General features: G+C 32.1%; 1 protein-coding gene and 1 long non-coding RNA gene across 2 annotated transcripts; both read left to right on the top strand.

The window, feature by feature from the left end:
- Positions 1–35,206: 35,206 nt before the first annotated feature.
- Positions 35,207–39,519, top strand: LOC143082377 (uncharacterized). The gene is made up of 3 exons (XR_012980372.1): positions 35,207–35,370; positions 37,611–37,707; positions 39,464–39,519. It is a non-coding gene; the product is annotated as an uncharacterized LOC143082377 (long non-coding RNA).
- Positions 39,520–40,024: 505 nt separating this feature from the next.
- LOC143084136 (uncharacterized) lies at positions 40,025–51,254 on the top strand. The gene is made up of 9 exons (XM_076260544.1): positions 40,025–40,049; positions 40,371–40,462; positions 43,403–43,510; positions 44,325–44,400; positions 45,652–45,689; positions 46,652–46,903; positions 47,684–47,814; positions 49,791–49,932; positions 50,521–51,254. Exons 1-9 carry the CDS (start codon positions 40,025–40,027, stop codon positions 50,593–50,595), a joined length of 939 nt encoding a protein of 312 aa, XP_076116659.1. The 3' UTR covers positions 50,596–51,254.
- The last annotated feature ends 5,945 nt before the right edge of the window (positions 51,255–57,199 follow it).

Here is a 57,199-nt window from a genome sequence, read left to right as displayed (position 1 = left end):
ATACGTGTAAAATCTTGACAACGTTGTTGTCAATAACCAAACCATGGAATAGAGAAAAGTGTAACAGCCACTATGTTCCGACAGTTACTTTGTTCCGGCGGAACTTTTCAACTAGTTATTTCGTTCCGATGGAACTTTCCAACTAGCTGTTTTATTCCGAGTGCAGTTGAAAAGTTCCGGAAAAAAGTAGCTAGTTAAAAATACCCGGAACAATGTAGCTAGTTGAACAATTCTGGCCGGAACAAAACAACCAGTTACATCGTTCAGGAACAAATCAGATAGTCAATGTATTCCAGCAGGTCATAATAACTATTCATTACACTCGGTATAAAACTAACTAGTTGGACAATATGTACATCATAGTTGTGTATATCAAATGAAAACTAAAATGTGTTACTGAAAAGTGAACGTGTGCCCACCATGCTTTAATGACTCGTTGTAATTAAATAGATATTGAATAAATACAATGGAAATATGTTAGTTCTTTTATAGACTTATTTGACAAAGAGGAACTTTGTGACTATAGTTGATAAGTTCTTTTTAAACTTTTAAGCTAGTTTGTTATTTCCAATTTGTGCTAAATCGCCGATGTATACGTCATTAGACAGCTAGTTCCCCTGATACCCTTAATTCATAAGTAACACCGAGAACAACAGGCGTATCAGTAACTGGTTCAACATCCGGGTTGTTTGGTAATAGCAACCCGACTTCTTGGTACCATATGGGTTCTATTCTATCGGTTATATAAAAAAGTTAAAGGATAAAATCGTGCTTTTTTTATATTATTCCATCGAATGTTCATTGGTGATAAGTTATTGTTGAAAATCCGCCAACATATAGAGATTTTGTTTCGAGGAGAACAAGAAGGTTAGATCATCAAATAATGTTAACATAATTTGAAAAATTAATATACAAAATAGTGTAATGTGTACAAATAAACTTATGACTATCGTACGATCATCATAAGACATCTCTCGTGTAGTCCTAACTTTTTGACCAACTTAAAAGGGGCACTAGCTGTCAAATTCATGGTCACCGATTTGACTCAAATTCTCATATTTTATTTGTAACCATGTAAAACTTTTGTCGAAACTATCAAAAGTCTAAAGTTAACAGTTTACAGAGCACAGGGTCGCCGATAATCTGTAGTTTCGTTTCGTGAGTATTTTAGTGTAGACTCCATGTAATTAACTATCAAGATGAACTCACATAACCATATAAACGACGTAAACATAAATATAGATGTAAATAGATTAAACCAACTCGTGTAATTGGATTTTTATAGGTCTGTTTAATTTAATTTCATAGATTAAAGATATATGTTTCTCATCGTTTTTACCTGGAATACAAAGATTTTTTTGTGGATGGAATCAGTCATCAAATGATTTACCTTTGTTTCACTTTTAATGTTTACATTCTTTTCCTTTAAGTTATCAGTACACGCACAATGCATGCGTTGTCCATCTCTAGTTAAGCGGTTAAATTGAAGTTCACATGAATACGAATTTAATGAGATCAATTAATTCACTTGCAAGTGAATAATTCATTATCAATGTTATTTAACTTAATTTGACAAAATTGAATCATTTAGGCTGCTAAAAGCAAACTAATATTTCTCTATTTCACTTTCCTAATGAATTGATACAAAAACAAATCATACTCTAGATACTTTTTTTATATCTCGTAGCTAGTGCCCCTTTTAGAGATTTTCTAAATTCGGACAATGTTATGAAATCCACTAATTACTAAGATATGCCGTAAATCCATCTTAAGACATGCCTTAGTTCTAAGACAGCTTTGTGAAACTGGCCCAATGACCTTTCCAATTTTGTATAAAGATAAATTTATCACTTTGAACATGATCCGAATCAGTTATTCTATATCTATTCAGTGTGTATAAGAATGACACATGAACTGTAAGAAAAGATGTTTTAAAAGCAAATAATCACATGCATTTAAGATACATATATTACCATGTGTTATATTTTAGTTGAAGCATCCATTAGTTCATCAGTCACACTAACATGTACCATATCAGGAACACAACTATATTGGTATGGAATGGGCAAAAACGGTCTGCGAACGTTAATAGACGACCCAAAATACGAAAGCACTAGAACTATTTTTTTGAAAATAACATCTTTGACAACATATACTAGTGGTGTTTACTACTGTCAGTCGATAGATGGAATAAAAGGACCAGATATAACAATATCTATCTTAGGTGAGTGCGTTGTTTATATAAATACAAATCCAAATGTATTAAGTGTTGTTTGTTATATTTCCATGATGTTTTTATGTGTAATACGTCTTGCAAAACAAGTCTTACTTGTATGAATATTATGAATGCACACCAAATGCATGCAACTTCCATTGGTTTTATAGTGTATTATCAATCCCTCGTTCTATAGCGTTGTGCGTGGTGTTGGTTGAGTGTAAGCATTATTGTTTAAGTGACGTATATTAGTATTAAGTTGTCATAGTCTATTGTCTTGATGTTCATGACCCTTTTATAGCTCACCATAAGATACAATAATGGTTTAGCTTATTTTATTATGTTATGAGTAGTTTTCAAGTACTGGGGGATCGTATTTTTTTGGTAACTTTTGGATATTTGTTTTTCGTAGTATCGATAAATCATCTTATTATTTTTGTTTGAGAATATAAAATAGGTGCAGCATAGTAACCAAATTAAGTCCATTTTCGAGCACTTGGTCAATGAATAGAAAAAAGACGAGCACGTAAATATAGTTTACAAGTCAAATTGTTTAAATTGTACCATTTTAGAATGTGATTTCGTATTCGGTGATCGATTACACCTGTCCAAAGAAGAGCAATACTACTACTATAAATTGTGAATTTCCGCATTTCTTATACCACTTTCAAGAGTAAAAACCTTTGTAAAGCTCTGTAAGAGTGTTTACACAATACAGTATAGGAAACTTTAGTTAAGTCTTGTACACGTGAAAGTTCACTGTGACGCATTTTCCCATGCATGTTTAAAATTTCCATCCTTTTTAAGTTTCTTCGAGTTAAAGATTAAGGTGTGACAACCAATTATCAGCAATTTAACCTCTGTTTTTATTTATTTACACTTGTTTAAATACTGAAATATTAAATTTGAAATAATTGTTCTTGTTTTCTTTGTTTATCTTGTGGAGTAATTCATTATTGATATCGTAGTGAAACTAAAAAAGACTTAGGAAAACCGTACCGAAAATACAAAATAACGTTGCCATCTTTTTAAATCAGCTTATCAAACCATAGCAATTGAATTTGTCAATTAAATTTCTCAACCCGCATTTTAATCAAAATATGCATTTAATTTACTCCTCAAAAGTCATCAGAAGCACACAAACTAAGCAAGATAACAAAATTATCTTCCCTTGCTTTGAATAGTGCAATCATAATGTCATTAATCAGTGATAGTCAAAAGTTTCTGCAACACCTCAAATTAAGCTGTTATATTCATATTTAAAATATTTAGGTAGGTTTATTTTTAATACATAAAATAACGCATTTTATATTACAATCTCTGTCTTTCTGGTATGTAAGTGTGCTTATAGTTTTAGTTTCGATATTATGAACTTGATTAACCTTATTATATACGCTTTTATGCTTGACTTATGCTTTTTATGTTATATGCGATACAATGTCCCATTATGACAGAACGCACTGTTTATACTGTACATGTATATTATTTATTATTTATGTCGGTTCAAAGAGCTAATATTTTGTTGTTATTTAACTTGCCGACTTAAAACAAACTTGAATGTTTTGAATTGATTTGAGTTCAAAGAAAGTACATTTTGTAAACTACGTATTTTCCGTTTAATGCTTCACTGTCTTTTTTGCAGAATATTAATGTTACCAATGTTTTTCGCATTAGAACGCACAAAAAAAACTACAGGAGAATATTGCTATATAGTACCTATTGTGAATCAGTTGTGCCAAATTTGTCGGTGTTTGTCTGTTTGTTGTCTTTTGTTTTCCTTTGAAGGGGCCAACTTTTAACGGTAAGCGTAGTATTTTCAACAGTTCAAAAAGAGTAATGAATGTTAAATTTCACAGACATCAAGAATGGTCTACTATACACATGTATGTAAATAAACTCATCCTAGATACCAGGATTGACATTTTGTATCTACGTCAGACGTAAATTTTTGTACTCCACTGATTTATATGTATCGTAACGAATATACTACAAATATATCAAGTAGGTTGTTCTGACATCGAGTTTATGCATGTCATTTTATTATCTGTTGTTCTTTACTTTCAAATAAAAAAATTTCATGCTCCACTTAATCATTATTTTTTGTTGGTTATAAATACAACCATTTAGTTTAATCAATAAATCTGATGTGTTGTGGCATGCCCATAAAATATGATCAATATTTTCAGGAGCTTACTTGCAGAAAGTTAATTTATCCGTTTGTTTTATGCTATATTGTATTAACATTCATTTGTGGCTACGATTATTTTTTTAGTCTTTAATGGAACCGATGATGTTTTGAACTATTTTGTGGTGCAAAAAGACATTTGTTTCATTTATGTGAAGAATCATTTGTTTTGTAACTTTTGGTTTAAGGGTTTCCATTTTTTTTTATATTTCTATCGTGTTCAGCTATTTGTCAAACACCTCGTTCGGGCTGATGGGTCTTGATTCAGTTTATCTTCTTCCGTTTTTGTTTTGCTCGGTTAAGAATTAACTTCATAAATTCCTTCGATAATTTTGTTTGATATCTGTCAAATAATCTTCAGTCGGCATGTAATGGGTGGTCCATTCGACTTAACAATGTTCCATTCAAGCAATCGATACCTATGGGTATACTATATATTACTCCATGCATAGTTGTCAGTCTATAGAAAATATTAAACTTTTGAAATATTATTACATTATAAACAGTATATAAAAAGATAAAAAGTAGCATGACTGTCAATAGGACTATCCACATCAGTTTAAAATTAAATGGATGCTTACAGTTATTCGTAACTGTACGGACTTCAACAATGATAAAACCCCATTCACATAGTCAAGTATATAACATTGTCCGACCTGAAAAATATGAAACAATTCAATTTAGAAAACAAGCGACAAAACATTTTACGCAAACAAGGCATAATAGACGTAAATCAACAACAACCACTAAAATACAGGCTCGTGACTTAGAGCAGGCACTTAGAATACAATTCACATTCTTACATGTATATATCACTCTCGGTTAGTTGGTAAACTACTTGCAACAACAAGTACAGAGGGGAACCATCTGGAAACGTCATAAACAGGGACATTGACACCAGTTCCTATAACTCTAACAAGCATGGCATCGCCTCATATACGATATCTCCACAACAGAAAGAGGTAAGCGTAAAAGGATCGACTTTGATGAAGGTTTTGACAGCAACGACCCTAACAAATTGACCACACCATTGTTTACATCGCTCTTCAACATCGAATCTGAAGAGGTTATGGAGGCATCATCCTGTCAGAACGGCCTAGTACTTCGTACCAGCCTCGACACCGCAGTTGGAGTAAGTTGAAAGCAAAAAGTCAGACAAATCAAAATCTGTAAATAAAGGCAACAGTAATATACCGCTGTTCTAAATGCATATATCGATTGAGAACAAAAAACAAATCCGGATTACAAACTAAAACCGAGGGAAACGCATCAAATATAGGAGGAGAACTACTACACAACAGAAACATACCATTAAAATTAACACACACATAAACGAACTATAATATAACAATGGCCATTTTCCTGACTTGGTACAGGATATTTTAAGAAAAAAAAATGGTGGGTTGAACATGGTTTTGTGGTACGCTAAACCTCCCGCTTTAATGGCAATGTTACTAAGTGCATTTGTCATCTTCATCTTACTGATGTGTGCAAATACAAATCAACATTATTTAACCATGCATTAGAGGATTTCGACTACTGTTTTAAAAAAACGGATTTAAGTAGTTAATATCAAATCTTTATGAGAATAATATATATAAAACAAATAAAACCCCTAATATGTTGCCTCAGTGTTTTTGTGCTAGAAATGTTAAGTAAAAACCAAAACTATCAAGACCAATAACACGTTAACTGTGCATGATATTTTGTATAGCCTTTATTCGTTGTGAATTATCAACACTACATGAATCCCTCTTTTTAGCTTTTCTCATCACTTGGCGTCCGTCGTCTGTCTTCCGTCGTGCGTCGTCGTCCGTCATCGGTGTAAACTTTTTACATTTTCTAGAGAACCACTGAATGGAATGTAACCAAACATAGCATGAATGTTCCTTAAGAGGTGCTGACTAAGTATTGTTACTTTGTAGTCGATCCAACATCCAAGATGGCCGCAAGCAGGGGACTTAGTTTAATTTAGGACCCTATTGGAAATGCATACAAATGGCTTCTTTTAGAAAACCACTGAATGGAATGAAACCAAACATAGCATGAATGTTTCTTATGAGGTGTTGACCAAGTGGTGTTACTTTGTAGCTGATCCAACATCCAAGATGGCCGCCAGCGGGCGACTTAGTTTAACATAGGACCGTATGGGAAATACGTACAAATGTCTTCTTTTAGAGAACCAATGAATGGAATGAAACCACATAGCATGAATGTTCCTTATGAGGTGCTGACCAAGTGTTGTTATTTTGTAGCAGATCCATCATCCAAGTTGGCCGCCGGCGGGGGACTTGGCTTAACGTAGGACTCTATTGGAAATACTTACAAATGTCTCCTTTTAGAGAACCACTGAATATAATGAAACCAAATATAGCATGATTGTTCCTAATGAAATGCTTACCAAGTGTTGTTGCTTTGTCGCCAAGCAAACGTCCAATATGGTCGCCGGTGGGGGGGACTTAGTTTAACATATGACCCTACGGGAAACACATACAATTTTTTTCTTTTAGAAAACCACTGAATGGAATGAAACCAAACATAGCATGAATGTTTCTGATGAGATGCTGACCAAGTGTTATTACTTTGTAGTCGATCCATCTTCCAAGATGGCCGCCATCGAGGGGCTTAGTTTAACATAGAACCCTATGGGAAATGCATATAAAAGTCTTCTTCTAGAGAACCACTGAACTCGAATGAAATGAAACCAAACATAGCATGAATGCTCCTTTTCTAATCAGGTACTGGCCAAGTGCTGTTAATTTGTAGCCAAATTTTATCATTTATTTTATATGATTTCAAAAACCCAAGTAGAGTCAGGTGAGAAATACAGGCTCTTTAGAGCCTCTAGTTATTATTTGCTTTAACGAAAAGTGTTTGTTCAAATTGGAAGATTACACTTCTAATTTATCTATTAGTATCTATCGATCTATTTACAATTTGTTAACAACTTCAATAAATGAAAGGAAAGTCATGGTGGAAGTATTTACAGATATGATGATGGTGACATATTTACACATTTTAGGCTATTTTTTTCATAAATGGGTTATATTTCATGTATAACTAATGTAAAATAATTCAAAGCGTCAGATTTTTCAAGGAAGTCTGTTCGATTCTCTAATAATCTTTTGAGAAACGAACGCTTTTTATACCTTTTTTTACATTGTTGGATTTTGATATGAGCGTCACTGATGAGTCTTATGTAGACGAAACGCGCGTCTGGCGTACTAAATTATAACCCTGGTACCTTTGATAACTATTTGAACTATTTGTAAAATGTTGTGTTTCTAATATTGATTGCTTCAGTCATAGAAGATTTGTCGTTCAAAAAGACAAAAGATGTCACTTACACTAAATGTCTTTTTATATGTGTAATTGACATGACAGACTGTTTGTCTCTGGATGTCTAAGTCTATTCATTATTGTGTATGTTTTGTCATTTGTTTTGCATTCGTCGAAAATTTAAACTTCATTTATTTCCTAATAGAGGTCGGTCATTTAAAGACGTATTAACCGTATCATATACGTTAACGTATCCGCATCTGCAGATATACCAAAAAAAAACAGTATGTGATCCCGAGCTCTAATTTTATGTACTTTCAATAATGCAAATGGTCGACTGATTAAATTCTAATGTAGAAATGTACAAAACAATTAGGAAATATCGAGATTTGTGGAACATGTAACCCGACTTTTGAAGATATTTCGGATATTTGGAACATTTTACAGGCATGATAGGAGTGAATACGGTAAAATCGTTTGTTTGTGTATGAACTTGTGCTCACGTAGAACCAAATTGTTATTTGACAAATAGAGTGATACTCAGTACTATTACCTTTTATGATAAAATCGCAAATGAACAATATTCAAAGTTCCTTACATGTATATAAGTAGTACATTTGATTTTTGTTGTTGTGATTATTCATGTAAGATCTTGAAATATTTTTTAACTAGATTAATCATCCTTATTAAAGGATTGTGTACGATATTAGTGTACCTGCCCTACATTGCATGGCTCCTTTTTAAGGGCATGTAAAAGTAGTTGATAGAACCTCTTATTTTTTTGTTACAAAACACCAATATCACAAATATTGAAAGTGTATGTTCGTTTGTTTCAAAGAGATTACAATTAGGTTTTTTTTTAAATGAAGCATGGTTTTATTAAATTATAAGCTCGAGATCACATAATATCTTTTGATATATCTGCAGATGCGGATTCGTCAACGTATACGATACGGTTGATACGTTTGTAAATGACCTACCTCTTTTAGAAATACATGTGGCCAGTAAAGAAAAACGTCCGGTTAATGAAGACGTTTCAGTTGTGTATTTAAATGTGATTAAATACCATTGCATTTTAGTTCACGGTCTGGTTATCAACATATCATTGTACATTCATTTGTGTTTCATCCTAAACTCTGTTTAGATATTGACTTCCTTGTTGTGATTTTCGTTATGAAGGGAGAAGTTTTAACGGTGATTGTACTGTTGTTAAATAGTTATTTGTATGAAGCTGGTAGGTAAATCTGTAGTTTTAGTCAATAACTTATTTATCATTGTACAGGTTGAGGGACGATCCTCACAACTAAATACTCTTCCTATTAGTCTATACTGTGCGCATATAACTTATATTTTTTTAAAGTGTTTTAGTAACTACCCGTTTGCAGCACATGTTATACATAAGCTATAACAGAGGATAACAATAAAACTGGCATGCAACATTTTAATCTTGGTTCGTGTCAAAGTATAAATATAAACCGTCGCTCAATATCGAATGACAACCTCGGGTTTTCTATATATACGAAGTAATGTGAACAAATCAATTATTGTATCCATTTTGAACATGTATGTACATTGTAGTATGATGGAATATAAAAATATATAATAAGTATTCCATGAGTCATTTTTATAATTTAAAGAGCATGTTAACATTATTTAATGTTTATGCAAAGTCATAGATTTTCCTTTTTTAAATAGAAGGGAGGAATTTGGTGTGTGATGTTTAATAACTATTTCACAATACCGTTTGGTTTACTTATATAATCTCCTTTTTAGCTCACCTGGCGCAGCGGGGGACTTGGTTTATCATAGGACCCTAACGGAAATGCATACAAATAACTTCTCTTAGAGAACCACTGAATGGAATGAAAAAAAATAGCATGAATGTTCCTTATGAGGTGCTGACCAAGTGTTGTTACAATGTAGCCGATCCATCATCCAAGATGGCCGCCAGTGGGGGACTTAGTTTAACATAAGACCCTATGGGAAATGCATACAAATATCTTCTTTTAAAGAACCACTGAATGGAATGAAACCAAACATAGCACTTATGTTCCTTATGAGGTGCTGACCAAGTGTTGTTACTTTGTAGCCGATCCATCATCCAAGATGGCTGCCAGCGGGGGACTTAGTTTAACATAGGACCCTATGGGAAATGCATACAAATATCTTCTTTTAAAGAACCACTGAATGGAATGAAACCAAACATATCACTTATGTTCCTTATGAGGTGCTGATCAAGTGTTGTTACTTTGTAGCCGATCCATCATCCAAGATGACCATCAATGGGGGGACTTAGTTTAACATAGGACCCTATATGGGAAATGCATACAAATGACTTCTTTAGAGAACCACTGAATGAAATGAAACCAAAAATAGCATGAAAGTCCCTTATGAGATGCTGACCGAGTGTTGTTACTTTGTCGCCGATCCAACATCCAAGATTGCCGCCAGTGGGGGGACTAAGTTCAACATATGGCCCTATGGGAAATACATACAAATTTCTTCTTTTAGAGAACCACTAGTACTGAATGGTTTGAAACCGAGAATAGCATGAATGTTTCTTATAAGATGCTGACCAAGTGTTGTTACTTTGTAGCTGATCCATCATTCAAGATGGCCACCAGCGGGGGACTTAGTTTAACATAGGATCCTATTGGAAATGCATACAAAAGTCTGATTCTGGAGAACCACCGAATGGAATGAAACCAAACATAAATGTTCCTTTCCTTATGAGGTGCTGACCAAGTGGTATTACTTTGTAGCCAAATTTTATCCTTTTCTATATGATTTCAAAAACCTAAGTAGAGTCAGGTGAGCGATACAGGCTCTTGAGAGCCTATAGTTTCTGAATTATATATATTTTATAATAGAATGTTTTGTGAATTTAACTATTTTATTAGATAACAAGAAAACGAGTCAATTGATTTTTTTTCTCATCTGAGAGCTAGTTATAAAAGCTTTTCTTAATACTTTATCTTAACATTGTATGATGTAGTTTTCTAGTAAAATTAAGTTTTCTGAATAATCTACACAAAATCTGACACTTTTGCACAACCGGTTTTTTTTTGGCGTGAAAAAATATCTGGTGATTCATACTTTTTATTGCATTTTTGAAAAAAAACAAGCTATTACCAACATTTTGACAAATAATTGAAAAATTCTATTGATTTGAATTTAGACCCCAATCTATCATGAATGTCTCTTCTCACACAGAACTTGACGAAACCATAGTACTTCCTCTTCCGTTATATTTAGTATCGTATTCGTCTTATCATGAATGCTTTCTGCAGAGTTTGTCGTTAGTTTGTCAATTATCAAAGATGAAAACATAATGGATTCCCTTTGCCAAAGAAACAATTGGCCGTTTTATTCAAAAACTTCCCTTTGTAGAAGGGATTTTAGATGGCACTTCAATCGAAAATTAGCGGCTGATAACAGAACCACAAAAACAGAATTATTCAGGACATAGACATTATCACTGCATTCACACTTTTAAACGTTGTTATATAGAACAAATGACGGGTATGTTATTATGTTGAAAGATGTGCCCTATTCACATTGCATATCAAAAATTAACCATTACTAGAAGTAGACGAATCAAATGTATACCTCTATTTAACCTGTGTACAAGCTTTAGGTACCATATGTAACCTCAAGTTTCCTAAATATTCCATGAAAACTTAAAATAGAAAAAATATGGTGCTTTGAAATACCAAAGAGATTTTTTTTATGACCCAAAAATCCAAAACAAGCCGCATCATGATATAATATAGTGTGGACCACTAAATGATCAAATATTTATGGCGTCTGCCTACAAACAGTTAAATATAATTTAAAAGATTACTTAAGGATGATAAAAAAAACACTAATAGATCTCTTTTGTCTTCTTTAAAAAAATCTTTTTTTTGGTCATTTTATACCTCTCATTTCCTCAAAATACCAACCTTTTTAGTTGAATTCTACATAAAATTTTAGGATTTTTTTTCTGTTAATCGACAACCGTTGCCGGTGAATAGAATAATTTCATCAATTGTAACATCTAGTTTGCAAAAAGTAAAATCACAAAAATACTGAACTTAGAGGAAAATCAATTCGGAAAGTCCATAATCACATGGCAAATCAAATAACAAAACGCATCAAAAACGAATGGACAAGAACTGTCATTTTCCTGACTTGGTACATGTACATGCATTTTCAAATGTAGAAAATGGTGGATTAAACCTGGTTTTATAGCGCTAACCCTCTCATTTTGATGAAAGTCTCATCAAATTCCGTTATATTTACATTGATGCGTTGACTAAACAGACACACTAAATAAAACAGTCAAAATATGGGTACATCAGTCATCATCGTATAACAATTTTAAAAGGAACAATTTAACAGAACACAAAATTATCTATCTACAAACACATTCATTGATTTCTGTGTCTGACGTCAGAAAATTTTATTCGTCACATAGATTTGTCGTTCAATGTGCATACAAACAATTTAAAAATTTACATAGGCAATGTTAGCATACAGGGTTAAAAAATCAAAAGTATGTAAGAATAAATTTCAGAAATAGACCGAGATTTAAACAAGTCCAAAAGTTATATATAGAATTTATAAGAATCCACAGGTAGTTAATTCCACTACGCGATTGAATGATTTTGACGTTTGTGGTTCAACGTATATTGTAATTCATAATAGAAATATATCATAATGACATAAAATAGAACAATATCATACTGGTGGGATCTTTTAAAGTACACAGTCACGTTATAAGAACCAAAGAAATACAAAAAGTCGCATAAACAAAACACACCACCAAAAAATGAAAGACAATACAAACACATTGATGAGATGTATAAGTACCGAGTCACGACAAACGGATATCACATAAAACCATTCAACAGTAAAAGTAATATTAATAATAGAACAAAGACAAATGAAAGAACTATAAAACACGTTGTTAAGATGATAAACAACATCAGTACGCAGAATCAACAAGCTTCTTTTCACATGTCGTAAAAACCTTTAATGATTCGTACTGGTTTTTTTTTATTATTTGTATGCGTTTGTTAAGTTATTCGTATTAAAATTGCATAACCTCTATTAATATGTAAATAAAAGAAAATATAAGAGAAAACTGAGATGAATTCAGTCCGAATCGAAAATTCCCGATTTTTTAATTTAATCCTTAAACAACTTCTTACTTGACAGCAATAGGCCGAATAACATAAGGTCTTGAGGGTAAATGACACATTGCTTTTTTTTAAATGTTTGGTTCTCTGTGGACGGTACGGCTATACATATAGAGCTTATGATTTTCCTGTAGAAATTGTAAATTGTTAAAACTGATTTGCAGGTCGGCACCAACAAACAATTTGCATGACCTTACATGTGTATACCTACTATATGCATGCATTCATTCACTAAAATTAAAAACAAATGATTTAACATATTATTCTGGTTTCTTAAATTATTCAATAGGATGAAAGAGCGTCTTTAGTAATAATTTAGTATCCCATGTATTATATATCAATAGCTAAGGCAGATTACACATGTATATTCCTGCTCTCCTGCCCTTATACCTAGGCGACATACTATCCAATTCCTTTATACAAATATCATCCGATTTGTTGTCGATATCAGTTTGTAAGAATTATTTGGAATTGAAAGTTTAACTTAATACAATTAGCCAACCAATATGTATCTCGTGGAAACCGTATATATAAAATAATAAAATGCAAATACAAAATACGTTGAACAACGTTAATACACAAAAGCTTCCAAATCTGTTACGCTATACGTATGCTTAAGATAACAATCATTATGATTGTATACATAAATATTTAAAGATTTAAAGATTTATTACGAAAACACTCAGACACATTTACAATGTGTTACAACAGGTCATTATACATTTGATATTACCGAAATGAACATGTGATTAACAAATTAATACAAAAACATTTAAAGAAGAGAAGACAGTTTTCTTATAAATACTGACAATTTTTTATATAATTAAATTTTCAAAAGTGACAAAAGACCTTCCATTTTTACAATGTTTGGATTATTCTGTAATATTATAAATATCTGTTTCTCAATTCTACTATCTCTGCATTTTTACAAATAAAAAATACATGATATTCCTCATCAATATCCTCTTTGCATAAATAAAATTTCTAGTATAGTGTACCATCTAACCGTTTTTCTAGACAATCGTAAGTTTGCAGTTCAAAAATTTGAAATCCAAATTCTAAATGACTCTGGTAGATTAATAAGATACAGGCGATACGACTCAACGCAGGAGTGTACCATAAATTTACACTAAAATTTACTTAAACACAAATCTGTTTAAAAGATCGTTTGGTGCAGGTGTTTCTTAATAACAGTTCTAATTATTTAATTAAAAGAATAGTTAAAGTTGTCAAATGGTCGATTAAAACCATTGTATTGAAACTAGATAAGTCCAGTTGATATCAACCGTTATCCGATTCTCACTGGTTTTAAAGCATATACTTATCAAAGTAGACAGTAAGGACAGAGATGTCTTAAATATGTTTATTTCTGAGAAAGCTTCATATTCTGACATAATAATTCAAATATTATGAAAAAAAGAAACATCCCAAAGTTCACCCATTTTGGAAATTTATGAGGTTATCCATGCAACTCTAAAATTGTACCCCCTCACCCAACAGATTGAGATCGGGCAAATGTGATTCGTACAAAATGTATTCATAAGGGAAAAGATTGAAATGAAATTGCAAACTTCAGATCAATATCCCAGTTCAGCATTTGTTAAAGTTTATCGAGCGATGTGCGCATAAACACATAAACATATTTTTGATTCATTTGGTAAATATGATTCTCACCTTTTAAGAGAACATTAGGGCAACAGTAGTATACCGCTGTTCGAAATACATAAATCGATAGAGAAAAACAAATCCGGGTTACAAACTAAAACTGAGGGAAACGCATCAAATATAAGAGTACTACGACACAATAGAAACACAACATTAAAATGTAACACACACACACAGAAACGAATTATAATATAACAATGACCATTTCCCTGACTTGGTACAGGGTATTTTAAAAATAAAAATGGTGGGTTGAACCTGGTTTTGTGGCATGCCAAACCTCCCGCTTTAATGGCGATGTTAAATATAACATTAACATGACAACATTACATGACAGGACTACATTGCAAATAAATTGGAGACAATATAGGACAGAGAAACAAGTGAATAATAGCCAACAAAAGGTATCAGGTTAAAAATTCAATACCCCAGACGTGCGTTACGTCCACACAAGACTAACCAGTGACGCTAAGTTTGGAAGCCAAAACAAGTACAAAGTTGAAAAGCATTGAGGTCAAGTCTCAAAAAGTTGTAACCAATACGCCTGAGACAGGAACATCATTATTATTTTGAATTAAGAATAATTCATACTTTTGTGAACAGTAAATTTTATAAAAAGACTATATAAGAGATTTACATGATTAAACTGAAGTGGTGACTAGCTATATAATAAAAACGGACACATTACAAAAATACACAGACGTGTTAGCCAAACCCTAATGTAACCCTCAAAATGACGTCAAATTTGAATTTGTAAAACGAGTTCTCAAGAATTTGTATGGAATTCAAGATATCATAGTGATATTGTAATCATCTGTATGATCTGTACATAATCAAGAGATCCGTCAACTCTTCAAACACAAATGCTTAATAATGCATTTGAGTGAAATGAAGTGAAAATGATTAAGAACATTTGCATTGTGTAAGGAAATGTTAATGATAAAAAATAATCAAAAAGTTACACGATAGTCTTATCAACAACCTATTTGATGAATTCGGAGGTAGCATTTTCAACAAATTGTCGGCACTCCATTGTGAACGAACTGTGCGCCGCTCCTTGCCGACCTCTCCCTTTTTTCATATGAATCGTAGTTCATTAAGACACTTGTCAAAAACAAAAAGATAAAAGTAACCAGATTATTTTATTTCACTTTCAGATATATTGATGATGTTCTTTCCCTTAATAATCCAAACTTTTCTGATTGGGTTCCATTAATATATCTTTTAGAACTAGAAATAATAGAAACAACAGACGCGGCTTCCTCCGCCTGATTTTTATATTATACCTAGAATTTGACATACACAGTCATCTCAGTACCAGAATCTATGACAAAAGAGGTTTTTAAATGAAATGTATTTTTCTAAGTTCAAGTGTTCCTTTAAATAGTTTTTTACAGCATTGAAATTTGGATAAACTTCTAGTGATTTTGTTTGCAAAATAAAGTATTTTGAAAGCAAAATAATCTTATTTTTAACAAGATTTAATTTAACATTTTAGTAGATACCAAATAGAATAATCATAATATTCAAAGGTCTAATGGATCTTACAAATTAGTTTGTCCTTTTATACCATCATGTCTGCAAATATTTTTAAAACATTGTAAAGGATCAAAAGATATGTATTCTGTACTGACAAGAAATAATGTTATTCCTACTGGACAGCTTAAGTGGGTTAAAATTTTAGGTGAACAGAATCTGAACTGGAAAAAGATTTTTAGACTGCCTTTTGCTGTTACTAAAAATAGTAAATTACAGTGGTTGCAATATAGGATTAACCATTGCATTATTGCCACAAATCAGTATTTAGTTAAAATAAAATTGAGTGATGATCATTTTTGTACATTTTGTAAAGCAGATAATGAGTCTATAGAACACCTATTTTGGAATTGCAATACTGTACAAAATTTTCTACAGGATATTGATAACTGGTTCCTTTCCGGTGGAATAAGTCTCCCAATGGATAAATTAAACTTTCTTTTTGGAGACTTATCCAAGATATATCCCAACAACGTTAACCCATATAACATGATTTTTCTTTATATTAAACATTATGTGTATAATTCTAGATGCTTTAGAAAGAATCTCTCATTGCAAGCAATTATAATAAAGCTGAAAGATATGTATAAATTAGAGAGTATGATAGCTGTAAAAAATCAAAAGATAACTGAATTTGACAATGTATGGAATGTTTTTGAAAAACTTTTATTGAATACCAGCTAATGTCTTTTTTGTTGTTGTTACAATTACTTATGACTACTTAACTATAATCTATTTTAAAGAAAATATTATTGTCATGTTAGTACTTGATCTGTGTTGATGGCTGTTACGAAATAAATATGTCTCGCTAATTTTGAAAATATTTTTTTTTCAACATAATTATGTGATATTTAAAATATAGATAGGGATGTAACTGGATAATCCTTTTGTGTTTTATTATTGTTTTTCTTTCCTTCTTTATTTATTTTTTATTTTTTTATCTTTTGAATAGAAAATGTAAAATATTTCCAATTAAGACCTATTTATAACAATGACATTGTATTTATCTTATATTATTATATTGTATGTATGTCATGTATATGTTGTAATTGTTGGAAATAAAAAAATCAAAAGTTAAAAATAAATAAATATTCAAAGGTAGTTCAATATTTGAAATTTCAAAAATCCAGATATTTAGTGCATGCCAGAGACTGGCGACCATCGGACAGCTCCAAAATAAATCTTCTATGGTCTCTGGTCCTTCTGTACAAAATGTACAAATGTTGCTAATATTTATTTTCATATTGTAAAGGAGTGAATTAGTTCCTAAAATTATATGGATAATTCTATATTGGAACCAGCAAAATTTAGTGCTTCTAGTATATTTTCTACACGAAGTGTGTATTTTTTTGCAGTTAATACCGGTCATATTAAGATGGTTCTCCAATTTTCCGAATTATGGACTTTCCGAATTGATTTTCCTCTAAGTTCAGTATTTTTGTGATTTTACTTTCCCTTGCAGCAAAAGTAATATATTTCTCATTCAATTCTTTGTACATGTCCTCATGTCTGAGCAAAATTTTGACATACAAAGAACGTCTCGTCCTTTTTCTATAAAAAATGTTCATCTGAAGGTACCAAGACCTTGTTGATAAATATTCCATATCAACTTCACAAATAATACATGATGGTCTTGGTGTATAGATTCTGCGTTCTGACGTTGTTTGTCATCTTAATAACGTGGTATATTGTTCTTTTATTTATCTTCGTTCTATTATTAATATTACTTTAACTGTTTGGTCTTTTTTATCCATTTGACGTGACTCGGTATATATGCAACCAATCAATGTGCTGTTTGTATAATGTTTCTTTTTTGCTTGTGTGCTTTTAACGCGTGAATTTTTGTGTTTGTATTGTACATATGACGTGGCTCTGTACTTTTAAACATCCTGCCATTATGTTATTGTTCTATTATAATGACATTATGTTATTGTTTTTTATAATTTTGAAAATACTTTGAACGACAAAATTATTCTAAAACTTGTGTGACGTTAACATTCTGACGAACATACGCGATTCTACACCAGAATTGATATGATCCTAGCCATTCAGTCACAGGACTTAAAAATAATCAATCCTTAAAAATACAAAAATCAGCAAGCAATGTACGTAGTTGTTAAATTTGACATATGCTTTTTTGTGGTTCTGTGTTATGTAATTGATGTTTTTGTTCTGATTTAAATTGTGACATGGTGATGACAGTTATACCGCTATTTTGACAGTTTTACCTATTATGTCTGTTTTGTTCACGCTTTGTTGTATATACAATGAAATTTGATGCAACTCTCATACAAGTGAGAGGTTTAGCGCTATTAAACCTGGTTCAATCCACCATTTTCTACATTTGAAAATGCCTGTACCAAATCAGGAATATAACAGTTGTTTTATCATTTGATTAGGGACTTTCCGTTTTGAATTTTCCTCATAGTTCAATATTTTTGTGATTTTACTTTTTTCTCTATTGTCTTTTCGAAGAGCCTTTCGTCTTGTGCCCCGTTGAATACCAATTTTGAACACTTTAAATTTGCTATTTCACGTCAGTACGTTTACCCTTTACATCTATCTGGTGTAGTCTAGTATAAAAACTATCGATGGCTCATCAGATGTTTGTTTGACTTGCATAAATGTATAAATTTCATATTCTGTATTCTTATTCGTAGTAATGTAATGTAAGCTGTTAGCTTGTCTTTATTGCCAGTACAGTCTTCTCTTGTATCGCCAATGGTATCAAAAATTTGGTTTATATCTTCCTCAGCGTAATGCAACAAGAGTGATCTTTGTAGTCGGTTGTCCTTAAGGTTGCAATTTGTAAATACAGCTGTTTCCCAAACCACGTCTAATTCGATGAAGAAATATAATATTCATGAATAATTCTTTTGTTTGCGTTCTGGTTCCTAGATACGATATCTACGTTTCATCACACAGACATAATTTCGAAATGTTACCAGTACAAACACATATTGTTACGGTGAAAAGTGAATTCTAAACTGGGCACAAAAAAAGGTTGGAGTAGTACATATTTTTAGTATAAATCTAAACACTAACAAATTCGGGGCATAAACACGTTGAATACATTAATTTGAATTTTTTTTTGTTTACCCATGTTGTTTTGCTATGTAATAAAAGATTTCATTTCATGAAGTTCCGTTTTTCTTTGAATTGTTTCCCCTGATAACAATTTATACATATTCCCCCAAATTATCCTCAGAGAAATTGAACAATAGAAATTGAGTATTAAATAAATGTAACATATTTTTTTTAAATGCCAGCTTTTCAAAAATTCTTAAAGGAGTAAGAGAAAAGCTTGAGAGGAATGTATGTACACTGAGTTGCACTAAGATGACATGATGAAATAATAATTTTCAACAGAAATTTGAACAAAAATGTATACCTGATTACTTCGAAAATAAAGCTACACCTGTATTTACATATACTTACAAAAAACCTATCCCATCCAAGATTTTCAACCACAATAGGTAATAAGGGGATGAAGGTCTTTTATTCAATATAAGCTTATTTCTTAAGGTTCAATGCGTATTTCGACATTGAGGTCCTCAAAAACTCGTCTTATATGCGTTGTGGAACATATCGATTATATACATTTTGTTCTGCAATGGACAAGCTTTCAGCAGCAGTCTATTATTTTATACTATTTCTTTTTTTTCTTTTTAGGCGTATTTGTGCATATAGTTCATCCGTAACCCCTTCAATATGTATTAATTATAACCATTTTGTTCCTACACGGATACGCTTTCAAATGGTATTTTAATTTTCACTGAACTTAGGGACTGAAGGGTCGCAGCAGTCTATCTTATTATTCAAATTATCCACCCAATTATTTAAAACTTTCTTTTTCCTAATCTTCACGTGTATTTTTGTGCATTTACATGTAGGTCCTATGTAAACCCTGTAATGGGTTCTGCGGCACAATCAACAAGTTATACCTATAATCCAGGGATGGAGAACTGCAAAGATGCGGTTAAATTGAAAAAAGACAATATCTAGTATTTAGATTTTTATATACGTTTTTGTATTCAGGTCGTCCATTCTTTAAAGCAATGAATTTCTGTTGAAAATGGTTAGGGAAACCAACTTGTTTATCCTTCGAAACTAAATAGATAAATAAATAAAGATAAAAATTTCAAGAGTGTTTTAATTTTTTTCTCTGATATAAATTGGAATATTTGTTTATTTACACCAAAAATGAAGACTTCAGAAATATAGGATATAAGGTCACAGTCAAAAAAGAATTTTCTATTTCATTAATCATAATCTTTTATGAAGTTCTAACATATTGACCATTTGATTTCGCTAAAGCTGTACCAGCTGTTGCTGTACCACAACCATCCTATTCAGTTACCACTGGTAGATCTTTAACCTTGGTGTGTACTGTGACATCTTCACTTACTGTCAATGATGTTTACTGGCTAAGAATCGTTGGTGGTATCACAACACAAATTAGATCCACAACCAACACCAACAAATACAGTGGCAGTACGACCAGCACACCATCTCTAACCATATTTAATGCAGACCAAAGTGATGCTGGGGTTTACACATGTCTTGCCACCAACAGTTTTGGAACTGGACAGAGTACAACTACTACATTGTTTGTTATAGGAAGTAAGTGTTTTTTATGATAATTGTTTGGAAAATTTGCATGCTGAGCTAATAGTCTGGTTTCTTTAATGAGTTTATATTTGCTTTATATAACTGTCTTTTAAAAAACTGATTTACTTTGTACTTATAATATATTTTAAAAATTTACCAACTGTAACCATACTCAACGGTGTAATCAATGTGGTGCAATGAAACTCTGTATTACTAGAGTAAACTTTGTCCACCAGACGGCACTAACTTCTGTTTACTGGACGTGAAACTCAAATGGTTGTATTACTACTATAAGTGAGAGGTTAAGCTAGCTACAACACCAGGTTCAATCCACCATTTTCTGCATATGAAATTGTCTGTACCACGTCCGGAGTATGACAGTTGTTATCCATTCGTTTGATGTGTTTGACCTTTTTATTTTGCCATTTGACTAAATACTGTCCTTTTTTAATTTCTCAGAAGTCAGATTATTTGGTATTTTACTTTTTTACTGTAAATAGTCCTGTCAATAAGATTTTCTTTTAGTACAACAACAAATCCTGCATTAACCATATTAAATGCTGACATTTTTAATGCCGGTGACTATACTTGTTTTGCTGTCATCAGTGTATGGACTAGACAGAGTAATACAGTCACAAGAGTTATAGTACTGGCACAGAGTAAGCACATACACGTTTTTTTATATTATTATTTAAAGAGTAAACATATGAATCACGTTAGAGTGACATGAATTATCATTGATATGGTTATATTTATAAATTTACTGTTCACAAAATTTTGAATTTTTAAAATACTAAGGCTTTTTTCTACCTCAGGCATAGATTACCTAAGCTGTATTTGGCAACAGTTTTAGGAATTTTGGTCCTTGATGCTCATCAACTTCGTATTTTATTTGGCCCTTTTTAACTTTTTTGGATTCGAGCGTCACTGATGAGTCTTTTGTAGACGAAACGCGCGTCTGGCGTGTATACAAAATTTAGTCCTGGTATCTATGATGAGTTTATTTACTACTACTGGGTCGATGCCACTGCTGGTGGAGATTTATTACCCCGAGGGTATCACCAGCCCAGTAGTTAGCACTTTTGTGCTGACATGAATTATCATTGATATGGTTATATTTATAAATTTACTGTTCACAAAATTTTGAATTTTTGAAATACTAAGGCTTTTCTTCCTCAGGCATGGATTACCTTAGCTGTATTTGGCAAAACTTTTAGGAATTTTGGTCCTCAATGCTCTTCAACTTCGTATTTTATTTGGTCCTTCTAAGCTTTTTTGGATTCGAGCGTTACTGATGAGTCTTGTGTAGACGAAACGCGCGTCTGGCGTATATACAAAATTTAGTCCTGGTATCTATGATAATTTTATTTATACAATCTCGCATTGTCATTTGTTGTCTGTATATTACTTCTGACATAACCTAACAAAACTTCAGTTCACATTTAATAACCTGCTTTTATGAATTCCAATTCTTGCGTTTACTTGCATAATTACTATCTTTAAGTAAACTGTACTGCTATTCATTTTTTAATGCTATAGTCCTATTCTATCTAGTATTCCTAATAAATTGTTAATTTCAAATTATTGTCTTTTCAGAGAATGTGAGTTTAACAAAAAAACAAAAGAAAATATACAATTTGAACAATTGTTTGTTACCCAAGTTGTTTTGCTATAAAATATGAAATTTCCTTTCATGAAGCTTCGGTTTCTTGAATTTTCCCCCCTTATACATGTTATAAAAATAAATACATATCCGCCCAAAGTTATCCTCATAGAAATTGAACATATGATCAATGAAACATTTTTTGCGGAAAATGCCAGCTTTTCAGAAATGCTTAAAAGAGTAAGAGAAAACCTTGAGAGGTATGGATGTACACTGAGTTGCACTAAGATGACATGATGAAATAATAATTTTCAACAGAAATTTGAACAAAAAAGTATACCTGATTACTTCGAAAATAAAGCCACACCTGTATTTACATATACTTACAAAAAAACCTAGCGCATCCAAGATTTTCAACCACAATAGGTAATAATAGTACGGCGGCTTTGTGAAAAATTGTGCATATCCTGCTACAAGCATGAAATTTGGCATAGACCTTCCTCAACTAATACTCTTTTATTTCAGATAGGGAGACATTTAAAGAAAAAAGTCTCACTTCCGGTAAAATCCAAAATGGCGGACATCATTCTTAAATCAGCCCAATATCGAAGGCTAGTGTGCAAAAAGGTGTTATTATCATGCTACTATCATACTATTTGGTACAAACCTTTGTTTTTCACTACTTTTGGATAAATTAAATAGATTAGATGTCTTTAATAACCCTGCTTCCGGTAATATCCAACATGGCGGACATTGTACTGAAATAAGTTTTTTCTTAATGGAGGGTAATAAATGTTTTTTTAACGTATTGCTACTATCATTACATTGTGCAGGAACCTTTCTTTGGTGCTTCTCACATTGATATAATGTATAAGACATATGTCTTAAAAACCCTTACTTCCGGTTATATCCGAAATGGCGGACATAGAATTATCAATTTCTTATTGTAATATTCAACTTTTTTTCAAAATGTTGGGGTTTTTTTTCTGTTCATTCAATTTTTGGCTTTAAGTTAATCTCGAAACCACTACTTCTTTTCTGTTGCAAATGTTTAAAAACAAAGTTAACACTTCCGGTAAATAAAACCACAATATGGCGTAAATTTCAAAAATGAGTCCTCAATCATTATCTTCGATGTAGAATTTTGGATAGATTGATTAAAACAAAATAAAATCACTATAGTACTAAAACATTTTAAAAATTAATACAATTTTCGGCCAAAAAAAAAAACGGTCACCACCACATGCACACATGTACATCGCAGTGCACGGGAGACCCGATTTTCTAAATAAACAACGACCGCGGCATCCTTTCTTACATCCACAATGTACAAGCTTCTGAAAAAATGAGGCTTCAAAAAGAGTTTTTTAAAAGTAATCTTCTTTGTCCCCGCCTGGTCTGGGTAGCATAAGAGCCAATCCAAAGCTCGTCTCCCTTACACCTACCTAAGTATATTGCATGTTTTACATGCTCGAAAAGACTAGACCAAGTTGAGGGAATAGCCTCAAAAAGCCTTCCCTTTTGCGCAAATAGTTATTTTCTTGCTTTTTTGTTAACCATGTTATAACCATCTGTTAAGTTTGTGCGATCATACAGTAAAACCCCGGTGATTAAGCCTCATCAATCATCATTCTTTATGTTAAAGTCACATCTTCAAATGCCTTCAATGTCTCCCACGCAGTCTTTTGTTTTCTTTTCAAGCAACGAGAGAACCATATCACAACCGGTAAAGGCATGGATATCAATAAGTGTGTGTGATCACTCATTGCCTAGTGCATTTGAAAGGCCATTGATAGATATTAATCCAAAGTCTTTTGCCCTCCCAAACACAATCCATAGTTCGTCTACCCCTATGTCATGTAATGGGGAAACAGTAATGACAGCATAATCATTAACGATTGTTGTATTCATGACTCGTTTAAGTTCGTGTTTCATTGCATCAGACACATGCACCATGATTCTAGTGTCTGCCTCTAAATATGAACTTGGTGCTAAACTTGAAATACATCAAGTGGTGGATAAGATCCTGAGCACTTGTTGCTATAACTACCATACGCATCCAAGACTTCATCCACTCGTATTACAGTTTCAAGGTATTTTATTAAGGTAAGAACATGATACCCAATCAGCATACTCGTTAGGCCGCAATTCAGAATCAGAGAGCTGATTTTCCACATTAACAAAGACTGTGGTATTGTTTCTCACATCCATAATGTACAATCTCCTGATAAGATGAAGCGGCCTCACAAAAAGTTGTCCAAAATGGATCATATTTGTTCCTTCGCCATTCATACACGTCTGGACTAGTTAGCATAAGACCCAATTCACTAACAAATTCGGGGCATAAACACGTTGAATACATTAATTTGAATTTTTTTTTGTTTACCCATGTTGTTTTGCTATGTAATAAAAGATTTCATTTCATGAAGTTCCGTTTTTCTTTGAATTGTTTCCCCTGATAACAATTTATACATATTCCCCCAAATTATCCTCAGAGAAATTGAACAATAGAAATTGAGTATTAAATAAATGTAACATATTTTTTTTAAATGCCAGCTTTTCAAAAATTCTTAAAGGAGTAAGAGAAAAGCTTGAGAGGAATGTATGTACACTGAGTTGCACTAAGATGACATGATGAAATAATAATTTTCAACAGAAATTTGAACAAAAATGTATACCTGATTACTTCGAAAATAAAGCTACACCTGTATTTACATATACTTACAAAAAACCTATCCCATCCAAGATTTTCAACCACAATAGGTAATAAGGGGATGAAGGTCTTTTATTCAATATAAGCTTATTTCTTAAGGTTCCATGCGTATCTCGACATTGAGGTCCTCAAAAACTCGTCTTATATGCGTTGTGGAACATATCGATTATATACATTTTGTTCTGCAATGGACAAGCTTTCAGCAGCAGTCTATTACTTTATACTATTTCTTTTTTTTCTTTTTAGGCGTATTTGTGCATATAGTTCATCCGTAACCCCTTCAATATGTATTAATTATAACCATTTTGTTCCTACACGGATACGCTTTCAAATGGTATTTTAATTTTCACTGAACTTAGGGACTGAAGGGTCGCAGCAGTCTATCTTATTATTCAAATTATCCACCCAATTATTTAAAACTTTCTTTTTCCTAATCTTCACGTGTATTTTTGTGCATTTACATGTAGGTCCTATGTAAACCCTGTAATGGGTTCTGCGGCACAATCAACAAGTTATACCTATAATCCAGGGATGGAGAACTGCAAAGATGCGGTTAAATTGAAAAAAGACAATATCTAGTATTTAGATTTTTATATACGTTTTTGTATTCAGGTCGTCCATTCTTTAAAGCAATGAATTTCTGTTGAAAATGGTTAGGGAAACCAACTTGTTTATCCTTCGAAACTAAATAGATAAATAAATAAAGATAAAAATTTCAAGAGTGTTTTAATTTTTTTCTCTGATATAAATTGGAATATTTATTTATTTACACCAAAAATGAAGACTTCAGAAATATAGGATATAAGGTCACAGTCAAAAAAGAATTTTCTATTTCATTAATCATAATCTTTTATGAAGTTCTAACATATTGACCATTTGATTTCGCTAAAGCTGTACCAGCTGTTGCTGTACCACAACCATCCTATTCAGTTACCACTGGTAGATCTTTAACCTTGGTGTGTACTGTGACATCTTCACTTACTGTCAATGATGTTTACTGGCTAAGAATCGTTGGTGGTATCACAACACAAATTAGATCCACAACCAACACCAACAAATACAGTGGCAGTACGACCAGCACACCATCTCTAACCATATTTAATGCAGACCAAAGTGATGCTGGGGTTTACACATGTCTTGCCACCAACAGTTTTGGAACTGGACAGAGTACAACTACTACATTGTTTGTTATAGGAAGTAAGTGTTTTTTATGATAATTGTTTGGAAAATTTGCATGCTGAGCTAATAGTCTGGTTTCTTTAATGAGTTTATATTTGCTTTATATAACTGTCTTTTAAAAAACTGATTTACTTTGTACTTATAATATATTTTAAAAATTTACCAACTGTAACCATACTCAACGGTGTAATCAATGTGGTGCAATGAAACTCTGTATTACTAGAGTAAACTTTGTCCACCAGACGGCACTAACTTCTGTTTACTGGACGTGAAACTCAAATGGTTGTATTACTACTATAAGTGAGAGGTTAAGCTAGCTACAACACCAGGTTCAATCCACCATTTTCTGCATATGAAATTGTCTGTACCACGTCCGGAGTATGACAGTTGTTATCCATTCGTTTGACCTTTTTATTTTGCTATTTGACTAAATACTGTCCTTTTTTAATTTCTCAGAAGTCATTGATATGAAATTGACAACGTCGTTATAGGTAAAATAGCGATAAACCGATTATCATTGTCCTCTCAACTCGTTTTATTTTCTCATTTTTGCCGTGTCGGCTCAAGCGATAACATCAATCTCGTTGCGAGGATCGACGATAATCTATAAATAACACAGTTTGACCACCAAAAAGGTTTGAAGATTTTCACTTTTGAATTTGCCATGATTTGATTAATGACTTTCCGTTTTGAAGTTTCCTCGGAGTTCATTTTTGTTTTATTTTACTTGTTTTCTCTCTTCCATTCTCTCATTCACTTTCAATGAAGTTTGCAACCCTCATTTCATAAGAGATCACAAAATATATTTTTGAAAATTTGAGACACTCTTTTGAAGAAAACTAGTCTCGGAAGAATCTGTGTGAAAATCAGGCATTTAAGAGGTAAATTCATTAAAACTACATTTTCTTGACAAAATCAATGTGTCACAATTGAATAAATAAGGATGTTTCTATTTGTACCCATTGTACTTCAATATAATTCAGACATGTATCATTGGGATACTTAAGGATTGGCTTTTATTGATAGATCAATTAGGTTTTGGCCAGACTTGAGTAAGAAAACATTCCATCTCTAAATATATAAAAGTAATGCACACTCTATGCATCAAACATAAGATCTTGCGGGAGATGTTATATTATTATTGACCTTGCTATAAGTCAGTTGCTACTGATATGGTCAAAACTTCACCAACAACGATAACCTTTTACTATCAATATTTTCAGAATTTAAATTACAAATTGCATTTTACTTTTTATAAATATGGATTTTATTCATTTAGTTCATAATAGTATATTTTGATTGTGACAAAAAGTAAGTTATGAACGTTGGCTACAGAGTACTCTTTAATATTTGTTGAGGCGCAATGGGGTACTACCGATTACCTATAAACACAATGGTTATTGCCTGATTTATGTTGACATAATGACATAGAATCCCTGGTAGTTAAAAATGGTTCCACCACCACCTACCATGGGTAGTGACCGGGGGATATACTTGTATTACCAATGTTCCAGTTATTAGTTTCCAACTTGTTACCAGGTGTAGGCCTTCCCCTCTAAAGATGTGTGGAAGGGGGTCCCAGAAAAAGTAAAATCTAAATAAATTCATAACTCCTAGGAAAATTAAAAACGGAAAAACCCCAATCAAATGGTAAAATCAAATGATGAAACACATCAAACATATATCTGACTTGGTAGAGGCATTTTTAAACTTGGATTCTCACCTGGAAAATTTGGTTTTGTTGTGCGTAGAAAGGCACTCCCAAACTTAAGAATGCAAAATGCCAGTATATGCGCTGTAGCATTGTGGACCATTTTTTTTAATAAAGCCTGATAACGTAGGATAGAACATTTTACATTTTAAATTCAACCTTTCCCTGTCAATTCCCAATATGTCAAAGCATTATCTCCACAGTAAATAATCATAAAATTATAAAAACAATTCCTTTTCTCATCCAGAAAAAAGTCAAAATATTTTAGCTATAAATCAGGTTAACCAATTCGGTATGTTGGAACTCCTTTGGACTCCAGTCCAAGGTTGGTTCTACCATAAATCTATTCCTGTACATTTGTCCAATAAACAAGGGAACTTACAACAATCCATAAAATCTTGAGACCTGTGAAAACTTTTTAGCTTTTTGAAACTACAATAATTGCAACCTAATAGAGCGAGAATAAGCTTGCGAATTCCATCTGCCTTATTTCATAATTACCTCCTCTGAAACCCCCTACATTGTACCTGACCAGTTCAGTGGCATCCTGTTATCTAAAACTTTGTGACCTAAAATAATTCAACTGATATGAAGAAAATTTATAAAACCCTTTCGAGTGTACTGCTGAATTGGTGTCTAGTTCAAGGCATACCATTATAATGTATAAACAAATCTTTATTGTAACAGGGAGGTCGAACCTCTAAATAGTCGTTAATGTTTTTGCAGGAACGCTGCTAACCATGTATTGAGATTTCCATCTATTTCATAGCTGTTTAGTTTAGCTTGGAGTTTGTCGAGTGACACGGTATCAAATAAAGGCAACAGTAGTATACCGCTGTTCAAAACTCATAAATCCATGGACAAAAAACAAAATCGGGGTAACAAACCAAAACCGAGCGAAACGCATTAAATATAAGAGGAGAACAACGACACAACATCGAAACGCAACACACACAGAAACCGACCAATCATCAGACAAAACACCACTAGAATAACAAATGTAACATGAAAACCAAATACATGAATTTGGGATAGACAAGTACCGTGCCACGTCTTATCTCAATATATCAAAAATAAGAGAAAACACAAACGACTCAACGTTAAAATGCAACACAAAGAGAAACGAACAATATATAACAATGACCATCTTCCTGACTTGGTACAGGACACTTTTAAAGGGGAATAAAAGTGGTGGGTTGAACCTGGTTTTAAGGCATGCCAAACCTCGCACTTTAATGGCAAAGTTAAATATAACATTGAAATGACAACATAATATTACAGGACTACAATACAAATAAATAGGAGAACATATTAGACACAGAAAAACATGATTAATAGATAACAAAAAGCATCAGGTTTAAAATTCAATACGCCAAAAACGCGCCTTGCCCACACAAGACTCACCAGTGACGCCCAGATATAAAAGATCGAAAGTGAAAAAAGTACAAAGTTGTACAGCACTGAAGATCAAAAGTTGAAAAGGTTTCGCAATATACGGCATTGTTTTTAAGCCCGGGATAAGAACATTCTTATTATATAGAACAATTCATGCTATTGCAAACAGTAAATTTTATCAAATGAATATGAAAGAGATATACACAAAGAAACTAAAGTATTAACTAATTACAGAAAACTAAACCTGAATACATAACGCCTAGATATAAAAGATCGAACGTGAAAAAGGTACAAAGTTGTACAGCACTGAAGATTAAAAGTTGAAAAGGTTTTGACAAATACGGCATTGTTTTTATGCACGGGATAAGAACATCCTTATTATATAGAATACTTAATGCTAATGCAAACAGTAAATGTTAACAAATGAATATGAAAGAGATATACATAATGAAACTGAAATATTAACTAATTACAGAAAACTAAACCCAAGTTTATCACAAAATAGACACACATCCGAATCAGTCCAAGCGTCAACGTAATTAAAAAAATTGTGACGTCACATACGATGGCGAAAAGGCAGAAACGTTATGCCGCATTTGAATTTATGAAATTTAGAAACAGCATGACGTCACATATGAAAAACTATCATTCAAAAATGAGATAGAATTAGGATTGATTTAGAACTAAATACTGATAATTCATTTAAACAAAATGCATATTGCAATACTTATTAATAGCAATTAACTGTAATATATCAAATGCCTTTAAAAAGTCTACTATGGCCATATCAAGTTGAATGCCACTGTCGAAACTCTTGTGTAAATCTTCTGTTGTGACCAAGAGCTGTGTTCTTCATGTGTAACCTGATCTAAATCCGTGAATTACGTTTATCAGTATTATGTGTTTTTCCAGGTGTTTGAGGATGTGTTTACATATAATGTGTTCCAAAAGGATACGCAAGTCAGTGAAACTGGCCTGTAATTTTCTGCTGCGTTGACGTCTCCCTTTGTAAATACTGGAGCTATGTTTGCACTCAACCAATCTTCGGGGAGAATGTCGGTGTCCATTGATTTTTGAAATATGGCGGAGATACTAGGTGCGAGTTCTTCTGCACAGGTTTTTATGAGAGTGTTTGGTATTCCGTCTGATCCCAATGCTTTGGATGGATTTACATTTTTTAATAATTTGTGCACGCCTTCTGATGTTATGTCCAATATTGAAATATTGGAAGTTGATCTCTTAGATAGCGATATTATATTAGTTACATAGTGTGCTAGAGGCCTAATACGTATATATATTGGGTCAGTAAGCTCGAATCCCCATATGGAATTTACTGACCCAATATATACCGTATTACGTCATTAGCGCACTATGTAACGAATTTATCTAACCGACTATCTTAACGTGTGAAATTTATACTAGTGACCTATCAAAATGAGCAAGTCTTCAATACTGTTACCATTAAGAAACTACTCCCATTGATCCTACAAAAACAGATGCAATCAATTACTTTTTTAAATTGTTATTTGGATGGAGAGTTGTCTCATTGGTACTCACACCACATCTTCCTATATATAATAACAACTTGTAATGTTTAAATGTGTTTTGTGAATTTATTTCCATCTTAATCATCAATTTCGTCGTCTGTTGAAACCTTTAAGATTTTTTCTCAGTACCGTTTTGTTTTTTATAAAGGGACGTAACACCACTACTAACCGTGTATGAAATAAGCCCCGCCTAATTTCTTACCTAATATGGAATATAAAGGGACGTAACACCACCACTAACTGTGTATGAAATAAAACCCGCCTCCCTAATAACCTAATATCAAATATACACGGTTTGCACGCGGACGCTTTTAACCAATTAAATTCCTAGAAATGTATAGGAAGTAAGATAAAAGTATTTACAAGACATATTTATACTACCAATAGTTACATGTGATTGCTGATATGTTCCTGTGAAAGTGTTATCAGAATTATAATGACCGTATTGTTTTGTCTTGTTGGAGATGTGATGCGTAATAGCCAATATTCACCTTGTTTATTTCTCGACTTAAATTTGAAATCTTTTTCTATTTTTAGCCTAATAGCTCGTCATAGGTGGTCCTGTTTTCCGACTTTGTTGTAGCTATTCTTATATTACGCATATATTTTAACAAATCCTATGCCCGCGACTATTTTTTTGTCAATATACCACTCACAAAAACCATGATTGCTGAAGTATATTCTTCTGTGGACAAATCATTTCCCAACGATCTTTTTACAATACAAGTTATTCTCCCTTTTAATTTTAATTTAAATTCGTCCTCGACAACCTTTTACATTTCTTATCGTTCTCAAAAGAATATGATGCTCAAACAACTTCCCATCCCAATGTTTTCCTTAATTGTAAAAATGCACGTGTTTCCCCACTATGTCATGAATGCTAGCATCATGATCTCACCGACCGTTCAAGGGCTGTATAGCCAATCAAGTTCGTTAAACACTTCAATTCGCTGTAGCATCGTGTGTCGGGGCGAAATCAATTGAATTATGTGCCATTTCCAAATTTGTGTGATAAAATGAAAGAATGCCGACGCCTCCTCCGACTCATTACCTGATAAAATGTCAGCTTCTTCCTGTCCTTGTGTTTCAACGTGTTCAAACTCCTGTCTGTTCTTGTCCATACGTTTGCGTCCAACACTGTCCTTCTTTTGATCCAGGTCTAGGGTCCATACTCCCTTTCCAGCTATCATTTCCTGGTTGTCTTCTTCCTCTTCTTTCCATATCCAGAAATCAACGCCACTTTGCTTATATGAATATTATACTAAAGAAATCGGATACGGGTCACGGAAATTACATTAAAATGATCCTGAGCTATTTTAAAAATCGAAGTGAGAGGCTTTTAATATTGCAGTGTAAAATACAGGCTAAAATGGCTGAAACGTCAAAGGAGTAGGTTCAGTAAGACCCCTTTTTGGCCCCAAAATATAGCAGTTTTACAAAATTGTTAAAATGTAAACCTTTAGTTATTTGTTGGACAGTAGAATGCTTCTGCTACATAAATATGGGCTGTTTTTGACAATACAATGCATATATATGCGGTACTAGCACCATTAAGTCACGCTAAATTACTGAAATCCTTATAATTCTAGCATTTTAGTTAAATTTTAGACGGTTTTCGTGTAAAACGAAAGTGGCCGCATTCGTGTTCATCCTTAATATTGAAATGTAAGTTGTATTTTATTATAATACATAACATATATAAAGGTTGAGGATGAACATGGATGCGGCCACTTTCATTTTTACCAAAAAACATCTGAAAAGTGACATTTTTCGGCATATTAGGTAGATTTTTCATATTTGAGCTTGAATCGGATCGTTTTTAATGACTAAATCTGTTAAAATCTTTCACCTAAACCAATTAATTCAAATAAAATAGACACTTAAGTGTTTAAAAAGTGGTCAAAATCTTTCGTCAGATGAACCTGAAATTTGAGGCCAAAATCGGTCCTTACCGGACCTACTCCTTTGCTGACTTCGTGTTGAAAACTGGCTACTTAGGTCATTACAAAAACAGGTTGCCGGGATGAAATTTGAAACTTGAATTTCCAAAGAATAAGCAAGTCCAAACCTTGTATGTGTAGTCGTTGAACTCTAGGTTCCCACGTAAAGTTAAAATGTCACTATTTCAAGAAGAATGAACTCACGAAAGCACGAAAAATTCACTAAATTCGCGTTCATTGTTTTGATTTTGACCGCCTGACAACTTTACGGAAATATCAAAGTGACTGTAAATAAGGACTCTGTGACGGGCAACTTATAATATCCGTGTTTTAAAGATTTTAATGATTTTAATGATATCAAGCCAGTCCAGTTCATACTACTATCACGTGGTATAATTCTCATTTACATATTATGAATATTAATTAGCAAAATCACTACTAATTTCTGGCTATGCCAACGTCCCTTAATGGCGACCGTCCGGCATTTTGATTGTTTGGCATTTTACAGTTTTAAATAATCAAACTATTTACTGTAGCACCTGCTTTGTTGTCGACAACAAATTACCAGGTGCCAGATACAGGAATTCCTAAATTCAAATTCCATACTAGAGCGCCATCTATGACGATTAAATATAGAATAATGAGCTAAACAGTGCAACACTCACACAAATATTTGATTGAATTAAACCCGATTTATAAAATATAAAGTTTTGATAATCTCTGTTATATTCATGAAAAGTATTAAGTTTCAAGTTGATTGGATTTCAACTTCATCAAAAACTACCTCGACCAAAACATTTAGCCTTAAGCGGGAAAAACGGACGGACGAACAAATGAACGCACAGACCAGAAAACATAATCTCCATAAATGGTGCATAAAAATCAAAAGTCTTGAATACTGAATATTCAGAAATTATTCACTGTATTTAGTATTGCGATTTTGTCATTTTAGACTAAAATACGATATCAATTTTAGCGATATTCAGAAAAATGTTTGGTTCATATAAAAAATAAAAGAATGCAAGTTTTTATTATTGCGATGATAACCCTGTCACATTTTTCGCAATAACAGTATATCTCTTTAAAATTTTAATTTACCTTTAGAAATATAGAAATATTGATATTGTTAGAAAACAAAATTTTGGAATCAAGCACATTTAATATCAAACAGAAATGTTTTTAATAGTTGATGGAGGATGGTCGTCATGGGATTCTTGGGAAGCTTGTAACGTGACGTGTGGAACTGGACAACAAAGGAGGAGACGAACCTGTAACAATCCAGCACCAGCAAACGGCGGAACTTATTGTCAAGACGAAAAATATGATTACATCTCATGTACTTTTCCTGTATGTCCAGGTGACTTTATTTTACTATCAATGATTTTCTTTTTTTTATTTTTCAGTACTACTTTAAACGCAAACAGTTGTATTCACCAAACGAAGTTTTATTCTGTCAAACTTTTGAAATTACAATGGTATACAGACACTTCATTATTAAATAAATAGATAGACATAAATACATGATATCGTCTTAACCTGTGAGCGTTCCGAAACTCAATTAGTTAGTTATAAAGAAAGCACCGGATAAGGTTTTTATCTTTGATGTTATGAATCCCGGTAAAAACAAGATTGTTCGTCATGGAGCGGAACTGAATGTCGTGAACTCTTTCCTTCATGGAATAATCAAGCTTTATTTGACAGTGGCATTCTTGCCGCTGGTTTCTCAATTCTGATAGATTTTTGAAGAGTTCATTAATGCAGCTTTTTGCTTGTTCTAGTTCATTTGCATTTTCTTGTTGACACTTTTGTTTCTGTCTAGCTTAAACATCGAGCTTTAACAACATTAATTTAGTTCCCTATTCCTTGGATATTGGTTTTGAAGTCCCTTTATTTTCGTTTGACGAGTTGTTAGTCCCTGCTGGTTAGTAATTACCCTGCTGCAAGGATGTCATTTAAGTTCTTATTTCTCCAGTTATGTGTATAGAGGATGTGTGTAAACACCAAAAAGACATAGTTGGATCTAAAAGTCTAGCTTCAATGAAATGTTCAGAAATATTTTCAAATACGGTGTATTGTTCAATTTTGCGATTTGTATTTGTTACGTGTATTTGTTATGTACCTTTTCTTGTCTTTCTTCATTCCAAAATAAAGTCCATGTATTCCAATACTATCTCACATGTCTCCATAGCAGCTCTGATTTCGCTATATTTTTTATATTTTATACTTGTCTTTCATTCTAAAGGGCACAGCATCTTCTATTATAAGTAGAGTCTTCAACACTACACATTTTGAGTACTACTAGTATTTGGTCACAAAGTAAAAATTATCGATTTAATATTTTACGTTTTTAATTTAATCTTTAAATAAAAATCCAACATTGTAATTGTTAGCAAACAAATTTGTTGAAATCAAGCACATAAAAAAGGTTGTATTTTTCAAATAGTCAATGGCGGATGGTCTTCCTGGATTTCCGGAGCTTGTAACGTGACATGTGGAACTGGACAACAAAGTAGGAGACGATATTGTAACAATCCGTTACAAGCAAACGGTGGCGCGGATTGTCAAGGAGAGGAAGATGACCTCATATCATGTACACGTTCAGAATGTGCAAGTAAATACAAATAATATTCTTTTTTATTTAGTTGTGAGGTATTGTATGTACTTCACTAAATATGCATCTCCTTCCGAAAGAAACGATTCTGCAATAAATTGCAAATTTGTTAATGCAGTTGACCAACTATTGAAATAGATTAAATAGATGATAAATTGATTTTAAGTGATTAGCGGAGTTGAAATATAATGAGTATAAGTAATAAGATGTGGTATGAGTGTCAATAATGCAACTTTCCATCTTAATCACTTTGTAAAAAAGCAAACAATTATCTATAATTTATTATACAGTAATCAAAATTTGCAGAATGCTTTTTGTTACAAATTGATTTAATTTAGTGATAAACCATTAAAGATTCCGAATTATTTTATTTCGAAATTTTTGCATTTCTTATATCCTATTAAAAAGTCGAATAACTGTTTATCTGTTTCACTTGTACATATTAACTGCATGTACCATATCGACGATTTGTAAATGACACTGAAATCGTCCTACCGCAACTTAAGTTTGGTCAGGACTTGGAGTAGATGTATTATCTTCTGTTACTTAACGTTAGCAATAGACATGGTCACCATAAGCTGATACCGAAACCGAAACTGAATCCGAAACCGAAACCTAAAATAGTAGTGGGGTAAATGGAAAATGTGTATAATGGTAATTAACTCAATCGTTGCTCCATTATATAGTTTGAAATTTGAAAACACATGATGGATTATTACTTTATTTCAAATATTTACACGAATCTACAAAAAAGATAAAGATTAAATTCAACGAGCATTAAGTATATTAATTCAAGTTGTACATTAAACAAAAAAGGCAAATGCAAATGCAGCGACTGTTGTTGGTAATTTCAATTGTTTCCCAATTCATTGGATGTAGAAAAGACTTTCGATCCCGATTACTACCTCATGAATTTTCATACCTATATATATCAAGGAAATTGTATTTACCAGCATGTATAATACATGAATTCTATTTCTTCGGAATAACCGGTGAAATAGCTGATAGTTTTAATGACGTATATATGATACTCACGAGAGCACTAAGCCAAATCAGACAGAGAAATACATAAGTGGTACTTAGAGGCTTACACAAATAAACTTTTAATGGTTTTGATTTGGTTGCAATGTAACCCTACATTTGAAAATGTCAAATGGATTTGATGTTTGACGTTAGCAAAACTTTAGTTCATAAAGCTTTCTATGACATTCGGCCAATTCTCTATCAAGCTTTCAGATCAATTATAACATGGCCTTCAGTTGCCGAATTGTAATCTATGAAAGGTGATGTGCCAGAATTGGATGATGCAGCTGGATCTATTGATGGCACCTCTCATAGAATAAATCGCCAAACCGAAATCCAGGCATTGTTTTAGAGTGAACATCGTCATATACACTTTTGAAAAGACGCGATGACTTGCAGATTAATGGATAGGATTGGTCCACACGAGATATAACCTTTTCCTCGTGGTTGTTACTTAGTACCTGGCGATAACAATATCAATCTGAACATCATCATAGTGTAGCACCATATCCAACGCAAATTTGTCAATGAAAAGTTTCGTTCAAGAAGAAGTCATGTAGAACATTCTATAAGACGAATGAATATTTATAAAATATGTACAATAGGTTCTCTTTATAGACATAGGAACGATATTGCACCTTTTGTAGAACTATGTACAGTTCTTTCCCCACGACGAAACCTGCTTCATGATAAACGTACAATGTATTTTACTTTCAGTTTCAGTAATAATGATATAATTACACTTTGCTTTTTTGATAAATCATGTGAATTGATTACTTAAAGTTATATTTAATCTTGTATATTAAAATTTCAAACAATATAATGGAGTGATATGGTTGCCTTAATGAACATTATAAAAATTTACCATTTACCTGACTATAATTTTTGGTTTCGGTATCCGTTTCGGTTTTGATATCGGTTTCGGTATCCGTTTCGGTTTTGATATCGGTTTCGGCTTATGGTGAATATATCTAATAGCAGAATAGTTTCGTTCATCGGTGTGTACCGAGCTATTAATGTTTACCGGTAATTCCTGTCTACTGGCTGTCATACTCTTAACGAACATTTCCAAAGAAGGGGAACAACTACAATTTAAAGGTAATAACTCATACAAAGAATATATATATGAATGGTTTCAGTAATTTTGACTTATATTTAAAAAGTAAATACAGACACCATGCTAAAGGTAATAACAATCAAAACTCTTATATTTTCAGAACAACAATCAGGAAATATGCCAATAGTAGTTGGAACAGTCATAAGTGTCATTGTCATTGGTATACTGATACTGGGTTTAGTTATATATGCGAAAAGGTATTTTCGGTATTTAATCTTCAAATCCTTGTCAGGTTGAAACCTTTTTATTTTCTCTGGGGTTTTTTAGCGTCAGGAATAACTTTCATTTCCTTCCTCGACACACAAAACAAACAACAAACATCATATAAAGATGTGCTTAATGTGGCGATAGGATAAAACGTGTCGACGAGAATTGCATGATTTGTCAAATTGTTTTATCCTGTGTACATGTAATTGTGAAGGCTTTAAGTTTTTTAACTTCATAGTAAGGCTGAAAGAGACAACCACCTAATCATTAACGCACACTGCTGACAATACACATGTGATACTGTTAAATTTGAATGAAGAATTCCACAAATCTTTTCTGGGAATATAATACTTTTGCAATATAATATAAAATCCTCAGTAATGGTGATAAGGTAACATTGCTTCTTATCTACTATAATAATCAATTGAATTTAAAAAAAAAGTTTCAGATCGAAAAGAAATCATAGTTCATCGGTCAATGATTATTTTTATTTACTTCGTCTCTAACTCAAAAACTTTAAGGTTACATTTCGGAATTTTATATTTCACTTTGTGTTCACTATGTGAATTGATTTATCTGAACGCAGTGTTTAAAAAAAAACCATACAACATCTTTCTTCTTTACATACTTTCCCAGGCTCAGTTGACGTAACAAATGTTGAAAAATAGGAAATAATGTAACATACATGTATAGGTGTTCATGATTTTTTTAAATTTGTTTGAATTTTATATTCATGATATTGACTGCATGACAGTAAAGACACATTTTGCCTTAATGTCACGAAGAGAAAAGGTAAACGGTCATCACACATATTCAGATTTATTTCTCAATATCAAATAAAAGTATTGTAATAAACTGAGTATGAGGGGTTCGCCCAGTGTTGAAAGTGCTGAACATCCAAAAAAAGAAAGCAATCATTATCCCTATGATACAGGAAATATTAATAAGCCACCTTAATGTGCAATACATAAAACTTCATTAAAATATGATCACAAAAGTAGGGAACTTTTTCGATTGAACAAAACACAAGATAAATAATGTGTCTCCATGGTGTTTTCTATGTTGACCTTTATCAGTCAAATTGTTTTTTAAACATAAAGACTTAAGACATAAAATGATGGTGATTTAATGATAAACCTGACACAGACACAAAAAACAATGTGTAAATTATGTAACACAATAATTATCATCCCAGATACCAGGTTTGCACCTTTCTATGTCTAGGAGGACGAAAGATCGAAGTTAAAGAGGATTGAAGACCCACCATTGTATAACGCTTTTGTAAATTCAACTGCGGTAATCTGTTTCTGGAGTAGAAAAAATCTTTTGTATTTCGAAACAAATAAAATGTGGAAACAATTCATCAATAACTTTGACGACCATACCAATGTTAATTCATGTCATTAAAAGTAACCGATAGGTGATTAAACGGTCAATAACGTGAAAGAGAGTTGTATACTGCTTGATATCAAATCTCAGTATTCCATTTCAATATTTTAACCAACGAGCCTCGGGGGAATTTTTATTACTTTTAAAATTCCTTAACGAGACTCGGTATCAAGAATTTTCTTATTTTCAAAAGTTGTTATATCTATTTATTTTATGGTGTGTACGGTAAAGACTGTTTTACTGTTAATAGAGAAGTCTGTAACTTGTTTAAGTTATGTGAAACATATCGGCTTGTGAGAAATAGATAACTGGCAAAAAATCAAGAAAAAATAAACATATCTTTCTTCGTTTCTAAAGGAGATGGCACAACTCAAAGAAGGAGCCGGGGTATGAAATAACAGACATTTCGAAGGGTTAGTTTTTTAATCTTTAGATTAATTATTACAGAATAAAAACATGCATGAAAACATTTGACAAATTAAAAGCACAACATTTGTCATTTGTGAATACGAAATAAATGTTTGATGTCGTTATTCCACGTTAACGTGTGAGCGTGTTCGTTGTGTTTGCGCTTTTGATTTTGCCATTCGACTGAGACTTTCCGTTTTGAATCGTTCGCGAAGTTCGTTTTTTTTTGTGATTTGCTTTTTATAAAATCTGACATGGAAAACATTTCCTATCATCCGAACACACTTTGGTATCAAATGGTGTCACATCAGTTTGAAAAATTATCATTGCTTTACATCAGTTTACATCAGCTAATTCATTTGTTTATCAAATAAGATTAGGTCTTTATGTAGTTCCATATTTTTGTAATTTGACTCCTACCATCATTATATTAGATTTGTGCTGGCGCGTTGCTATCGTAATCACCAGCAAACATGTATGATTTCTTCGTGAGTTAAAATCACAATGAGAATGTGGATTAGGAACCTGTCAATTCGTAAGTTGATGTATTACGTCACACTGATCACGATGATTACATGTATCTCTAGATTCACGACAAGAATACAGATTCTTTTTAAATATTGTTAATCTATGTTTTTAAAACAAATTACCGGTAAACAACACTTTTCAAATCGTCACTCGTTTTTTGGAAATACGGCTAATTATTTTCAATCTTCATTCAAGCAGAAACTATAGAAATGCAAAATAAAGCAAATAGATAGTTTTGGCCAAGCTCTCTAGAAAATTATATGACCTAATTAAAAAAAGGTTTTTTTTTCTTCAGAAAATGTAAATAAAGAATACTTGTAACTTTCAGTTAAAGCTCACACCTATGGAGAAACACATGCCAATCATGCATATCAAAATGACCAACACACCGCTGAAATAGAGGTTACTGCTACGGACAATGTGAGTCTTCTTTTTATGGATTTTTATTCAAATGAAATAATTTAAATGCGCATGTACAGGCAGATTTGTAAAATGAATTCAGATAACTTTGATGTAGTTTTTAAAGAAGTATAACAAACAAACCAAACTCAAAGGTAATTCAGAAAGAGGATGTCCATAAACATTGACGATATTTAACACGATCAATCATCGGAACAAATCATTTGTCTTACTTGAAAAAAAAAAACCTTTTAGATATAAACTTATGATTTTGTTGTAACTGGCAACTTTTATGATTAGACTGATCGGAGACCAGACTTTATCTGTATAAATCTACTGCCGTAAAGTGATATCTTCTTATTCTTCCAATGATTTTCCTAATTATACATGCTCGCAATATAAGGTTTGAGTTTTTTATTTCAAAAAACGACAATCAAATTTAAATTACTTCCTACTTATTCAGCAGGCCCTGTTTTGGAATTAAGTTGATTCATAATGACAACAAAAACTTATGGACTGTAAGAAGACGAGTCAAAGTCTTTTCTACCCCTAACCCCAATAATATAGTCCCGCCTCTCTCTCTCCTTGTGTTTCAGTTATGTTTCCTCTCGATGAGTCAATTCTGATATCAAAACAAAATAGACTGATACAAGCACGATTATTTCCCTTTGAGATAGTTTAAGTTTGCATATTACGCATGAATATGAATGAAATATTTCCTCTGTTAAGCAAAACAAAAACAAAAACAATCACTCATTCAGTCGCAGTACAAATAGATAATGTCTAGTTTTGATAGTATCTCTTCCGTATAGACGTGTTAAAAATGTCGATACTAATGTTAACGCTCGTGTTGAATTGAAGATGAATACATTATGATGTAGAGCTGATTTCTAAAAGCATATATTCTCTATTGTGTTAATTTCCTGTATTAGATACATCTGAAGTACTTTACTTATTGTATGCAAGACACAATCAATAGAGCAATTTTAAAGACCAAATATTTTAAAAGTAAATTTTTGGCATAATTTTGATTATTATAACCAAACATGTGATTGTAGTTATTTGATTGATAAATGCCAAAAAATAAGAATAAATAATAAGGTAACACTTTATCTTTTGTGAAAAAGGGGAAAGCTGGGGCAAGATTTATTTATTTTCAGAATCAATTTCTTCCAAAAACTTAAGGGACAATATGTTTTTTCAAACTAAAATCCCACCTAAAACAAGCTATTGCTTTACTATATATCATTCTGGAACGATTGCAACAAAAAGTCAGACTAAAACTATTTTACACAACTTTATGCTCGATGTTTAATCTTATAATGCAAATTTTAGATTTTGTGGGCACTTTTATTGTATTCACGTTGCCTTTTTTTTCTTGACGCTTTCCGTGTTAAATGATGTCACTTTTTTGGTGTAACAGTTGATTTGAAAGGAAATCTTGTACAATTTAGTCGTAATACTTGATGTTCTCGACATTTGCAGCACCGTTTCGTGTGCTTCCCCAAAAGAACGACAAAATGCATAAATCTAGGACCAAGTATCTAACCCTACAACAGATGATCTTGGAGCGTGAGCTATATAATGTGTTTCTGTTTGTTTTCTTCTGCTTAGTTATTTTTTTTTTTTTTTTTTTTTTTGCTGTGTTTACTATCAATGTTTGCATCCAACACCAGCTACAACCGCTGACCGAAGAGGCTTCCGGAGTGTGACAGGTTCATTAAGAATATTGCAGGTTAAACAAGCATATTGGTGAAAGCTCAACTCGGTTGTAACAGAGCAACATAAGTACAAGCTCTATAAATCAGTTTTATAAAAGTATTAAACACGAACATGCAGGTAGGAAAAATATTTAGTATTTGTACCTTTTGATATGGTCCTAATATCATTTTGTATACATCTTCCACTAAAAACGCGACCGAACAGTAGTATCGAAATTTCTAACACGTCAAAAAGGAGATGTTTGACATAATATATATTATATCAAAACACATACTATATTTTATTATTATACATGTGTTATAATTATAATGCTTTTTCGTTGGTTTGGCACTGGTACTTTTTTTCTTATGTGAGTGTAAACAATATTTTATTGTAAAAAGTAATATGAAGAAAATATACGTATGATTTTAAATAAATACGATAAGACGAGTCTTGATAGATTAAACTGGTACATGTTATAAATCTGTTTATGTTTTTTTTTTAAATGGTATGTTTTGAATTATTGTATTTTTAAGAATGTATTGTGATTTGAAGAATATTTTTATATTTTAGACGAAAAAGATTTTTTGACATTATGTAAATTTAGAATACGTAACCATATACTTCCAGTCGAACTTGGAAGATGGTATAATATAGAAAGGGAAAAAAGAAAGTGTAATTTATGTAAGCTAGCTCATATTGGAGATGAATTTCGTTACATTATTAATCATTCACATTTTAGAGAAGAGAGAAATAAATTTATAAATCGAAATTTTAGAATAAGGCCAAATATTATACTATTTACTGAAATGAAGCCGTCTACAAATAGGACAGATCTCATTAATTTATGTAAGTTTATATAAATTATAAACAAGCGAGTGTGTCCTCCGGAATACGTTCTTTTTGTCTTTGTTGTTGTTGTATATATTGTATATTTATGTTTATGTAGTTAATATATTGTATTATACATGCATGTCTTCTCTGTACCTATGTACTTTGTGATGAGTATTAAGATAAAGAAAGAAAAAGAAAAAGAAAAGCAAATATGCCCCTTCATTAGTGTTAAATAAATACTGACGTATTTATACGTTTACTAAGACAAATTTATTATATTATTTTAATGTCGTTTCTTGTCATGACCGCTGGTTGATTTTCATTCCAGAGTAACAATATATTCATTGATACCTATTTTGAATATGAAAATTTCTACCTTGAGCATCTAATTCTATTAAAAATGATTTCAAAATATTTTACAAACAGCAGTATAGTAATGAGGCTCAAATAGTTGAAAGATATGATGTATCAGACCTGACTAAGCGATATCAAAATAGGGAGTATTTTCTACAAAGTCTACGAGCTGAATTCAAGGTAAATGTATGATTTACTTTCCATAATTGGCAACGTGAATGTTTGATAGATTTAAAATGTAACGAAGCAATACTATACAAACTTACAAGAAATGTGGTACTAACTTTGTTTGATTGCAAATCACCAGAACAAAATGAGCGCCATTAGTAGGAACAGGCGAAGAAGGGTATGAAATGTGCAGGAAATTAAACTGATAATGTATGTCTGTTTCGTGTTGTTGTCAGTTTTATTATAGGTGTGATGAGTTAAATCTTTTTCAGCTGATCTTTTTAAGTTGTTCTTCCAATTCTAACGGGTATTTTTTGATGTATTCAAGGTTGGGAATGGACATTGGGTGTCCATACAAATGGTTGGCCCCGCAATACGCTTTTTGTGTCTGTTCTAATTATGAAGCATGAAATCAAGATTGCAGTTAGCAACTGCAAGTTTTATTTTAAACTTTTTTTTTAGCATTAATAAAATCGTTGTTTTTTTTTTCTTGTTTTTTTCTCTATTTTTCTTTACATCTTTTCAATTTGATATTCGATTTTGGTTTTGCTCACGGAGAGCCGTATGGTGTGTAATAATTGTCTGTCTTTTATCAATATTTGTACATTTACAATCGTACCAGTAATATAAAATACGGAGGTATCCTTATTTTTATACTATTTAAAACGATGTCGAAAATAAAATCTGAATTTGCAATATGTGTCCAATTCTAATCCACATCTGTTTTACAGAACACGTTTTTTTTCGAACTTAATATCATTTTATGAATAATCACATATTTGAAATTATTCAAAGTGATAATGCTTATTTTTATATTTCGTTTTAGTTATTAAATGATTCAGCAGATGATCACAAGAAACTACATAGTCCGTACGAAATCGTGAACACTGGATTAAGAAAAGGTACGTTGATAAGTTGAAAACCATTGTTTTGTTTATAAACTAAATCATTTTAAAAACACTGAATAAATAATAACAAAGATTAATTGTTAAAGACATAACTATGTCTTTGAACCATTTAAGTCTATTTGCGCTACAGTTCATCAAAAAAAGAATTATATGTACTACTTGGTATCCTGGTATATATGAAGAATTTATTAACACGAAATATCAATATTTAGTAAGTGTTAAGTTAAAGCGAGTTTTTGTTTCGAAGTTTGAATATCATTATAAAAGCAATTTTTAAAATTAAGCTACATTTTTCAATTTGAAAAAGAAAATGTGGTATGATTGCAAATAAGACAACTCTCCACAAGAGACCAAAACGTCACAGATATTAACAATTATAGTAGACCGTACGGCCTTCATCAATGAGCAAAACCCATACCTTCATAGTCAGCTATAAAAAGCCCCGAAATGACAATGTAAAACAATTTTAGCGAGAGAAACTAACGGCTTGATTTATATAAAAAAAATGGAACGAAAAACAAATGTGTAGCACATAAACAAACGACGACAACCACTGAATTACAGGCTCCTGACTTGTGAAAGCACATACATAAATAATGTGGCGGATTTAAACATGTTAACGGGATCCCAGCCCTCCCCTAACCTGGGACAGTGGTATAACAGTACAACATAAGAGCAAGCTATCAAAATCAGTTGAAAAAGATTAACTCATCAGATGGACCATTGCACCATTATAGAAAACTGTTATATTTTTACTGCCTCCATGCGTCTAACATGAACATTCCGATTATAAACAATAACAATAAAGTAGCATGCCCACAGAGATGTCTCATTGCAATCATGTCACATTTATTTTCATGTGATACTTCTTGTTATTTTGGGATTGACTATCTACTGGATAATGAAAACAATTCGGTGATTTGTGTTCTATTTATACTGTAAAAGGATGCACTCAATTAAAATCCATTGATTAGCTTGAAAAAGTTTTCTTTTGTTTTCATGTCTTTATTCTTAAATTATTTGATAGTATGAAATATTTGATGAGTTCATTAATTAATGTGTGTATTTTTTGTTGTCTTGGAGAAGACGTTACTAAGTTGTAAAACGTGTGTTTAATCCATTTGCCATTTTGAACAATAAAATATGTATAAACTAATGAAAACAATCGAAACTATCTGCTCTTCGGCTAACCTTTGTTTTACAGTCTTTTATATGTGTAAAGTTACAAATATTTAAAACTTGCAGATGAAAACCAACTTCACTTAAACAGTTCAACTCTTGATGTAAGTGAACATTTTACTATTTGTCCAATTTGTTTACAATTATATACTTCTTCTTTAATCATTTGACCCAATTACCTGTAATGTAATTTGAAATGTGTCTTTTTATAATGAGTTTTAATATACGATTTTATTCTTATCAACAGTTTTGTTTTATAACGACAGGTTACCACATGCAATTAATACATTTACCTTAACCTTGACTACTTATGTTTCAGTTTACAATTATTAAAATTAATGGACAAATTACTGCTTAAAAAAAGCGCATTTCACGATTGTTCTATTTGAATTAACCCAGATAGTTAAAATAAAGTCAAAATATTACAATAAATATAAGAGGAAACAAAACGGAACAACAGAAAGGCTGAACAGGTACAAAAACCAACGCAAAAATGCATCAAAGCGGACTATGAGATGACAGCTGCCATATTCCTGACGTGGTATATGAAATTTGAAGGAGTAGAATTTCGTGCTGAACCTCGTTTTATGACTATTCAAACTTCCCGCTTTTATAGCATAATAGAAAATACCGCTTAAATGACAAAAAATGCGCGACAGGAATTCAGTACAAATTCAAAAACAAGAGAAATACATAATATATACTATTATAGTCATTTATTCATGTAAATAACTTAAGAAATTTTGGAAGACAATCAGTATCTTTCTTGTAGATTTTGATAAAATAAAGTATTTATCCTGAATACAAATATATATGGACACGTATTTTATGATAAAATTGTTCAAATTCGTATGTATATTGGTTTTATTTAATCTTTTTTGGGGAATATAAAAGGAATATGAGACATGTTAGTACAACATCAATTGTGTTCATACCAACCTCCAATTGATATTGAGAGACTGTCTCAATTACACCTGATAAATCAAAAGATTTCCTAATGACTAATGTGTTATAGAGCTGTCAATAAATATAACTAATAAACATAAAAGTAAACTTTTATCAACAGGTGCTTTATACTAACAACGTATCCGTATTGCTAGAACCACCACAAAAGGATCTGGCTGACCAATTCTGGACCTTAGTTGATAATCAGTGTATTGACAATATTATTCTCTTGGCAAATGGAAACGAAAAGATATCAGAGTTTTATCCAATGTTAGATGATATATTGATAATCAATAACTTTGAGATATATTTGGATTCTGCCGAGAGGATGAATAAAAACATTATGTTATTAACATTAAATTTACAGAACAAGGTAATCGATGTACCAAAAATATTATAGGTATTATTTATTTAATTATAAATCTGTTATATTTTGAATTACGCGATTATTATTTTTAACCTACTCAAAGACTACAGACGCATATCAACTACTGTAGTCATGAAACTAATTAAAAAGCTGGAAGTTGCCAACAATTTAGCAAAACAAACATTATATACCTGAACAGTTAATGGTTTGTAATGTTAAAACTGATCATATTAAAAACACATGTTTGCTCTTATAACAAATGCAATGCAAAAAGAGTAATAAAAATATCAATATATTTCCGTTTCTCAGAATGTGACCTACATGTACTGAATATTTACAAGAACTTCACGACAAGAGCCCCGTGGGGACCAAGATCTGCCTACCTAGTGAATCTAAGATCACACCCGGTTTATTTTAGAGTTACTGTTGACCAGTCTTTATATGTTGTGCATGAAATGTGGTTTTAAACTGATGAAAAAGAAATATCTTAATCAGAAAAAGTTGCATGCTACATCATTCGATAGTTTAAGTCAAAACCAATATGAAATGGACTGTGTAATTTCGAGGTAGGCTACATTTACACCTGTTTTGTTAGGGGGTGAATCGGAACCGGTGAGGCAACAGCTAAATGAACAACCAACCGTTTTTGTAAACAAAATAACGGACTGACACCTTTAAATTGTAAATTTCGAAAAGCACGAGACATCAATGTGCATGTGTAATATAATTTGAATATGATATTCCGAAACAAGATATGTTTTTAAAATTTTAGTTTTATAATTTCAGACAACACAGTCTATTCACCAGATTAAAATGTTTAAAACAAATGTTTCCGAATATCCTACTGTCCAAACACTGTGTTTTGTTGTGGATAAAGCGAGTGAAATAAGAGGTGCGCCAGTTCTTATCATAAACAGGTAAAATAATATATTTGGGTTTGTTTTTGTGGTTAAGGAGGCTGAGAACATCACTAAATTTAGTATGGATCGTGTTTTTTTTTCTTTCCTATTCTATTTTGTTATATATCATATTACATTATATCTTATTCAATAGACCTGTTTTCCTTTCTGTTTTTTGTTGAATGTACTTTCTCGTTTTGTGTGATGTCAAAGGCCAAAATATATACACGTCTAAAAATCTAATTCCAACTGTTAACAGCAGATAAAACAAAAACGTTGCTATATAACCCGCAACATTAAAAAAACAATACATGAATATTTGCAAGTCAGTTTACAAAAATACTGCATATGCAGTAAGAACAGTGGTGTCAATAGTTGTGCATGTACAACTAAAACTGCCACAACAGATGCACATTTCAACTAATATTTATCTGTTTGGTAATGCTCAAGGCTAAAATAAAATGCAATATCAGATATGTAAGAAAAATATCCAAATATCTAAGGTTCTTAGACGGGTCTTTCGATCTGTTATGTGAATCGTAGGTGAACCAACTTGTATAGTTTCCATAAGTGGGTCAAGATGCGCATTATATAGTTTCTCCATAGGCGTTAATGGTAACGTTTTCTTCTGTTGCTCAGTCCATATTGTTAACTTGGATATGTATGATGGCTCGTTTCGAAGCTGAGTAATTTTCACATATGTGGTTAAATTTTCGGGATCACTTTTTCCGTAAATTTGCAAACCCCAAGTATCCTTTCGTGATGCGCCTCCTCGTAGTAAATATTCTAGTTTAACACAATAAGTTCTGTGAACGTAGTCCTTACATATTTATTCTATGTTCCCCTACTTTCTAAATCAACACACATGGTTAAGCTCAGTCATTTGTAAAAAATAGAAACACGTCGAACATCACTACACAGAGATTTTTATGTTTAGACGTGACTTTTGAGTTCCTTTTTCTGAGGCGCATTAGGGGTATTTCTTAAGTCTTAGAGAGCCATCTAAGTCCAGCGTAAAGAAAATCTCAGAATCAACATTCCAAACGGAGGAAGATCATATTCAAAGTCAAGGAAACTCATTCGTCATTTATGTATATGTATCTCACTAAATATTTAACGAATCTAAGAAAAAGAAGTTTCAATAGTTTTGTTGGTCTGAAAAGCCTGACGCATTCCTACAAATTTTTACTGAATGTGGAGTCCATAACCAGGTTGGACATTGCAGTACATTTATTATACATTAAAACATCTCAAACAGTTCATTGTTTAATCATACGTTTTTTGATTGAGTTAAGTCTGCCAATTGATATTTTATCGTATATTTTTCTTTGTTGTGATGTTATGCTATTGTTTCAGAAAGAGGGAGAAGGTTTGGATCCATTAAAACGTTTAATCCCGCTGCAAATGTTTGCACCTGTCCTAAGTCAGGAATCTGATGTACAGTAGTTGTCGTTTGTTTATGTCTTATATACGTGTTTCTCGTTTCTCGTTCTGTTTATATAGATTAGACCGTTGATTTTCCCGTTTGAATGGTTTTACACTAGTAATTTTGGGGCCCTTTATAGCTTGTTGTTCGGTGTGAGCCAAGGCTCCGTGTTGAAGGCCGTACTTTAACCTATAATGGTTTACTTTTTAAATTGTTATTTGAATGGAGAGTTGTCTCATTGGCACTCACACCACATCTTCCTATATCTAAATAGAGGTTAAAATAGTATAAGCAAGAACAGTTACTACTAATAGGATATACTGTATGAGACAGAAAGAACAGTTTTAAATATTTCGGCTCATAATATACCATTGCATTTCCAAAATTTTGCAAACAAGATTTTACTTGTGAGGTTAAGTGTAATGCTATTTTTAAATGCCTTACTGGTAACTTTACTAGACATGAAACCCTAACAATAAAGGCATGATATACACATACAAAAAATCCATTTTAACTGATATTATTAGTTTTATTTGTTTTAGTAATTTATACAATGTTGTATCCACAGTAAGATGGCTGATTTGTCGGTTTGTGGAGTATTGACAGTCTGTTTGAATGTTATCTACGCAATAAAAAATGGAAGCCCTTTCAGTGTTCTGGAAAACGCAATGGTTGCGAATAAAAACAACAGACGGTTCTTCAAGAACTTTGTGAGTATTTTATTTATGTGTTTTTCATTTTATTTTTATTATATTTTATTTATTAAAGTTCAATATCTTTACATTATAAAATCATTATGTGTGTTCATAAGGATGATTGAAACACATACAAAAAATAAGGTCACACTGTTATGAATTATGTATATCTTTTTCTATTTATACCGTAAATTAATCATCATACAGACATGCAGCATGGTCTTTTCACTAGCACATAAGGTCTTAAATGTAAAGTCTTAAGTAGCGATAAACACATTTGTTAATTAAACAACCGTGTCAGTAAACTTATGAGAGTTGAACTACTCTTTGCGACCAGCCGCATCGTCCGTTATTACACATGATACACATTTTTCTGGACTAACTCTGAAAATGAATTTTATACTATAATGTAATTTTGATACTGTTAATGATGTGTTATTGTTTTATATCAATATTGAAATAAATGACACCTTAAATGACGCCTCTATGACATATAATCGAAAGTGATTTTTTGTCACGACATACGCAGCATTGTTTATGCTCTAAAATGTCAACTTTATGTTATGTTGATAACATCAAACGTTGTTTTTTTTTACTTTTCAGGATGACTATGATTTGTGTTATAAAGTGATTGAACACTATTTAGAAGCAGTTCATACGTACGATTTTATTGAATAAAATTACTAGGTCATTGCATGTACCTATTAGACGTTTATAATGTATACAAACTGTGCAGTATACTTGTTGCTTAAACAATTGTGGATGATTTTGTAATCTTTGTGAAATCAATTCCTATTTTCTTAATGATTGTTAACTTCCAGAATAGGAAAAATAGCTCACAAAGAAATTATAATTTTCTAACAGTTATTAAACGGAAACAGAACCTTGTTATTGTTTGTAGCACACAGAAAGTTCTCCTAGTATCTGTTTCATATGAAAAACTTGCGATTAGAATAATATAAAAAAAAATGAAAATTAAAATAAGCCTGATGAATAGTTTATTGTTATGGAATATTTGTGTGACAATTCACTACAGAAATCGACTACATATAAAATGTGTTTTTATAGTTTGTTTTTCTTGTTTTTTTTCATGTTTTAGTCTGTTTTAGTGGACTTATAATTTTCAAATAACACAACTACAGATCATACAACTTTTCTAAGAATTATAAGACTGTGGAACATTTTCTTTTGACAAAAACACATTGTATCGTTTGAACAATTCTCAGTGATGAATAACATGTTGAAGTGTAGACTCGAATGGAGCAGATTTTGCGTTAGAACCAAATCATTGCAATGAAGTTTGTTTGATGTAAATACAAACGTGATATGATATCTTCATTTTTGTGGTGATTTGTTTACAAAGTCCTAACGACCAGTTTTACCTTATCAATCTCTTAGATTAATTGATTCTTACCACTATCTAATAGTATTGCTATACAGCAATCACCATTTATGATCATACATCCTATCAACAAATCTAACGTGGCATTGTACAAGATCATATGTTCTGTGAATGTTTATATTATTTTAACACCAAATTAATTAATCTCATGATTAATACCCAGATTGAAATTTTGTATTTGCACCTGACGCACAATTCATCTAAAAAAAAGACTCATCAGTGACGTTCGAATAAATAAAATTTTAAAGGCCAAATAAAGTACCAAGTTGATAAGCATTTGGGACCAAAAATTCCTAAATGGTTTGCCAAATACAGGTAAGGATATTTATCTTACCTCCTATACATTTCTAGGAATATGATTGGTTAAAAGTGTCCGCGTGGAAACGGTGTATATTTGATATTATGTTAGTAGGGAGGCGGGGCTTATTTCATACACTGTTAGTAGTGGAGTTACGTCCCTTTATATTGCATATTAGGTAAGAGGGGAGGTGGGGCTTATTTCATACACGGTTAGTAGAGGAGTTACGTCCCTTTATATTCCATATTAGGTAAGAAGGGAGGCGGGGCTTATTTCATACACGGTTAGTAGTGGTGTTGCGTCCCTTTATAAAAATAAAACGGTACTGAGAAAAATCTTAAAGGTTCAACAGACGACGAAATTGATGATTAAGATTGAAATGAATTTATAAAACACATTTAAACCTATTAAATTGTCATTGCTGGCATCTGTTTTTGTAGGACCAATGAAAGAAGTTTCTTAATGCTAACAGTACTGAAGACTTGCTCATTTTGATAGGTCACTAGTCTAAATTTCACTAAAGATAGTCGGTAACATAAACTCGTTACATAGTGTGCTAGTGACCTAATACGGTATATATGGGGTCAGTAAATTTCATATGGGGATTCGAGCTTCGCTCTCACCCCATATGGAATTAACTGACCCCATATATACCGTATTAGGTCACTAGCACAATATGTAACTAATAATATTTTCGAGGTAGGAAAGCTTAGTATTTCAAAATTCAAAGTTTGTAAACAGTTAATAAATTTTTATGACAATATCGATAATTCATGTCAACAAAGAAGTGTTGACTACTAGGCAGGTGATTCCCTCGGGAGAATAAATCTCCACCGGCAGTTAATATGTAAATTGACCATTTGATTGATATTTTGTATTTGAAATTAATTGGTTGTATACTGCGAGGTATTTTAGTGTTAACGTTTTGTATCTGGCTTTTGCTGAAGCTAGCTTTACAATAATACTTAATACTGTCAGATCGGTACTTTGTGCTTAAAGTCCTATTTCTAGTTGCATTCAGTTTTCTTTGTGTCGATTCCATGAATAAATCCTTTTCAAATTTTCGTTCTGACGTTGCGATTATACACCTTCATCACAGGTTACAAAAGGAATAGGATGATTGCACACATGTAAATGTTCCTTTGTAAATTGGACAGCTGTGAAACATCCTGGTAACGAAAATAAAAGGCATTGTTCAAAGTAGTAGAGGTGTCTATAACTTGTTAATACGGGAAATAGGAAATGATTTATTTCGGAAGATTTCAGACACGAAAACCAACCATCAACATCTAGCTCTAAAATCAGGCTTAACACACCATAATCTACATACGAAAATGTCTGTACCAAGTCAGGAACATAACAATTGTTATCCATTTGTTTGATTGATTTTGCCATTTGCCTACGGACTTTCCGTTTTAAATTTTTGCCCTGAAGATCATAAAAAAGTAAAATTACAAATAATTTGAAATCCGAGGAAAATTCAATAAGGAAAGTCCGCAATAGATTTGATATGTATGCCAAGGAGACAACTATTCATCCAGATACCGTAAAAATAGACGAATGGACGTTTTTGGCACCCCTTGTAAATCTTTACCATTTAATATGTTTCACGGACGCTGTCTCTTTGAATATCTCTGTTCATAAATATCACAGAACTTTTGATAATTAAGATTGTTTTACATGTATTTCACTTATGTGCCTTAGCCATTACATTTTTTTTCAAATGCGTCAATCAAAGAGGGATGAAAGATATCAGATGGACAGTCAATCTCATAAATTGAAAATAAAGTAACAACACCATGGCTAAAAAATAAAAAGACAAACAGAAAAATAATAGTACTGTAAGCCACCCGAGAGCATCCTGTCCTATATTCGGTAGTTTACTTTAATAACACTAAAATACAGTATGTGACTCATGTAGCAACTCTACATTTGTATTAAACTTCCTAAATTACTTGTCAGGTATGGTCTTCGGAATGTTTAATATGTATGTATTGAGCGATCCCTTGTATTCGAGTGTTACTGAGCTAATTTTGTTCCTAATGGCTTTCCATAGTTTTTATGTTTGAACGAGCGTCCTCCAACATCTATTGTTTTCATCAGTGTAAATTCGTGTGCTTTTTTTGTATGTGTCCAAGTTCAATAAAATAAAGTTATCTTTCCAATGTTAACAGTTTTTATTTGTTCACTGTTAAAAGTATGTAACATTATAACATCGTAAAACTATATAAATAAACAGTTGCGTTCAAGTGTACTGAATCATAAATCCTTAAATACATATTTGTGGTGTCCGACGTGGTGGGAGATAGCTTACTGTACAATAGACGGCTAATCAAATATCATTAAACTTCATTATGTTATCCTTATTCTCACCTAAAGGTTATTGTTGCTTTATTTGTTTTTCAAGGATTGAACTTGCCGCCAGCAAAACTTTGGGCTATCTGCCATTGCTGAGTGCTCGCGCGTTTATATACTAAATTGTAATTGTCACGTGACATACTAATCCAATGAAAACCTGTCCTTTCCGGGAAGCCGGAACTATAAAAATTTCAGATAATGAAAAACATAATATACATATCATCTTAAGTTGTCCGAACATTGTCCTTATACATAAAATATCAAAACAAAGCTATAGCATCTAAAATATCGATACAGAAGCTTGAAATAAACAATCGGACACCACTGCGCGCGCATTGATTTAGCAGACTATCTGCGTTATTACATAATACGTAAATAACATACAACATAGTTCATTTCAACCATCTAAATATTTACAATATATTTGTGTCCGGCAGGGTATACTTATAAAATATCTTATCTGTGGTATTAAAAATACGATATTAGATCAATGGTCCAGGGGACGAATTGGTATTTAAAGATATAAAAACACATTTTTCTGTCCCCAAAAAATGGCAGACGACAAAGTCTCCGTAAATAAACAATTGCAGTGAAGTATTTCCTATGTATATCAAGCATATTAGACGTTTAAATATGAATATTTGGTTACAAGAAATGATCCTCAATACGGGAATTACATGATATATAACATGAAGAAGGTAAGCCATGAGTAATTAAAGACATTCCCTGCCGTAACGCTTGTACAACAACAAATGTAAACAAATAAAAAAATCATTTCACTTCCAGTGTTTTACACATTAAAAATTTGATTAACTTGATAATTATCACCCTAGTACCAACATATGTACACGCCTAACTTGTAAAACTATGTTTTAGCTAATGAAATACCTCCCCCTGTTATTTATTGGCAAACAAAATGTAACTTTGGCATGTGAAATCCATAAAAAAAATAGTAAATTAATGCCATATCTTTGATTAAAAAAAATGTTTTACTTGCTCGTGCGAGCCAAGTTACTATGCGTAAGAACACAACCGTTATGTTTAAAAGAATAATATTTCTGTGTCTGAATTTATAATATCATAACAAGTATTTCCAATGCCTTACACTTCCCCCAACTTCAATATATATTAAATCTCCTGAATAAAAAAAAACTATCAGTATAAATATGTTATTTAAAAGAATTGTTCATAAATTGTCTTTCTCTTCATTGGTCTTCACCAAGTCTAAGTTGTACACCCATGGCATCAATTGTGTTCAAGATAATGTCTGTTGATGTGTCTCTCCTTGATGATGATGCTTCAATCATATCAAGCAATTGTAAGGTGGTAGGATCGTCTGTTTTACTCTTAATGATATTGGCAATTGCTTGGTACAGATAGTATCTAGACTTAACTGTCATTGTATTGCCCTCTGTTGATTGTGGGGTTTTCGTGCCTGGAAGTGCCAAAAAGTGATATTTTAATAGAAGCTCCTCCTTTGAAAATTGAAGCTGTTTCCCGGTGTTTAACTCCAGTGCAATGCTAGCATACTCCCAGTTGAAATATCTTTGTTCAGGGGACATGTTTTTCCAGTTCTTCGGGGGCCATTTCACTTCAGCTGGTATGGTAATCAAAGTTACGATTTCTTCTTTTTCCCATTCCCTCCTCCCAGCTGGGAAAAGTGGCATCCCACCTCTCCTTAAAAGTTTGTCTGCTCTTTCACTGGCAGTGTAAAACTGTTCACTTTGCAGGTTCTCTCCTTCCTGCAGTCTCATTAGTTCCATTTCAAAAGTTCATTTTCTTAAAAATGTATGTATCTATGAATTTCCTTTGTTCTTTGGTGTTGAGATTCAAACTTACTCATTGACCCAGTTGTGTATTTGTGAATACACTTACAATTTGTATATTTTTAGATTCCTACCAGAATTTTTTTTTTCTTGGTGGATTTTTGAAAAATTTCTACCAGGTTTTCTAGCAGGAATTTTATTTTCCTACCACATTATTCCTAATAATTTGCATAATCCTGGTAGGAATATTGGTATTCCTACTAAGAAATTCCTGCTAATTTAAATTTTTCGGCTTTTTTTCATGTGGATTTCTACTACTGTCCGACTAGAATATCACTCTTTTCTGGTAGGAATTCAGAGCAATATTCCTATTATATTCTGTGTACATTCCATATGGAACATTTCGTACAGGTTATTATCATTTCTTATGATATATAGGTTGCATTTCTGTAAATATTGACATTGCAATTTCCCATAGGAACTCCTATTGCGGCTAAAACTATATCACTTTTACTATGAAGTTTTGAAAAAAAAATCTTATCCTAGAATTGAAAGTTCATAAGCACTACAATTTTTTTCAAAGGTCAAAATATAGGGCTGTGCGGCATATTTTCAACGTTTATATGCCCTGAACTTTTCAGAGTTTAAACTAACACTAATTTTCTTAACTACCCCTTCCTCGAATGAAGGGTCACCACAGATATCAATGTTTACAATATGCACATGTATATTGACTGGTAACATTCCCAAATTCTACAATTTTATTTACAAATATGCAAATATTATGAATTAATTTTGTATTCAGTACTTTAAGTTAACTATGCATACTGTAAACTGTGAATTTATGCTGAGTCATCATATCTAAGGGCCAGGATTCTATCAATCTTCATGAAATATTTATAAAATTTCATATTTGAGTTAATTTCTTTAAAATCTGTGAGATAAAGCAAATTTGGTTGAATTCTGAATGTTCTCTTTTTCACCCTATATACAAACAGGTATTCAAATAGAAAACTCTCTAAAATCAGTTTTTCTCACATTATTACTCATTTACCAGAATTATAGCCTAAAAGAAATCACTGTTAATACTCTAAGGTTTTTTTACTGAACATTTTATACCCCTCCCCTGTTTCAATTTTTAAAAGAATTTGAAAACAAGACTTTATTTATAGCCAGCTTATCCTATTTGCATATTTTCTGATATAAAATGCATAAGACCTGTTTAAAACTGTTTTGATAACATAGTGAAAGCATATCAGAATTGTATAAATGTTATGTTAAGCAGTCAATCATTACAAAATTTAAGATTATAAAAGATATCAAATCCTGCCTCTGTCTCCAGTCCACATCTAACTGTATGCCTATTTGTCAATTAAAGTTAACGTTTTCTACCTCAAATGTTCAATTTAGAATTCTCGTTACAACAGTATCATCTGTAACAATATTTATGACACATTT

The sequence above is a fragment of the Mytilus galloprovincialis genome, chromosome 7 (genome assembly GCF_965363235.1).
Source record: "Mytilus galloprovincialis chromosome 7, xbMytGall1.hap1.1, whole genome shotgun sequence".
Classification (NCBI taxonomy): domain Eukaryota; kingdom Metazoa; phylum Mollusca; class Bivalvia; order Mytilida; family Mytilidae; genus Mytilus; species Mytilus galloprovincialis.
This window is presented reverse-complemented; position numbering and strand designations above follow the sequence as displayed.

Bases quoted from the DNA above. Each gene is read 5' to 3' on its own strand.
- LOC143084136 (XM_076260544.1), top strand. From the start codon at position 40,025: ATGTGGATTAGGAACCTGTCAATTC. The intron at 45,690-46,651 runs GTAAGTGAACAT...TTTTATCAACAG, and splicing joins TAAACAGTTCAACTCTTGAT to GTGCTTTATACTAACAACGT. The intron at 49,933-50,520 runs GTGAGTATTTTA...TTTACTTTTCAG, and splicing joins GACGGTTCTTCAAGAACTTT to GATGACTATGATTTGTGTTA.